This window comes from Scyliorhinus torazame, chromosome 2, assembly GCF_047496885.1.
Source record: "Scyliorhinus torazame isolate Kashiwa2021f chromosome 2, sScyTor2.1, whole genome shotgun sequence".
In the NCBI taxonomy this organism is placed as follows: domain Eukaryota; kingdom Metazoa; phylum Chordata; class Chondrichthyes; order Carcharhiniformes; family Scyliorhinidae; genus Scyliorhinus; species Scyliorhinus torazame.
Window position 1 is genome coordinate 223,870,043 of NC_092708.1, and position 72,089 is coordinate 223,942,131.

The window sequence follows — 72,089 nt, forward strand, 5'->3', positions numbered from 1 at the left end:
CTCTGTTAGAAAAAGCTGCTCGGCCAGAGGCTTCCACGGTTAGTGGGAGTTATGAGTGGTCGGTGGGGCAGGTGAGCTGGGGTTGTCCCTGGAACGGAACAACACGGACCAGGGGTGGCAGGGTGGGCCTGTGGGTGCAGAGACACCCATCTCCCCAGCTGAGGCCAGAGGTGGCCACACCCTCTGCTCTGCAACCCCTCCACCGATGGAAGCCCACCCTGACAAAGGCTGGCCACCGGGGGCTCTCCCAGACCACTTCAAGCACTGGGGCAGCAACACCAGTGCCCCCGGACTCTTTGCCTTTGACCGAAGATGGCTACTCACCTCCTCGGTTCCCCGCAGCCGCTCTTCCACCAGTTTCACGTTTTAAAAAGGGAGTATTAATCGGCATCTGCATGACCACTTGCTGGGGAGGCGGTTAAATCACAGGGGGTTGTTAGATAGGGGTCGCTCCTGTTAATTGTATGGAGATTGGGCTTAAGTCGTGATTATTGGTTTCACGCCATGCTATGGCGGGATCCTGAATTCACTAACGAGAGTGGGCCGGTTGCATTGCAAATAGATCAGCACCAGACATGGGTTCTTGATTTTGGCCTCTCCCGCGATTTAATGGCCTCATTGGCTCGCACTTAATCACAATGAGGCCATTAAATCCTGCCCATAGTTTAAGAATAAGAGATCTCCCTTTTAAGACTGAGTTGGGGAGGAATACTTCGCTCAGAGGGTGGTCAGTCTTTGGAATTCTCTTCCCCAGTGAGCGTGGGGGCTGAATCGTAGAACACACTCCAGGCTGAGTGAGGTAGATTTTTAATAGACAAGGGTGTCAAGGAATATGGCGGACTGAGGAAAGTGGAGTTGAGACCACAGCCAGGTCAGCCATGACCTAATTCACCTGAGGAAGGAGCAGTGCTCCGAAAGCTAGTGACATCGAAACAAACCTGTTGGACTTTAACCTGGTGTTGTAAGACTTCTTACTGTGCTCACCCCAGTCCAACGCCGGCATCTCCACATCATGACCTAATTGAATGGCAGAGACTGAATGACCTACTCCTGCTTCTATTTGCTGTGTTCCTATGATCAGCTTGCTCCACATTCTACTAGCCTACACTTCCCTTGTCAGCGCTCATACTCTATCCGGATTGTTTTCTGGGACAATCAATGCCACAGCGGGAGCAAGCCCTGCAGGCACCATTTTAGATCTGAAACAATGTCTGTAGCACTGAAAACACAACGCTGAATATTATGTCTCTTACATTTCACTCTCCCTCATTTCTCTTGTCATCCTTTCAAATACTGACCCTGGTCAATACCTTAGGGACACAGGGTCAGATGTTAGTGACATCAGTTAATAAATATGTGGCTAGGTAAGAATTTTTATGAGTAAGCTCATTAAATCACTCAATAATGACAAAGTTGTGTGCGTCTTTTGGCCAATTTATAAGAATAAGTATTTCTCGTCATTCTTTTGAAATGATTTAAACATCAGGACATATCATAATGATGAGTATTATCAGCATCCAACAGCCCTTTCATTCTCCTCATTCTGTTGTATAGCTCTCATGTCTCATACCAAGAATATCCAGATGGGATCTTAGAACTCCCGTATCTTGATAAGTGTTATAGCTACTGAAGTGTTGGGTACTCTGATACACAGAAGAACCAACACGGTTGTGAATGGGACAACACAGTTTTATTTCAATCAACTATTAACATAGTAAACTCTGGTATTCAGCACATGGTGAGTGTCTGAGTGGCTGGCAATGAGGTCTGTGCCCTGAGCCGTCTCCTGCTCGAGTGCCCAGGAAGTGTCGTGTTCCCTGTTTTGTACTGTGTATGCTCTTGTCTGTGATTGGCTGTCGTGTTGTATGTGTTGATTGGTCCGTTGATCTGTCCATCATTATGTATGTATGTGCTATGATGTTCACCTGAATATCATGACAGCTACGATAAGGACTAACAGGGAGAACATGACAAACTAAAGGTTAAAGTTCATAATTTGAAAATGGTTCCAACGTACTGAAGTTGAAACAATAAATATGTATTATATTTTGAAATTGTATTAATCCTGTTTGCTTGTACATAAAAGTTAATTTGGTTCCATGACTAACTATAAGGGTTCTTATATTGTTCCAAAATTGCCAATTTTGGAGTGAGATATTACTCTTGTGGGTAACATGAAGCTGTGTTTAATTTAATTGTGGAGACAGATAAACCTATGGGACAGTTATTAGCAGTCTCTGTTGCATGTGATATTTACTTCCAGTGGTGTAAATACTGATCAACACTTTCTATTCCTTGCAATTATTATCACAATTTTCTCATCCCTGTCTATGGAAATGTTCCAAACAAGATACAAAACTATGGCTACCAGAGCAAGTCAGATGCTAGGAATCCTGCGGTGAGTAATTCACCTCCTGACTCCCCAAAGCCTATCCACCTCCTACAAGGCACAAGTCAGGAGCGATGATGGAATACTCCCCACTTTCTGGGATGAATGCAGCTCCAACAACACTCAAGAAGCTTAACACCACCCAGGCCAAAATAGCTCGCTTGATTGGCACCCCATCCACCACCTTCAACATTTATTCCCTCCATCACCGACACACAGTGGCAGCAATATGTTCCAACTACAAGATGCACTGCAGAAACTCAACAGGCCTCCAGGGACAGCACTTTCCAAACCAAAGGACAAGGGCAGCAGATACATGGGAACACCAGCACCTGGACGTTTCTCCTCCAAGTCACTCACCATCCTGACTTGGAAATATATCGCTGCTCCTTCACTGTTGCTGGGTCAAGATCCTGGAACTCCCTCACTAACAGCACTGTGGGTGTATCTCCATCACATATACTGTAGCGGTTAAAAAAGGCAGCTCACCACCACCTTCTGAAGGGCAATTAGGGATGAGGAATAAATGCTGACCTAACCAGTGAAGCCCACATCCCATGAATAAAAATATTAAAAAAGAGTTTATCGCAATGATCGGTGATTGAACTGTTACTCTTTGTCAAATCCTCCTGACCCTCACAACCAAACACTATTGCATGATTAGGAAAAAGGTCTTTACTGTCCATACCGTATAATTTTATGCTGATTAATTGATTAGACATGTCTGGAAGGAATGCAATCACCAGAATCAAATAGTAATGGATGCTTTACAAGGAAGAATTTGCGATCTGTGAATAAAGAAATTGTAATCAGTTCATTATTTGCCCAGTTTCAAATAAATGCTTATTTATTCATGAGTTGGGAATAGCTTTCTATTTTCTACCTTGCCAATTTGACAGACTGAGAAACTGCTAACTATTTTCTTATTCATGATTTGAGAATCAAGGAAGTTTTTTTTGTATCTGACATATGAATTTGATTTCTTTCATATGGATGCAATGACAATTATTAAACTGCCCGAATGAGGAACAAGTTACAATACTTATTTCTGAATGGTAAACCTTAAACGATTGTGATTAGTATTTCTGAATCTAGGGGGGTGGAATGATAAAGGAAACCAAGCTATTTTTAAAAATATTACAGCAATGTATGTATTAAAACAGTATCAAAATGCTAAGATTGTTTCAAATAATTTAGTTAACACATTTAAGCAAGTGAGTAAATGAAGAAGTGAAATGAGAGCATTACCAATGATTATGCCGCTAAATTAGATCAACATAACTGCAATATTTATAAAACATTATTTGAAAGTTATCAATAATTTACATGGAATTTCTCACCAACATCATGTCGTACGTGTTCCTGTCTCTTCCTGTGACGAACTTGTCACCCACTCTTTTCACTTAACTCTCAGTCTATTGTTCATTTTTTTCCTTCTGACTTTCACACACTGCTGGTAATGCTAATAGGATAAAAGTCAAATGGTTGGCAAGACAGATCTAGCATGATCCACACTAATACTCATCATTTCTATGGGCCGTACGGTGGCATAGTGGTTAGCACTGCTGCCTCACAGTGCCAGAGACCTAGTTTCAATTTCGGCATTGGGTGACTGTCCGTTTGTAGTCTCTACGTTCTCCCAGGTTTCCTCCGGATGCTCCGGTTTCCTCCCACTGTCCAAAGAAGTGTAGGTTAGGTGGATTGGTCATGCTAAATTGCCCCTTAGTTTCCAAAGATATATATGTTAGGTGGGGCTATGGGGATAGGGTGGAGGGTGGGCCTAGTTAGGGTGCTCTTTCGGAAGGTCAGTGCAGACTCGATGGGCCAAATGTCATCCTTCTGCACTGTAGGAATTCTATATTATCTAAAAGTTATTTTATTGTTGTCTCTGCATAAGGTTTATTCTCATTCCTTGTCCTTGTTCCTTCCCTCTATCTCCCTTCCCTCCACACATTGGTTTGATCTCATTTCCTTTCTTTGCCGTCTGTATGTATGCTGCCATTTCTCGCATTGTGCCTATTTGTTTGTATCTTTTTCTACTTTAATTACAACCTGAGGTTGGATTTTCTGCTGTTTCACCACCTGATCAACGGCAACAGAAATTGGGTGGCAGAGCCTTGGATTATGTCATTCATCTGACCTCAATGTTCCTTCCTTCCACATAACTGGAGCCATTATGGGGTGTTTCTTCACCCATGTTAGCAGAAAGACAGGGCCAACGGTCCTTTTCCATTTCCCTCTGACCCACTCCTGTTCTCTTCAATCACCAGGAGTCAAATTTAAGAGTATCACCCTATGCTAAAACCAAAAAATTATTTGAAGTAAGCAGGGCTGATCTGTTAGATGTGAAAGTGAGTAGGTTGGAAGGTGAGAGCAAGGTGAGGGCAAGGGGGCAGCACGGTAGCATTGTGGATAGCACAATTGCTTCACAAGTCCAGGGTCCCAAGTTCGATTCCGGCTTGGTTCACTGGCTGTGTGGAGTCTGCACACCCTCCCCGTGTGTGCGTGGGTTTCCCCCGGGTGCTCCGGTGTCCTCCCACAGTCCAAAGATGTGCAGGTTAGGTGGATTGGCCATGATAAATTGCCCTTAGTGTCCAAAATTGGCCTTAGTGTTGTGTTGGGTGGGGTTACTGGGTTATGGGGATAGGTTGGGGGTGTGGGCTTGGGTAGGGTGCTCTTTCCAGGAGCCGGCGCAGACTCGATGGGCCGAATGGCCTCCTTCTGCACTGTAAATTCTATGAGATTCTATGGGTCCTGGTTTTGGGATGGAGGAGAAGGGTGAAAATGCAGGAAATGTTTGCCATTTAACCTCTCCCGCCCTCTATCCTATCACACTGACTTTCCCATTTGTTCTTAACCCTCCTCTCACCAGTTACTGAAAATCTACTAGATTCCTATCTCCCTTCGGTTCTGATGAAGGGTCATTGATTTGAAGCGTTAATTCTGTTTCTCTCTCCACACATGCTGCCTGACCTGCTGAGTGTTTCCAACATTTTTTGTTTTTATTTTGGATTTCCAGCAATATTTTGTTTTGTTAACTGGGAACAACCTCAAGATGTCCCAGTAATTTTGCCGAATATGAATCCTGTAAGCATGAAGCTCACATTATACTGTTTCTAAAATCTTAGCAGTGGGGCTGAAACTTACCCTCCTGTTTCAATATGGAGAAATTTAGGCTGGAATTCTCCAGCCGTTCCATGGCGGCAGGATTCTTTGGTTCCTCCGGCAGTGTACCCCAACCCACGGGCTTCCCGGTGGCGTGGGATGGCTTCAATGGGAAATTCCCATTGACAGTGGCAGGAGCAGAGAATCCTGCCACCAGCAAATGGTGACCACCTCCCGCTGCCGAGAAACACGTGGTTGGGAGATTGGAGAATCCTGCCCATGTGACACGTGCGTGATATTACGTATGCACGTGAGACATTGATTTGGCTAAGAAATTTCAATGAGGACTGCAGTTTTCTTCTCTCAGTGCTACTTGCACCCAAGCCCTGTTACTAACAGAAGGGCTGATTGCTTCACATTGCAACCGAGAATCTACACAGCAGCAACAATTCCCTAACTTTATCTGGAGGACAGAAATTGCAAAATAAAAGTATAAGGGAAACAGAGCCTGACTCAGGAGTGTTGAAACCACTGTAACGTTCTTATTGCTTCCAAAATTAACTACCTTCTGGTTTCCTTGAAAAATGTTTGTCTGTACCTTTGCTGCTGTAAATCTTTCAATTGGAAAATACATTTGATCAGTATTTTAACCTGTGCAGAGTGGGGTCGAGTACCGGTAGTTTCCTGCCATCCAGGAGACAGTAGGGGAATCTTTCGTAAGTTTAAGAACATTGAGTAAAGATAGTGGCCGGGATTCTCCATCGGCCCGCGCCAAAATCAGGAAAGGTGAGTGGGCGGAGAATCAGCTTTGACGCCGAAATCGTGCCGGACGTCGGGTTCACGCCAAATCGCAATCCTCCGGTGCCTCGAATGCAGCATCAATGCATTCCACTCCGCACCTACAGTAAACGGTGTTTGCCTATCATTTGAGTGCTTGACCCGGTAATCTCCAGGGCCTCCGTGATTCTCTGTCTCCAACTCCCGGTATTCCCGGTGGCGGGGTTCACTTATGCTTTTAAAAATCGGGAAACAGGCACAGTGGCTGATACATAAATACATAGAAGATAGGAGCAGGAAGAGGCCTTTTGGCCCTTCGAGCTGTGGCCACCTAAAATGGCCACCCACCAAGGATAATGGGAATTGTGGCCAAGTCGGGTCACAGACAGTGCACAGCCCCTGTGTATTGGGCAAAAGGAAAACCAGACCGAACCGAAACTTGCACCTGTTAAAGGTTAATCACCAATTTCCCCAGGACAATAGACTCAAATTAAGGAATAGCAACAGTAGCAGACTCCCTGGCGCCACCTCCCCTTATTTGGAAAGGCCTATGCACTTAAAACAATAATGACTAGGACCTGCCCAGCCATCAAGGTACCCGCCCCTAATTGGCCGCTATCGATCAGAGTGAACGAGACCCTATCGATCCATTGGATCCTAAGTTAGCCCCACCCAAAAGGGCGCGAAAGAGGAGAAGGATAAGAAGTCCTGCACACTAGGGATCGGTCACTTTTGGGACCGGCCTGTGCCCACTCCAATTGCAGCATAACGACCAGCCAAGTTCAAAACCACGATCGCTACCTGAGAGAGACGAGCCGCAGCCGAGACAAACCTGACGATTTCCATCCGACACATGTGGGGACTCAGATAAAGGCCTTATCTACCTGCACAGAGCCGGTCATCCAGAAGTTAAGTAAAGGTCACCTTAGTTGATAGGTGTAGTTTAGTGCGTAGCCGTTTGTATCATTAGACTGAGAGATAAGTCTCGTGTTTAATAATTAACTGTCTTTTGAACTAACATACTGGTTGTGTGGGCATTTGGTCAATACAATACAAGTACTCACTGCTTGTGGTTTATTAATAGAAGTGGCAATAGAGCCTGCTCTGCCATTTATCACAACCATGGCTGATTATCCAACTCAATAGCCTCATCCTGCTTTCTCCCATAGCCTTTGATCCCATTCGCCCCAAATGCTATCTCTGGCTGCCGCTTGAATATATTCAATGTTTTAGCATCAACTACTTCCTGTGGTAATGAATTCCACCGGCTCACCACTCTTTGGGTGAAGAAATGTCTCCTAATTTCTGTCCGAAATAGTTTACCCTGAATCCTCAGACTGTGCCCCCTGGTTCTGGACACACCCACCATTAGGAACATCTTCCCTGCATCTAACCTGTCTAGTCCTGTTAGAATTTTATAAGTCTCCAAGAGATCCCCCCTCATTCTTCTTAACTCCAGCGAGAACAATCCTAACCTAGTCAATCTCTCCTCATATGACAGTCCCGCCATTCCTGGAATCAGTCTGGTAACCATTCGCTGCACTCCCTCGAGAACAAGAACATCCTTCCTCAGAAAAGGGACCAAAACTACACACAGTACTCCAAGTGTGGCCTCACCAAGCCCCTGCTAAGCAGCGGGACAGTACGGCATATCCCACGGGGGAATGGGGAGACACTCACTCCTGGTGCGCGTCAAGGTGACGGTTGCTGTGAACCTTTACGCCATGGGGTCCTTCTCGGTGCCGAGTGGGAGCCTCACACCCAGGCTTTGCTCCTTCCAGACCATTCCATCAGGCAGAAGTTTAAAGACCCACACATCTCAACATAGGTACAGCTTGTTCCCCACAGTTACTTGACTCCTCAACAAGTCTCCCTAGCGGATTTCCGGTGGCGGCCATGGAGGAATAGGCCGCACATTCAACAGCTCCCGCCTGAAACGGACTTTCGGACCTTTTTTCCCGGATTTTTGTGGATTTTATGAAATAAATCGGTGGAGTGAGCAATAGTAAGGAAGATTTCCCCCCCCTGATGTATGGATAGCTAGACCAGATGTGGCCGTGTGAAACGAATCAGTCCCGGCAGAGGGAAGCGAGTGGAGCTGGCAGTGCGGCGAAGCATGGCAGATGGCAAGGACCAGGGAGCTGCGGCTCACTGGCTGAAGGAGCAGCAGATGGAGTTTTTCAAGAGTTGCTTTGTCGAGCTAAAAAGGGATACGCTTGACCCGATGAAAGCATCGATCGACCAAACTATCCCATGAAGAGGACGAGATATCTGCACTGGAGCACAAGGCAGAGGTGCTAGATGTCCGCCACAAGAAGATGCAGGAGAAGCTGGTGGAGCTGGAGAGCAGGACCAGGAGGCAGAATTTAAGAATAGTTGGCCTTCCTGAAGACATTGAGGGACCAGATGCGGGAGCGAATGTATCGGGTATGCTGGAGTCGCTGATGGGAACGGGGGCTTTCCCTTGACCCCTGGAGTTGAACGGAGCGCACAGAGCTCTCGCAAGGAAGCCCAAGGCGAATGACCCGCCAAGGGCCACGGTGGTTCATTTTCACCGTTTTCCAGATGAGGAGTGCGTCTTGTGGTGGGCCAAGAAGGAACGGAGCAGCAAGTGGGAGAACACTGAGATGCATCTATCAGGACCTGGGAGCGGAGCTGGCCAAGAGATGTGTTGGGTTCAACTGGGCAAAGGCGACCCTTTTTAAGAAGGGGGTGAAGTTTGGGGTGCTATACTCAGTGAGGCTGTGGGTAACGCATGAAGATCGACACTACTATTTCGAGTCGCCAGGTGATGTTTGGACATTTATTAAAGAGAAGAAGTTGGACTCGAGTTAAAAGACACTTAAGCTTCGAAGACGGGATGTGGCGGTGGTTTGTAATTGTGTTCTGTTTTAAACAAGATTGTATTTAGTCTTGGATGAGAGAATGGGCTGGAGGGATGGTTGGAGGGCGCTTTGTTTCGCAGGGAGTTGATTCGGAGGGGAGGGGGGCCCTGAAGTTATCCTTCGGGAGGCTGGGTTTTGTTTTAAGTGAGTGTGTCTGTTTGGCTTTACGGTTATGTTAATGTCTTCTTGAGAGCTGTTGTTTACTTACTGGGGAATGTGATCCTGTAAATCGGTTTTTTTCTGTGTGGGGGGAGGGGTCCGAACAATAAGGTGATAGTCTGATCGGCGCCAGGGTGGGGGTTATCGGGGTCAGTATGGGTCAGTTGACTCTCGGACGCGTAGTGGGGGGTGAGCTAGTGTTGAGTTGGTGTCTGACTTGGGAGATTAGGTTTCTGGTGTTATGGTGGGGGGGGGGGGGGGGGGGGGGGGCTTGGGGGGGGGCTGCTTTGCTGGCAAGGGAGAAATTATTTCCAGGGAATAAATTGGAGGTCGGGGGCGACTGCTGCTTAAGGGAGTGCTCGGGGAAGCGGGGGGGCCAGACTTGGGGCTGGCTAAAAAAAGGGTGATGGCTAGTCGGCAGGGGGGGGAGGGGGTGGTAGGCTCCCGTCCAGGCTGATTACATGGAACGTGAGATGTCTGAATGGGCCAGTTAAGAGGGCACGTGTGTTCGCGCATTTAAAGGGACTAAAGGTAGACGTGGTTTTGCTGCAGGAGACTCATCTAAAGGTCACAGACCAGATGAGATTAAGGAAGGGTTGGGTTAGTCAGGTGTTCCATTCAGGGCTGGACACGAAGACCAGGGGGTTAGCAATTTTGATCAGTAAGCGAGTGACGTTTGAGACTGGGAGAATTGTGCTGATAAAGGGGGTAGATATATAATGGTGAGTGGGAAGCTGGAGAGTGTCCGAGTGGTGCTCGTGAACGATTACGCCCTGAACTTGGACGGCGTGGATTTTATGAGACGCGTGTTCGGCAAAATCCCGGACCTGGAGTCACATAACTTGATCATAGTGGGGGGGGACTTTAATACGGTTATTGAACCTGAATTGGACCGCTCAAAATCCAGGACAGGGAAGAGGCCGGTGGTGGCAAAGGAATTGAAGGGCTTTATGGAGCAGATGAGGTTTACACATAGACCCCTGGAGGTTCACACGGCCGAGGGTAAAGGAGGTTTCTTTATTCTCCCACGTCCACAAAGTTTATTCCCGTATTGACTTTTTTGTTCTGGGCAGGGCGTTGCTCCCGAAGGTGGCGGGGACGGAATACTCGGCGATTACAGTCTCGGACCATGCCCCGCACTGGGTGGATTTGCAGCTTGGGGAGGAGAGAGGGCAGCGTCCGCTGTGGAGACTGGATGTGGGGTTGTTAGCGGACGAGGTTGTTTGCGGGCGGGTAAATAAAAGTATCCAGAACTACCTGGAAACAAACGACACAGGAGAGGTATTGGCAGCGACGGTCTGGGAAGCCCTGAAGGCAGTGTCATAATGTCCACGCATGTATATAATGGAGTGCAGACAGGCACACAGTGATTGACACACAGAATGACCAGTAAGCACAAAGCACAGTGCAGCCAATCACCAGACAGGACACCACCACTATAAAGCCAGAGGGCACTAGGTTTCCTGCTCTCTCGGGACCCAGCCACTGAGACAGTCAGAGTCCACGAGCTAGCACAGTGCAAACACCATGCAGTAAGTCTGGTCAGGCTAGTACAAGGTCTCCAGTCAGTTCAGTATAGTGTCAACCCACACTTAAATATGTATGTTAGTTCTATCGTTCAATAAAACCGTGTTGGATCTTCTCCAGTGTTAGAGGTCTGTTTCTCGCATCGCTGCATCAAGTGCAGTCCACACCGAACCGACCTGCCTAACACATCATGGTACTACGGAGTGATACTGAAAATTGACGGACCTACCTCGAGTGAATCAGCATTGACCAGCAAGCAGCCATCCGGTGACATGGAAAACATCCAGCCTCCTCCACAGCTCTACATCTCCGGCAACCTCGGCGCCAATTGGAAGCTCTTCAAGCAAAAGTTCCTCTGGTACATCGAGGTCTCCGACCTCGAAGCAGCATCGGATGCCAGGAAGATCGCGCTATTTCTCTCCACCGCGGGAGACCACGCCATCCACATTTACAACTCCCTCACGTTCGCTGACGGCAAAGGCAAAACAAAATTCAAAACAGTCCTGCTGAAGTTTGACAGCCATTGCGACATTGAGGTGAATGAGAGCTTTGAATGGTACGTTTTCCAGCAGTGGCTTCAGGGTAAGGATGAACCATTTCAGTCCTTCGTCATCCATCTCCGCATCCTCGCGCAGTCATGTAACTATGACTCGACGGCTGATTCCATAATCCGGGATCAGATAGTTTTCGGGGTGCACTCCGACTCCCTTCGGCAGCAGCTCCTGAAAGTCAAACAGTTGACCCTCTCTGTCGCTATCGAGCCATGCGTTGTCCATGAGCATGCTAAGAATCGTTACTCCCACATCAGGGTGGCAAAAACTGCAAAGCTGGCCTCCCACGAGGTGGAACGTGTGCAGGTCATTGCACAAATGCAGGGCCTGAGCATTGAGGAGAGTGGCTGTTTTGCGCGCTTTTCCCGGGTCCCTGCACATGCGAGCCACGGCCGAGTGGCCGACGAGCCCGACAACGCAACTGCGCAGGTGCGTACGTTGACCGACCGTGCTGTGCATACGCGATGGCGCACGGAACGCGCTGACGTTGGCGTCATGACGTGTGCGAATTGTGGCTTCGCCCATTTAAAGCGGCAATGTCCGGCAAAAGGACGCCGGTGTCTACAGTGTGGCAAGCTTGGCCACTACGCAGCCCTTTGCAGATCTGCTCCACCGCTCAGCAGCCAGCGATCCCAGCTGCGCGCAGAAGTGTCCGCTCAATACAACAAGGCATGCCAGATTCCGATCCCGACAGCCCAACAGACCTTGACGCTGAGTGCCTCAAGTCCTCATACCGGGTGGGCATCATAACTACACATGCGCTGCCTTCCACCACAACGGCGAAACGCCTCTCGATCCTCAGTGTGGATCCCGACGACGAGTGGTCTGCTGTCCTCACAGTGAACAAGGCCCGCATCTGGTTCAGACTGGACACCGGCGCAACAGTGAACCTCATCTCGAAATCTGACCTCGTCACCATCCGCGCCAAACCAAGCATTCTTCCACCGGCCTGCCAGCTCCTTGACTACAATGGAAACACCATAGCTGCCAGTGGCGCATGTCAACTGGGGGTGTCCAATAAGGCTATCAAGGCAACGCTGCGGTTTGAAATCGTCGGGCCTGGCAGAGCATCCCTGCTTGGTGCTCATGCCTGCAAGCTCCTGAACCTTGTTCAACGCGTCCACACCATGTCATCACCACCGGCGACGGCCTCACCTGATGGAAATTTGCAAGCCGACATAGATGACATCATCACGCAGTACCACAGCTTATTCGACGGAATGGGCACACTCCCAGACCAATACAAAATCCTGCTCAAGCCGAACGCCACCCCTGTAATTCATGCACCTCGCCGGGTGCCGGCGCCCCTCAAGGATCGTCTGAAGAAGCAAATACAGGACCTCCAAGACCAGAGCATCATATCAAAGGTTACAGAGCCCACAGACTGGGTCAGCTCCATGGTCTGCATCAAGAAGCTGTCAGAGGAGCTTCGCATTTGCATTGACCCTAAGGATCTAAACCGCAACATCATGAGAGAGCATTACCCGATACCAAAACGAGAAGAGTTGACCATTGTGATGTCTCATGCCAAATTCTTTACTAAGCTCGACGCCTCCAAGGGTTTTTGCAAATACAACTGGACGCGTCCAGTCGCAAGTTGTGCACGTTCAACACCCCGTTTGGTCATTACTGCTACAACCGGATGCCTTTTGGGATCATATCTGCCTCCAAAGTATTTCATCGCATCATGGAACAGATGATGGAGGGCATCGAGGGGGTGTGAGTGTACGTTGACGATGTCATTATCTGGTCCACAATGCCCCAGGAACACATTGCTCGCCTCAAAAAGGTATTCCAAAGAATCCATGAACATGGTCTTCAGCTCAACAGGGCCAAGTGCTCATTTGGTCAATCGGAGATCAAATTCCTAGGTGACCACATCTCGCAGCAGGGCGTACGGCCAGACACCGACAAGGTCTCGGTGATCGACGCCATGAGGACCCCGGAGGAAAAAAAGACGGTCCTCCGCTTTCTCGGAATGGTCAACTTCCTCGGGAAATTTATTCCCAATATGGCATCCCACACCACGGCCCTCCGCCACCTCGTCAAAAAGTCTACGGAATTCCAGTGGCTGCCCACGCTTGAAGAGGAATGGCCGCGAACTGAAAACAAAACCCACGACAGCCCCGGTCCTAGCGTTCTTCAACCCAACCAAGGAAACCAAGATATCAACTGATGCAAGCCAGGATGGCACTGGGGCGGTGCTCCTTCAGTGGGATGACTCCTCGACCTGGACTGCAGTGGCATCTGCCTCTAGGGCCATGACGCCCACTGAGCAACGGTACGCTCAGATTGAGAAGGAGTGTCTGGGCCTCCTAACAGGGATAGTCAAGTTCCACGACTATGTTTATGGCCTGCCGAAATTCACGGTAGAGATGGACCACAGGCCTCGAGTCCACATAATCCAGTAGGATTTAAACGACATGACACCTCGGTTACAGCGTATTCTTCTAAAGCTATGCCGCTACGACGTCGAACTGGTCTACACGCCAGGTAAAGAGCTGATCGTTGCAGATGCCCTGTCCAGGTCCATTACCACACTGCATAAACAAAGTGACTTCACCTGCCACATAAAAGCCCAAGTGCAGATGTGTGCTTCGAACCTTCCGGCCTCTGACGAACGGGTGGTCCAAATTCGTGAGGAGACAGCCAAGGATCCTCTGCTGCAGCGCGTGATGCAGCCCCTCAGCAATGGCTGGCAGAAGGGACAATGTCCCTAGTTCTATAACGTAAAAGACGACCTGACGGTGGTGGAGGGAATCCGTCTGAAACTTGACAGAATCGTAATTCCTCAGAGTATGTGTGCTATGGTGCTGGGCCAACTCCATGAGGGTCACGTTGGGGTCGAGAAATGCCGACACAGAGATCGGGAGGCGGTCTATTGGCCGGGCATCAGCCAGGACATTGCCGACACAGTCCTCAATTGCCCTACCTGTCAGAAGTTTCAGCCAGGTCAACCCAAAGAAACGTTGCAGCACCACGAGATTGTGACCTCTCCGTGCTCCAAAGTCGGTGTAGACCTGTTCCACGCCAAGGGGCGTGACTACGTACTCCTGGTCGACTAGTTCTCCAGTTACCCAGAAGTGGTGAAACTGTCCGACCTCACGTCGAAGGCGGTAATCAAAGCCTGCAAAGAAACGTTCGCCAGGCATGGGATACCGCTCACTGTAATGAGCGACAACGGTCCTTGCTTTTACAGCTAGGAATGGTTTGACTTCGCACAGTCCTACAACTTCTGTCACGTTACCTCCAGTCCCCACTACCCGCAGTCAAACGGGAAGGCCGAAAAAGGGGTCCACATTGTAAAGTGGCTGCTGTGCAAAGCTGCAGATTCAAGCTCCGATTTTAACCTAGCGATGCTGGCATAGAGGGCGACCCCACTGTCCACTGGATTGTCTCCAGCCCAGATGCTCATGAATCGCACTCTGAGGACCACAGTTCCAGCCATCCCCGTTCCCGACCTTGACCACCTCACGGTCCTGCAGAAAATGCAGCAGTCACGGGCCCAACAGAAAGCCACGTACAATGCCCATGCCACGGATCTGCCCGCACTGGCCCCAACTGAGCATGTTCGCGTACAGTTGCCTGAGGGCGGCTCGTTAGCCACAGCTGTTGTGCTCTAACAAGTGGCCCCAAGATCATTCCTTGTCCACATGGCTGATGGTTCCCTGCTACGGCGCAACAGATGGGCACTGCGAAGAGTTCCACGCCCGCTACCTGACCGGCATGCCCCGCCGCCTACGATGCCTCCTCCGGACGTACCCTACCACGAGGTCACCGATCTACCAGCAATCCTGCCGGTCCACGGGCCTACGCGATGCCAGCGATCCCGCCTCTCCAAGCGCAGGCGGCTCCTGAACTGCCTCTGCGGCGATCAACAAGAATTCGTCGGCCACCACAAAGACTAAATCTATAGACTGAGCTTCTGCACATTTTTGTGACTTCACCAATTGGACCTCTGTAAATATCGTTTTGTTTGCCATGTATCTGCACTATCGCAACCTTCCTATATATGTACGTTTGTTTAGACATCTTTCTGTATATAGTCAGGCACATATATATATATATATTTATAAGCATCAACACCTTAGTATTTACTTTAGAAAAACAAAAAGGGGGGGGAGATGTCATAATATCCATGCATGTATATCATGAGATGCAGACAGGCAGTGATTGACACACAGGATGACCAGTAAGCACACAGCACAGTGCAGCCAATCACCAGACAGGACACCACCACTATAAAGCCAGAGGGCACTAGGTTTCCCGCTCTCTCGGGACCCAGCCACTGAGCCAGTCAGAGTCCACGAGCTAGCACAGTGCAAACACCATGCGGTAGCTAGTAAGTCTGGTCAGGCTAGTACAAGGTCTCCAGTCAGTTCAGTATAGTCTCAACCCACACTTAAATATGCATGTTAGTTCTATCGTTCAATAAAACCGTTACAGTGTTAGAGGTCTGTTTCTCGCATCGCTGCATCAAGTGCAGTCCACACCAAACCGACCTGCCTAACACATCAGGCACGTTGTTAGAGGGGAACTAATATTGATCCGGTCTCATAGAGAAAAGAGGGAAAGGGCGGAGAGGGAGAGATTAGTGGAGGAGATACTTCGGGTGGATAGAAGTTATGCGGAGGCCATGGACCCAGAACTCCTGAGGGAGCGGCGTAAGCTAGAGACAGAGTTTGAATTGTTGACCACAGGGAAAGCGGTAGAACAGCTGAGAAAGGCTAAGTGGGCGGTCGATGAGTATGGGGAGAAAGCGAGCAGGATGCTGGTGCACCAGCTTAGGAAGAGAGAGGCAGCCAGGGAGATTGGTGGGGTAAAGAATAAGGAGGGTAACTTGGTCTTGGACCCAGAGGGGGTGAATGAAGTTTTTAAGGAATTCTACAGCAAATTATATGAGTCGGAACCTCCAGCGGGTACGGAAGGGATGAGGCAGTTTCTGGACCACTTGAGGTTCCCGAGGTGGAGGCGGGCCTGGTGGAGGGGCTGGAAGCCCCGATCGAGATAGAAGAAATCATTAAGGGGCAAGAGAGCATGCAGTTGGGCAAGGCTCCGGGGCTGGATGGTTATCCGGTGGAATGTTTCAAGAAATTTTCAGAGACATTGAGCCCATTGCTGATGAGGACCTTTAATGAGGTGAGAGAGAAGGGAATCCTCCCCCCTACAATGTCACAGGCCTCGATCTCACTCATTCTTAAACGGGAGAAGGACCCTGATCAGTGTGGGTCTTACAGGCCAATCTTGCTTCTAAATGTGGATGTCAAGCTATTGGCTAAGATCTCGGCCACGAAGATAGAGGATTGTGTCCCGGGTGTGATAGGGGAAGACCAGACTGGATTTGTTAAGGGCAGGCAACTTAATGCTAATGTGCTGCGGCTTTTAAATATTGTTATGATGCCCTCGGAAGGGGAGGAAACAGAGGTTGTGGCAGCGGTGGATGCAGAGAAAGCTTTTGATCGGGTGGAGTGGGAGTACCTGTGGGAGGCGCTGGATAGGTTTGGGGAGGGCTTTATCCAGTGGGTGCGATTGCTGTACCAGGCGCCTGGGGCAAGTGTGCGTACGAACCGGCTTACGTTGGGGTATTTTAAATTGCACCGGGGGTCGAGGCAAGGGTGCCCCCTCTCCCCGCTATTAATTGCTCTAGCCATTGAGCCGCTGGCCATAGCATTGAGAGCTTCCAGGGACTGGCAGGGGCTGGGCTGGGGGCGGGCGGGGGGGATGGGGGGTGGGGGAGCACCAGGTCTCACTCTACGCGGATGATCTCCTCCTGTATTGTTCGGGCCCACTGGAGGGGATGGGGGAGGTCATGCGGATCTTTAGGGAATTTGGCAGTTTCTTGAGGTATAAACTGAACGTGGGGGAGAGCGAGTTGTTTGTGATCCAGACTAAAGGACAGGAGAAGAGACTGAGGGAGCTTCCGCTGAGGAGGGTAGAGAAGTGCTTTCGTTACCTGGGTATACAGGTGGCTCGGAAGTGGGATTTGTTGCAAAAGCTCAATCTGACCCTGCTGGTGGAACAAATGGAAGAGGACTTTAAAAGATGGGACATGCTCCTGCTGTCACTGGCGGGGAGGGTACAGACCGTGAAAATGACGGTCCTCCCCAGATTTCTATTTCTATTTCAATGCCTTCCCATCTTCGTCCCTAAGGCCTTTTTCAAGCAGGTGAATAAGATCATCTCGGGATTTGTGTGGGCGAATAAGACCCGGCGAGTAAAGAGAGCACTGCTGGAACGCAGTCGGGGGGAGGGTGAGCTGGTATTGGCGAACATTTGCAACTACTACTGGGCGGCCAATATAGCCATGGTTAGGAAGTGGGTATTGGGGGAGGGGTCGGCATGGGAGCAGTTGGAGGCGGCGTCATGTACAGGCACCAGTTTGGGAGCGCTGGTAACGGCACCTCTTCCGTTCTTGCCGGCCCGATACTCCACAAGTCCTGTGGTGGTGGTGGCACTGAAGATCTGGGGGCAGTGGAGGAGACACAAGAGGGTGGAAGGCGCGTCGGTCTGGACCCGGTTATGTAATAACCACAGGTTCCTGCGGGTCGGATGGATGGCGGGTTCCAGAGCTGGCAGAGGGCAGGTATCAAAAGGATGGGTGACCTGTTTATAGATGGGAGCTTTCCCAGCCTGCAGGCACTGGAGGACAAATTTAAACTGCCGCCAGGGAACGGTTTGAGATATTTGCAAGTGCGGGCCTTCCTGAGAAAACAGGTGGTGGCCTTTCCGCTGCTGTCGCCACGGGGGATACAGGACAGGGTAGTTTCCGGTACCTGGGTGGGGGAGGGGAAGGTGTCGGATATCTACCAGGAACTGCTGGAAGCAGAGGAAACCCCAATGGAGGAGCTTAAAGGCAAGTGGGAGGAGGAGTTAGGAGGAGAGTTAGAGCCGGGTCTGTGGGCAGAAGCCCTAAGTAGGGTCAATTCCTCCTCATCATGTGCTAGGCTCAGTTTAATCCAGTTTAAGATGGCCCACCGGGCACACATGACGGCGGCGAGGATGAGCAAGTTTTTCAGGGTGGAACAGTATTCTTCAAACTTGTTTTCCGGGGTCACATTTTTACCAACCGGGCAACCTTCGGGACCCAACCCGGTCGACCTTCGGGACCCTACCCGACCGACCTTAGCGACCCATGTCGGCCGACCTTCACGACCCAAGCCGGCCGACCGTTTTCTCTTACCTTGTTTGCTGCTGATAAAAATGGAGGAAATGGTTTTGGGTCCCTTTGGCCCTCGTACACACTCCTCCAATGGAACCTGTTGGATGGCCTTCTGGTGTTGGAAAGTATGGCGTTTCCATCTGTGCAAAGTTCTGCATTTTTTTCCTGTAAAATTTTATCAAATAAACCCCCCCTGAACTTGTAAAAAAAAAAATTTTTTTTAAATGAATAAAATAAATGAAAAAAAAAATTAAATGAATAAAATAAATGAATAAACTGAATAAACCCCCCCCGAACTTGTAAAACAAAAAGCTGCGACCGTTTAAAAAAATAGCGGCAGCACTGCTCATGCGCGCCCGATCATTGGCGCACATGCGCATAGTTTTGCGCATGCGTGCCGATGATCGTGCGTGCATGTGTAATGCGGCTGAATTTTTTATACATGTTCACGGCCATTTTAAAGGCCGCTTGCAGCCGGCGTTATTAAAAGCCGGCTGCTGCACGAGGATTTGCGCGATCGGGATCGCCGTGAAGGACAGCTCCGCGACCCTCCCAACACCCGCCCGCGACCCACCAGCGGGTCACACCCCCGTCTTTGAAGAACACTGGGGTAGAAGATAGATGTGCAAGGTGTGTGGGAAGCCCAGCAAACCATGTCAATATGTTTTGGGCATGCCCGAAGCTTGGAGGGTTCTGGCAGGGGTTTGCCAGGGCAATGTCCAAGGTGCTAGGTACGCGGGTGGTGCCGAGTCCAGAGGTGGCGATCTTTGGAGTGTCAGAAGATCCGGGAGTTCAGGGAGTGAAAGAGGCCGACGTTCTGGCCTTTGCCTCCCTGGTAGCCCGGAGACGGATCCTTTTAATGTGGAGGGACTTGAAACCCCCGAGCGTAGAGACTTGGGTCAGTGACATGGCTGGGCTTCTCAGCCTCGAGAAAATAAAGTTTGCCTTAAAAGGATCAATGCTAGGATTCTCCCGAAGGTGGCAGTCGTTCGTCGACTTTCTTGGAGAAATTAAAAATGTCGGCAGCAGCAGCTTTCCAAGATGTGGGGGGGGGAGGTTTAGTGTTATTTTATGTTATTTCATGTGGTCTGTGAAGATAGAGCTGATTGGGGAAAAGTCTATTTTTTCACCATGTTAATGTTTAATGTTTACTGTTCTTTTTCTGTTATTGTTATAAAATTTTACAAATATTTCAATAAAAATATTTTTTTTTTAAAAAGTCTCCCTTGCATTGATCTGTTCCCTGTCAGAACACTATTCACGACACCCTAGGCTGCTCTTGCTTATGTAGTTGCTTTGTTTAGCACTGTAACCATCCTGAAACATGCAATATAAAGAACCTCATACACAGGTCCTCGCTTGAGCCCTGGAATGATCCCGAGGTGGAAAGGTTCAGGGGTGTAGTGGCCTTGACAGCCATTGGGAGTGGGTGTCCTCCTCCTCCAAGTGATGCCACATTGGCACGGGCATGGCACAGGTGCCCACCGTCTCCTTGTTGAGGCAGAACGTCCTGCGGCACGTGATGTCCATCATCTGTTCAAACGACCAGCAACGCCGGTACACCCTGAGCCCTTGCGGGACTCCCCCTCTGGGTTCCTCCCTGGCCTGATGGGTAGCCGAGTCCTCAGGGTGTGGGGCAGGGTTTGGCACATGTGCCACCACCTCGAGCCTCTGTTGACGCTGCTGCTGCCTCCGTCTCCAGCGTCTGACCGCCCGGTTTCGCAGCAGCACCCCTTGGACATGTTCTGGTGGGTCCAAAATCCCTGCCATGGTGTTCAATATCTGAAAGGCATTGGGAGGGGGTGTTAGACTGACAAACAGCAGTAGTTCCCATCCTGGGACCCTGCAATCCCCCATTGATCCCCCCCCACTAGGAACACCCTGCCCACGCACATGTGGCCGCAACAGCTCCCCCTCACTGGACTACAGACCCTGTACCCCAGACATCAGCTCATAATGTCACCTGGACCCCTCCCGTGGCACTCACCTCCGGCCGTGGACATGTCCCCAGAGTTGTGTCCCATCTCCTGGGTGTTCGGATGTTGGCTGCTGCGTGTGTGGTGTTGCCTCCCGCAGTGTTCAGGCACAGTGTCCAGGCATCATGGTCTGATTGAGATGTTAGGCAATAATTCCCACATGCTACATGGCTCGCCCACCCACGGGAATCCACTTGGGATATGTGAATTGTTCACTTAACCACGATTGGCAATTCCCGATTGGCAATATCTTTCAGCCGCACGGCCAAAGGCCTCAGCAGTCGGTGGGAGTTATGGGTGGGGCAGGCAGGCAGGGACAAAGGTTGCCCCCCGAATGGAGACACACGATCAAGGAGTTGGCATGGTGGTGCCACGCGCGGTTGCCTCCCAGCCTCCCATTGTGGCTCACCCCTGCGGAGGGTCCCCACCTCCAAGCAAGAAGACCCCATTCCCCGCCGAGCACTGGGGTGGCAAGCCCAGCGTCCCCGGTCTCTTTGCCTGTGAGCAAAGATTTTTAATAAAATAAATAAATTTAGAGTACCCGATTCATTTTTTCCAATTAAGGGGCAATTTAGCGTGGCCAATCCACCTAACCTGCACATCTTTGGGTTGTGGGGGCGAAACCCACTCAAACACGGGGAGAATGTGCAAACTCCACATCGAACCTGGGACATCGGCGCCGTGAGGCAGCAATGCTAACCACTGCGCCACCGTGCTGCCCACCTGTGAGCAAAGATGGCTACTCACCACCTCGGCTACCCGCAGAAGCCCTTCCGTCAGGCTCATGTTTTTCAAAAGGCGTACTAATCAGCCCCAGCTGACCACTTGCTCGGAAGGCCAATGCATGATGGGAGGCCATTGGATATGGGGTGGCTCTCATTAATTGTATGGAAATAGGGCTGAAGTGGTGATAATTGGTTTCTCACCACACTATGGTGAGATCCCCGTTTCTCCCATGGGAGCGGGCCGGTTGCATTGCAAACTGTTTGGCGCCTGGCGTGGTTCTCGCTTTTGGCCTCTCCCGCTATTCACAGGTCTCGTTTCGCACGAGTGAGTGTGCAACGAAGCCGGAGAATCGTGCCACAGGTCTGAGGAACGGAGAATTCCACCAAGTGCTACTCCTAGGGCGGGATTCTCCGATATCGGCGCGATGTCCGCCGACCGGCGCCAAAAACGGCGCGAATCAGTCCGGCATCGCGCCGCCCCAAAGGTGCGGAGGTCTCCGCATCTTGAGCGGCGGAGCCCTCATCTTGAGGGGCTAGGCCCGAGCCGGACTGATTTGCACCCCGCCAGCTGGCGGGACAGGCCTTTGGTGCCCCGCCAGCTGGCACAAAACTGACTTTGCCGGGCGGCACATGCGCGGGAGCGTCAGCGGCCGCTCACAGCATCCCCGCGCATGCACAGTGGAGGGGGTCTCTTCCGCCTCCGCCATGGTGGAGACCATGGCGAAGGCGAAAGGAAAAGAGTGCCCCCCTGGCACAGGCCCGCCCACGGATCGGTGGGCCCTGATCGCGGGCCAGGCCACCGCGGGGGCACCCCCCAGCGCCAGATCCCCCCGCGCCCCCCCCAGGACCCCGGAGCCCGTCCGCGCCGCCGTGTCCCACAGTCCCAAAGGTGGTTCAATCCACGCCGGCTGGCGTGGGTTGACAGCGGCGGGACTTCGGCCCATCGCGGGCCGGAGAATCGCCAGGGGGGTGCCCGCCAACCGGTGCGGCGCGATTCCCGCCCCCACCGAGTATCCGGTGCCGGAGAATTCGGCAACCGGCGGGGGCGGGATTCACGCCAGCCCCCGGCGATTCTCCAACCCGGTGGGGGGTCAGAGAATCCCGCCCCTGGTCTGTGATTGTTTAACTTAGTTGTAATAACTCAATATGGGAGAGAATGAAAGAAGCCAGTTTCAGATTTTAAGGGATGCAGTCGATCTCTGGAAACATGGGGCGCGATTGAACCACCATGTTGCGCCCAGCGCTGATCCAGGTGCGCTGGTTAAATAGGGGGAGGGGCTGGTTAAATAGGTGGGATGGGTCTGATCGGGGGGTTGGATGCGACAGGTCGTAAGTTTGGCCCTGGGCCGGGGCATGGGGGGTGAAGGGCTTAGCATTTGCGGGGCTGACACCTATCTTGTAAAATTATGCATACCCATAATGGGGCAACTACAGCGGCTGCCTGTCTTTCCTATGAAACACTTCCAGGACAGAGCTCCATTCTTGGTAATATGCTAACGGTCAGTTTAACTCACTTCAACTGTGAGCAGCCCCTAGATGCACAATTGAAGACAATTGCTAATAATGAATTGGTATTGTTGGTTTTTGAGTACTTCACAGCTCCCAAGTGCATTCTCGTAGGGACATGTGGCATGTGTTACTGCCTAGCATTCTAATTAAACTGTGAGGCCTGGACACTTTGCCTGAACCCTGGAGGTGTCAGCACTTCAGAGACAGCGGCCAACAGTCAGACACTCAGGAGCTGGGCTTCAGCACTGGGGATATCCCCACGACCAGAGGGTGAGTGTGTGGATCAGGGGATGGCACCTGAGCATGGTCTCCCTGATGTCCCCAGCAGGGGTCTGTGGTTTGGGGTGAGTGTGCAGAGCGAGGGTTTCCAGCACAACTGGCTCAATGTATGGCACTCCATAAACTCCCCCCCTCACCCCAATGACCACCCCACCCCATCCCTATCCTTACCCCCATTCACACCTTCCCCTCCCCCATTGACCACCCCCCCATCCTTCCCACCCATTCCCCTCCCGCCCCCCGACCTAGCTGCCCCACACTCCATGGATCTGTGTAACATCACTCCAGGGTGATGGGCCTGTATTGGCACTGTCAGCGGGTCAAAATACAAACAGGAGAGTGATGAACACTCGCTGTGAGGAAAGCTCTGTTGCTCCTCAGTTCATGCCAAAGTCTGACTCCCGTCTTTCTGCTGACACCACGCTCACACTCATCCTCTGAATGGGGCCTGCTTCGGGGGCTCTAGATCTTGGACCGCTGAGCCCTGGGGGGGCAAGGGGTGGAGAGAGTGGAGGGCAACAGAGGTGAGGGTGCAGGCAGGCCCGCTGTGGAGAATAACGTGACAGAGACAAAACATGTATCAGGTGTCACATGTTTAATGGTGAACATTTTAATCTTCCATTTTCCTAGTTACAGATAGTGACGCCCCCCCCCCCCCCCCACCCCCCGCCCCGGGTGCCCACTCGGTGATCCTCAATCTTTTTACTCTTCTGTGCTCCGCTGTTATGTCTCGGTATATCCCCAGGATGCTCCTCAAGATTTTGAGGTAGTCTGCTGCTTCTCGTGCCCTGTGGCCTTTGATGCCCTTGGTGGACATCCTCTGGAGGGCCTGGAGCTGGAGGCCCCTGGCCAACTTACTGGTGTCACTGGCTTTGCTGTGCCACTCTGTTCTGCCCACTGACCTTGAGATGCACCAGTGTCAGGAGAGGGGGGGTGTGGGATTCATGTGAGGTGGAGACCACCGTAGTCTCCCTGGTGGTAGGCAGCGGGTCAGCCTCCAGTGCTCCCTCCACCTGGACAGTGCCCGCAGGCCCTGGGGATCTCCAAGCAATGGAGGACAGCTGGAGAGAGCTCCAGTGGCACGGTGATACAGTGGTTAGCACTGCTGCTTCAAAGCTCCTGGGTCGGGTGACTGTCTGTGCAGAGTCTGCACGTTCTCCCCGTGTCTGCGTGGGTTTCCTCCGGGTGCTCCAGTTTCCTCCCACGGTCCAAAGATGTGCAGGTTAGGTGGATTGGCTATGCAAATTGCCCCTTAGTGTCCAAAGGTTAGGCCGGATTATTAGGTTACAGGGATAGGGTGGAGTCATTGTCTTGAGCATAAGTAGGGTCCTCTTTCCAAGGGCCAGTACAGGTTTGATGGTCAGAATGGCTTCCTTCTGCATGGTGAATTCTATGATTCTATGTTGTTGAACAGCAATGTCTCTCAATTATTCACTTCGCCAATATCCCATCTATTCCTTGCAGCTGCTAAAATTTATACTCTATAATCATTATCAGTTTGGACGCAAATAACACTGTTTTCTAGCAATCTTTTTCCAAAGTACTGCACCATGATGTTTATTTTCAGTGTGACGCAGATGTGAAAACACTGATTAAAAATGTCTTTGTCATTACATGGCCCAAAAAACATCGGCCCATCTGCCACAAACGAGGTCCTCAAACTGAGTTATTTCTGTTTCCTTCATTTTTTTTTACTTAGCAATTTGCAGTTTTTAAGTAATATTGGATTGCCTCCGAAATATGACCCAAGACCTAAACATTGAGCCTGAACAACGAATGACCTTTTTCATCAACTGTCTGTTTTGTTACCTGTATGACGTAACATGTGCTACTCAATCAGTTACAGCAAAGGCTTTTGGAAGAAGGCTTGAAGTCGTCCAGAAGTTTTACATAAAGTTTATTGAGTAACACAACTTAAATAACTGCGTGAGCTCTTATTTTAAGAACTGTACTAGTAGAAAGATTACAACTTTTCTATACACTACAACTAGGCCTGACCACACTAGCAGCCCTGAGCGAAATCTCTGCTTTGTTCTCCTCACAGTCCTCTCAGCCAAAGAGCCTTGTGGGCTGCTTGCTTCCCCCTTTATACCCGCCAGTGCTGCCCCCTAGTGGTCTTTCCATTTTCCATCAGCCCCTTCTGTACATACCCATGTAAAGATCACTACACTGTCTGGGAATAGGTTCAAGTGCACAGCTCCACGAAGCTGTCTGGGAGTAATACTCTGTCACAATTATCCCCCCACTTTGCCTGTTGACAGTTATAGGGTGCGATTCTATAAGTACCAAGCAGACTCCTATAATACTTCATCCAGTTTTAACCTCAAGTGCTGACAGGCTATTCAATCACAGTAGTCTCACCAGCAAATTCAACACCTTGAGTACCAAGTGGTGGAGCAGAATGATTCAGCAAGGCCACAGGGCTGCTGGTGGTCAACACATTGGAATAAATCTCAGACTGGGTTTGCAATCAGCTGCGCAGCAAAGTGGGGGCTGAGGTGTGGGGTGGAGCCAGAAACCCACAGGCTTCTAATTAACTTGCTGCGAAGCTCATTGTAGAGCTTGTTAACAAACCAGAGAGGGACAGAACCAAATATTAAATCAGAAAAATAAAAAGGTCAAATGAAAATTGCTTATTGTCACAAGTAGGCTTCAATGAAGTTACTTTGAAAAGCCCCTAGTCACCACATTCCAGCACCTGCTCAGGGAGGCTGTTACAGGAATTGAACGGTGCTGCTGGCCTGCCTTGGTCTGCTTTCAAATCCAGCGATTTAACCCTGTGCTAAACAACCCCTGCCTGTTGATGTGTTTGATGTGAAATTGATGTGTTCATGCAGTGAGAGAAAGTTGCCATAATTTGAGGGGTGTGGTTTAATTACCTGATGACTGACCATTTGGCACTTGTTTGGACTGTGAAGCTGCTGACCCCCTGCTATCACTTTCCAGAGCCAGTTCCTGCCCCCAGGCAGTTCCTTCACCCCAACCTAATTAGGCCCATTGCATATCAAAAGCGCACCACATCACTGACACAGTGCAAGGCTGGTGCCCAGAAATGATCCATGCTTCAAGTTCTCAACCCCCAGATTGAAAATCCTGCCATTGCTGGGAACATTGGCCCAGCAATTCCATGCTCTTTCGGGGGGGGAGCACAGTGGTTAGCACAGTTGCTTCACAGCTCCAGGGGGCACAGTGGTTAGCACAGTTGTGTTACAGCTCAAGGGTTCCAGGTTCGATTCCCGGCTTGATTCACTGTCTGTGTGGAGTTTGTACTTTCTCCCCATGTCTGTGTGGTTCTCCGGTTTCCTCCCACAGTCCAAAGATTGGCTATGGTAAATTACCCTTAGTGTCCAAAAAGGTTGGTTGGGATTACTGGATTACCTTTGTACTGTAGTCAACCCTCTTGAATTCCTCCTATGTTTTTAAACCTTGCTGTAACCTGCCTGCTGAGTCCCGGATGAATTCATTAACATACTGTTATGGCCAGTGAGGGGGTGGCCAATGTGAACAGCACTAATTCCTCCTTTCACTACCGTCTGTAAACAGAAAACCGTTTTGATTTGATTCCCTCTTTGTAAGCGGTGAGGTATTTCCCAATCCCTTGGTTTTGCTGCGATCCAATTTTCTATTGATAACCTCACAGCAAACCTGGGATAGGATGAACTCAGAGTTGATTTGCACACACTCAAAATGTGAAAGAGAGTTTGCCTTGTATTCAGATTGTGGAAAGAGAAAAGAAAGGTGAACAGTTCAGAGACCACAGAAAATATAAACATTGTTTCATTTGGGCTCCAGAGCCCAGGATCAAAGTCCAATGAGGTATTCCTTTATGGAGGTCAGTGTGCTAAAACCTGGTGCTGAATAATTCACATTCCTGTGGTGATGAGATAGACATGTAGAGATGAATCAGGTGATGATAGAGAATTCCAACACAAGCAGAATGGATGGGGCCAGGGGTCCAACCTGGGCCAGAGCTCCTAAGTGTGCCTGTTAGACAGACGATAAAGAGTAGACTGAGCTATGCAGTTCAGTAAGGCCATATTATTTGTTCCACCAGCCAGAGGCCCATGTCACATGACTTTACTTCTCCACAACGTCTTCAACAAATGATGGTTATCCAGTGTATGGAAAGTGGCATTGTGTTCCAGGCTGAACATCACAACCATTAAGGGGTTAAATAAATGTTTGAGGGTTGATGTCCTCGTAGATATTCCATCTCCCCTCGCCAGCGAGGGTTATCAAGTACAGTTGGCCTCTCTGTAGCTCCCTTTGAAGTTGTGGTGTGCAGTCTGCAGGTGGTCATTATTAGCTCCTCAGAGATAACGAGGTGTGAGCTTCCCTGAAGCTGCAAAGTAGTTTATTTTGTTCAGGGTTCACAGGCAGACATCATTTTGGCCATTTTAAAAGTCTTTGTTCAGTTTAAATTTTTTTAGAAATAGCCAAGAGCATATGTATATATATTTCATAAAAATATACAGTGCAAGATCTTAGTCCCCTGCAATACATTATACTCTGGATCAGTGGAGCGATAGCTTCAGGTTAATGTCCAACAGGTTTGTTTCGAATCACTAGCTTTTGGAGCGCAGCTCCTTCCTCAGATGAAGGAGCTGTGCTCTAAAAGCTAGTGATTTGAAACAAACCTGTTGGACTTTAACCTGGTGTTGTAAGATTTCTTACTGTGCTCACCCCAGTCCAACGCTGGCATCTCCACATCATGGCTATAGCTTTGAGTATCTAGCTTTTACACCTCCAATGCATTTGATTTAAGATGTAAGGAGAACTATAGATGCAGCTGCTGTCATCCACTTATAACCCATGTTTCATCCCTCCTTCCTCTCGAATAATGAAAGACATGACAAATCTACTCTGAATCCATCAAAGTGCATTTCACTATACTACAGAAACATGGATGACATCAAAAGGACTTTGCGCAAAACATAATCCGCAGACAACACATTTCTTGTGTGTATATCCAATTGTGACAGTCAACCTAATTCTGGTCATCACCGTGATCACCCTTTCAAACAATGGCAGTCCTTTGTGTATGATTAACCAGTCCAGTGCTTCATCTGAATGGTTCTCCTGATGCAGGAACAGGAAAGGAGGAAAATTTGGACAGAATTTAACTGCTCAGGGAAAAGTTGGTTTGGGCGCGGGCGGGGTTTAAAGATCTAAAATATGGTGTTGGGTCAGAAACATGAGATGATGACCCACGCACCCCCCCTCCTCCCAGACCCCCCCCCCCCCCCCCCCTCCCGTCCCCTCCCAGACCCCCCCCCCCCCACCCACCCCCTCCATTGCTGGGTTTAATCCCTGGGGTGTGTAAATGATTGGGAGTCCCTGTGTCAGATAAATCATTAGAATCTGCAATGAGGCAACTCAGGATTGAACCTCCTATTCTGGCTCTAATAGTCAGTGCAGAGGTCTCCTGAACTGTGTGGTACTCACCCAGGTAAAGCAAGTGAGTGGAAGCTGGAGAGGGCTTTTTCAGTAAAACTGACAGTCTGAGGAGCTGACAAACAATGACGTTGAAGTCCTGTCTAGGTGAGGGGCTGTCGCTCACAGCATTTCTTCTGAGATCGTGCTCTTACTATTTAACAGTGATCTCCAAATTCTTAGAAGTCTGTTAATCTGTCTTGGATCTCTCACCTTGATGTGCATTTTGTTGTTGTTAGTTTTCACCACAGAATAAGAGCAGCTGATGCCATATTCTACCTTGTACCTCTTGTGCGAAACCTGAGAAGCAAAAAACACCAATGGTAGCAGGGTCAGCACCAACTGCCCTCTCCTCGGTCACACTTCACTCTTTCGGGCAGAAGAATTGGATGCAAAGGTTCAGCCCCAAAACACAACTCTCAATATGTGTGAGCACCAGCGTATCAGGAAACTGACTTTCAAAGCTGATTATTGCTGATATCTGCAGCCTACTGGAACAAGACCCTTTTCCCAAAGGACTAGATAGACATGCGTTGCCAGGGGCCATCAAGGTGGCCCTCACTGGAGGACACCGCTCACCCCATCTGAGGTGTGTTGACCAGTGCAGTGTGGTAACGAGAATTCTGGGAAAGTCAGAGTGTGGGACTTGCTCCTAGACAGTGTTCTGTCTCTCACCTTCCCTGACCTCCTGGGATCTTGGATCCTTTTCGGGCATGGTCTCCAGGTTGGAGAAACCACAGTGCTGCTGTTCACTTCCTCGGCCATTTTCCACCTTTCCTGCTTAGCAGGAGAGGCTGTTCTCTTCCTTCCAGCTTTGGCAGCTATCACCATGCTTCAGTTCCTCAGATCCCACAGCATGATCACCAGGTAAGAGTCCAAGACTCAGGGGCAGCATTCCCAGGTCTCCTTTCCATTCCTGTGGTTGCTGAAGCCTCAGGAATCAATGTTCAGTTCAATCATTCTGGCCCCCGCCAGGGTCTCTTTCATCAGAAATTCTTCCTCCAACAGATTTCCCACATCATCCTGCTGCCCTCTCTGACTGGCCAGGAAATGCAGACGTGGATGGTAGTGATGTGGCTGAGTTAAAGTTCAACAGTAAAGCCGACTTCAATCAAAACATGTTTCTGACCCACTATCTGCAGGACTGTTTAGGTAACATTTGACCCAATGCTCCCCTGTCAAGCTCTGGTATCCAAGTTGGCTCCTAATCCCTGTGAGATGCCACACTTCAAGCTGCAACTTGTTTGATATTTTTTGGAGTTTGCCCTATTGCTTTCAGCGCATTCAAAGTTGGGATGTGGGGATTGGAGCAGGAAGGGGGGGGGGGGGGGGCGGTGTTGTGTGGGCTGGGTGGTAAGGAAATGATTGTGGTAGGCGTGGAGCTAATTGAAGGGAGATCATCAACAGCCACACGGTATGCTAATCTCCATCTTCTTCCAGTCTCTTTGCAACTCTGCACCATGTCATCGGGCCCGCAGAAATAATAGCGGGACTGAGTCTCTTTTTCCACAAGTCTATTCATTGATGTGGTCACAATGCTGAATGTATCATGGACTAGTTTTGAGTGTTCATGAGTGACCCGAAGCCTAGTACTTTCAGCGAAACATTGGCTGTAAGGTTCTGTGTAGGAGACTGACAGCGAGGATTGTCATGCGTTTAATGCTGCGCATAAACACCTCAGCCATTGGAGATGTGGACTCCTTCACACATGGTGTGAAAGCTGTTGGCCATGTCAAGTACAACAATCTCTCATGCTGTGAGAGACATTATTTTACAATCCAGGGATGTGGCTATTTTGGTCTATTGCCTGTTCAGTTGCTGCAGAAAGGTCCCTCCTACTTTGAGGAGATTCCTCCTCTTCTTCCTGCTTTGTTGCACCAGTGATCTCATCTTGGTGATTCCTCAGGCAGCATATTCTGCTATTAGTGGATTCTTTGGGACCATTTCCAGGTCCTGACCCCGATAGTATCTGCGTTTTGCCCACCTGCATAATCTTCCCTGAAGGGACCAATTAACAGCCTGCCTCCACATTCACTGTCCAATTCCAGACAGTGCGCAGGTTCGAAGGTGGGAACTCAATCAGTGGGCTTGAAGATGTGAATGATCAGCAGAGGGAGATGTTGGCACTGCTGAGGAATGAAGGAGACAGCGAGCCCACCTCAAGGGGAAACTGCTTGGATGATATCTGGACATTGAAAAATGATGAGGAACTATAGATGTCAAGGCCACCATTGTGAGGGGCAGTGACTCCCCATTGATATCTTGTAGCTACAGGTGTAGCCTCTGATCACCATGGCTCTGGGATTGGGGTGGATTTGGAAGAGGTGTTTGTCCCCTCTTCCCCCTATGTGGCAGGCTCCAGGTGTCTGTCGTGCTTTGGTCTCAACAGGGGAACCGCCATCAGGAGAGTCCTAGTGGCAGTAGTTTCTTACTCCCAATTAGCCTCTCAATTAAGTGGTTTAAATTGGCTATCTGCTGCTGCCAGGTGGGCAGCCACTGTGCCTCCACCTTTGGCAAGATTGATCGGAGTCAGGGACTAATCAGGGAATTGATCTGACGTTGAATCTTGAATTTGTTCCCCATCCTGTCTTTCTGTCTTTAAATCCACCACTGGGGGGCTCGGACGATTCCGTACGTCATATTTCCTCAGTCAAAGTTGTGTGGCAAATTCTCGCATAGTCCAAAGGTGTGCAGGTTAGGTGGATTGGCCAGGCTAAATTGCCCCTTAGTGTTCAGAGATGTGCAGGTTAGGTGGGGTTGTGGGGATAGGGTAGGTGAAGTGGGCCTAGGTGGGGTGCTCTTTTGGAGGATCGGTGCAAAGTCAATGGGCTGAATGGCCTCCTTTTGCACTGTAGGAATTTTATGGGTTCTATGGAAAAGCACTTTCTAAGCTTTTTTGTCTGTTTTGTAGTGTAAAATAATGAGGAGGTTATGTTGAACATCAGCAAATACGAAGAGAAGATTTCCATTGGCAGGTGGATCAGTAACCAAGGTGAGTAACCAAGGTCAGTAACCAAGGACACAGGTCTAAGATAATTGGGAAAAGGACAAGGGGTGGAATTCTTCCTTTATGCAATGAGTTGTTATGGCCTTGATACATTACTTGACAGGATAGTGGAATCAGCTTCAATGTTAACGTTCAAAAAGGAATTGGAAATATACTTGAAAGGGAACGGTATTTGGGACTACTGGGAATAAACGCAGGAGTTTGACCAATTGAAGAGGTGGCACAAACACAATTAGTGGGATTTACTGACCAACCCGGGCGGAGAAGGCCCACTACTGGGATCTTCTGGTCTCGCCGTTATCAACTGGGTTTCATGTTGCACTCGAAAATCATGCACCCCTCGTCACTTAGAAAACCGAGGCAGGGGTCTGCCGTCAGTGGGACCGGAGGACCCTGCCAGCATGAACAGCTGGTAAATTCCGACTAAATGGCGGAATTGTCCCAGCAAATGGCAAAATGTCAGGTTCTGAATGAAAACCAACGTATTTTTCTCCAGAAACACAATCAAGATTTCAGACCAGTTTTTCTGGTATTGAGTGCACAGAATATCAGAGGGCGTAGTTTACGTTGTCACTCTGGTGGAGGGCGGGGCCTGATAGAGCTGGAAAGGCCAGCTCCGCAGATATCAGGGCGGCTTCTTTAAAGGATCCCCAATCTGCATTTAAAATAAGTTCCCCTAACCCCCCATGGACGTGGAGGACTTCCCTCACAGGCATCGGGGCAACCCCACTCACCTCACTATGAATGTATCAGAGGCCACTCTACCCCCTCCCTCTCCCTCCCACCACGGAAGTATCCATGGACACAATTCCCCTTTCCCATCTACCCCCCCTCCATGCTGTGATCAGCGCTCTCCCCTCCCTCCCCATCCCCTACACTGTCATCGGCGTTGTCCGCTATCTCCCTCCACCATACATAACACAAAAAGGGACATCCCCCACAATGGAGGAGGATTACCCCCTCTACCAGAGCACATTTGGAGGTGCCCCCTGGGGCACTGTCAGGGTGTTAGGGTGCAATGCCCAGCCTCGGTCCCCAACTCCCAGGGTCTTCAGACACCTCCAGACCCCCGGTCTGGTCATCACGACAGTAGTGATTCGCACCGGCGTGATGTTATGCCGCTGGTGGTGGGGGGTGGGGGGTGGGGGGGGGGGGGGGGTCCATCATGGGTAGGTGCTGAGACATAAAGCCATTAAAGTACATTGAAATTTATTAAAATTCATGGAAATCAGGGTCAGACCCTTTCTGTGTGTGAACCTGGTCATGTCACTGGCAGGGGGTGAGGACGATCTCAAACTGAGATCTCGCCAGTGCAGATCCCGTTATTGCCGTCTCACGCGAATTGGTGGCCATAAGGGGATTTCCACCCATGGAGAATGGGCCTGGGAAATTATGCCTAAAGGGTTGGTTGGCCTCCTTTGGTGCTTTATGACTCAATGAATGGTTTAATGATGGTACTTTACTGACAATGACTAGCTAATTATAAAGAATCTTGACAATGACAAAATTATTGCACTGCTGTGGATTACTCAACTTAATGTATTAGCTTGGACTCAAATACAATGCTGAGAGCCTTATGTCTGCTAGTAATGCCGATGGTGGCCTCGTCCTTTGGTGCATGTGTCAGAATAGCAGCAAGAACACGTCCTGATCCAGCAGTCTCCCTCCTGTTGTGTGCCAGCTTCTGTGGGTTAATATGTGCCCTGCTTGAGCACATTGAACACGACAGAAAACGCTGGAAATACTCAGCAGGTCAGGCAGTACCTGTAGAGTGAAGAATATTTCAGGTCCACGCTCTCTTTGATCAGGACCTTTGTGTGTAAGTCAGCTTTGCACAGTGTGCATGACAGTAGGAAGAAGCAACACGTGGGACCAAGAGGGAAAAGTAATTTGGAGGGCAATATAAGGTGGTTTGAAGGTGTAAAGGCAAGCAGCAAAGAGGCACAGTGAAATATTCCCTTCTGAAGTGGAGAAGGGAAGGATTGACAGTGCTGAGATTATCAAGAAGCATCACCGCCCCAGCACATCACTGTTATTGAAGTGCAACTTCACCTGCCACTTTTGTTGCTGGTGAATTCAATTTCAAAATCTGTGATAGATAATAATCAAATGGAATTTGGGAAAACATATGTGTAATTTTCCTAATTCGTTGCTTTATTATTATAATTTCTCACGATTATTGAACAGATCAGCAAAGTACAGGGAGATCCCACATAGCGACAGAAAATGTAAATTCTGTGTTCTGCACTACAGTAATGGAGTCATTAACACCAAATAAAATTACACAACTACAATTTTCAGACATCTGAACTTATTTCTTTTCTATTCCAAAAAACAATGCTATTAATAAAAACAAGTTTTTCTATTCCTGATTTGCCGCGGTAATGCTTGAAAGACGCCAGCCACCTAAGCTCACTAAATAAGATTGCTGGAACATTTTCTCACTTTGTTGATTTTCGAGTAGCAATCTTTTGACCTTTAAACGCTGAAAAGTTGAATTCCAGTGGATTTCAGGCTGTGCGTTGTCACGAAATGAAATTGTCAAGAATAAAGCAAGTATACAACTCACAAATCTACGAGAGAAAGGAAGAAAAAGCAGAGAAACATTTCAGAACGCAGAGCAGGTGAATAAAAAAAAGGGGCGGAATTCTCCGAGTCCCCCGCCGGGTCGGAGGATCGGCGCGGCGCCACGCGAATCGCGCCACGCTGCCCCGACACCAGACCGCAATTCTCCACAATGCAGAGAATCGGCACCAGTGGCGCCAGCGTGGTCGGCACGGCGCCTGCCGGGGTATGCGCTGATTCTCCGGCCAGGGCCGAGCAACCGTCAACAAAAAGCCGAGTCCCGCCGGCGCCGTTCTAACATCCTCTGAGCCGGCGGGGAATCGGCGCTGAAGGGTCCGGGTGCGGCCTGTGGGGGGGAGGGGTGGTCCGACACCGAGGGGGGCCTCCATAGTGGCCTGGCCAGCGATCTGGTCCCACCGATCGGCGGGCCGGCCTCTCTGCCCCCCTTTCCTCCGCGCTGGCTCCTGTAGCCCTGCGCCATTTGGCGCCGGGGCCACCGCGGGGAAGAAGACCACTGCACATGCGCTAGTTGGCGCCGGCTCAACTGCGCATGCGCGGACCCCGCGGCGCCGGGTTCAGGCCGGGATCGGCAGCTGGGGCTCCAGCGCCATCCTAGCCCCCTGTGGGCCGCAGAATGGGGTCCCGGAATGGGCGCCGACGGCGGAGTAAAACATTCCCGTTTTTCCTCCGGCGTCGGCACTTAGCCGCCCGTTGGGAGAATCCCGCCCAAGATTTTTGAATCTTTTGGTTTGAAATCAGTTCCATGCAGCTGGAGATCATCACAGTCCATCAGAGAAAGTGGAAGGGCAGACACTGAGAATGGTGAAATATCCAACACAATTCGTGGACAGCACGGAAGCACAAGTGGCTAGCACTGTGGTTCACAGCGCCAGGGTCCCAGGTTCGATTCCCCGCTGGGTCACTGTCTGTGCGGAGTCTGCACGTACTCCCCGTGTCTGCGTGGGTTTCCTCCGGGTGCTCGTTTCCTCCCACAGTCCAAAGATGTGCACTTTAGGTGGATTGTCCATGCTAAATTGCCCTTACTGTCCAAAAAGGTTAGGAGGGTTATTAGGTTACCAAGATAGGGTGGAAGTGAGGGCTTAAGTGGGTCAGTGCGGACTCAATGGGCCGAATGGCCTCCTTCTGCACTGTATATTCTATGTTGTTCTAATTCATATTGGTGTCAATGGAGCAAAATGGCACTGGAGCAATTTGAGTGTGAAGTTGAAGGTGATGGCACTACTGCTAGTGTCTGTAAATAAAGAAGGAAGAAGAGACCAATGATAGAAAAATAATGAACATGAACAACCGCATGTTTCTGTCAAGCAGGGGCTCTTGAGAAAAAGGATGACAGAGCCACAAATATCATGAAAATAATACTGGGTCGGGCTGTTTAAATGTGAGACACCTGGAGAGAGGGTGAGGAATGAGTGCAGCGTAAGGTGTATTGTTCTGAGGAGTGCTGTGTGGGAGAATGCTGGCAAAGTCAGGGTGTGAGACTGGGTACCAGAAAGTGTTCTGTAACTCACCTGTCCTGCTCTCCTGGGATGCTGCACCTTTTGGTGCACGGTCTCCATGTTGTTGGCTTTCTCGGTCAGTGCCACGCAAACCTGCTTGGATGGAGAGGTTGTTCCCTTCGCCCATCCTTGCAAAAGATCACCTCACCACAATCCCTCAGTACTTGCAGCAGGACCACCAGGTAAGAGTGAGGGAGCTAGGAATGGCCTCTTCAGGTCATCTCTCCATTCCAGTGGTTGCTACAGGCTCAAAACTAAATACTTAAAAAATATATTTTTATTGGTATTTTCCAGTATTTACAGCTCAAGTGTATCTGGTATTTGCAAGTAAGTTTGTTTCTTATTTACAACAATTTTTACAAGAGGTCCATCCCTCTCCTCCCCTTCGCTCTGAGAGCTTCCTTCTTAGTGTTGCCGTCTGCCCTGGGCTCCATGTGCTGTGCTCCGCTTCTTTCTGTTGGGCCTCTTAGCTTTCATTGTTGGGGGGAGGGGGGACTTGCATGGCCCCTCCCCTCCTCCCCTTTGTCCCCATGATTCATTCTGTGCTTTCCATGGGTTCCCTTCCCTCTGTCGTGTTAGGTACACTGGTCTAACACTGGCGCCAACTGGATGCAGCTCAGATCAGAAAGATACTCCAGACCTTGAAGTTAGTTCAATCAGGTTTATTGAACTAATAGCACAATTAGCACAGTTCTCTGTGAGTTTGACTCTCTGCTAACTTAAGTGTGGTTACTCTGTCTGACTGAACCAGACTAGCTCTTAGCCACGTGGAGGAGGTGTGAGATTGTAACAACACCCTTGACTGACTCTCTAGTGGTTCATCAGTGGAAAGAAGCGGAGTGTGAATGCCTCGTGTCTTTTATAGTCAGATCCCACCCCTGAGTGTCCAGCCTGCTTATTGGTCATGTCCTGTTCTCTGTGTCCATTAGCTGCTTGTCTGTATATCATTATGTGTGTGTCCGCATATCATGACATCGCATCTTTTTAAAAATGTTTGGATGACATATGTGAACGTATTTACAAGAATAGGCCAATATTAACATATATACATGCAGTGCATGTGAACATATGTACATGTGAAAACAGCTGTCTAATGCGAGAACACAGAATATAGCAAACAGAACAAATGTTCATAAGTCCAGTCTCTGTGGCTTGCGCCTGATCCTGGTTGACCGCCGGAGAGGTGGTGGTGGTGACGACAGCGCCTTGATGGGCGGGATTGAAGCCTGACTGGTGGCCTTGTGAGTCGTGGTATCAGGAGGTGGCAAAACAACAGAAGGATACAGAGAAGAATGTGGTTGCGGGCAGGCAACTTTGCGCAGTGCCCGTCTGTTTCATCGCACAACAGAACCATCAGCCAGACGCACAACAAACGAGGGGGGGAGGGGATGGAGCTGACCAGCCTCCATCAGGGATCTAGACGCGAACAGTGTCTGACGGGGATAACACGGGCAAATCGGTGGCATGAGCATCATAGCCCTGTTTTTGCCGGTCTCGGAGTTGCTGCACCTTCTGCAGCACCGGGAGGTGATCCAGGTTGGGTAGGTGTATGGCTGGAAGCGTCGTTCGCAGGTCCCTGTTCATCAGGAGTTGAGCCGGCGACATGCCCGTGGACAGTGGGGTCGCCCTGTATGCAAGCAGCGCAAGGTGAATGTCAGGCACCGAATCCGCGACCTTGCAGATGAGCTGCTTCACTATGTGCATCCCTTTCTCAACTTTTCCGTTTGACTGCGGATAGTGTGGGCTGAAAGTGACGTGTTTGAACTGATACGACTGGGCAAACAGAGACCATTCATGGCTGCTGAAGCACGGGCCATTGTCACTCACGACAGTGAGTGGGATACCATGCCTGGAGAACATCTCCTTACAGGCCTTGATGACGGTCCGAAATGTGAGGTTTGAGAGCTTCATGACTCAGGGTAATTGGAAAAGTAATCAATGATTAACACGAAATCACGACCATTTGCATGAAAGAGGTCGATGCCAACCTTGGACCACGGAGAGGTTTCGATTTCATGCTGCTGAAGTGTCTCCTTACTCTGCGCTGGCTGGAAGCGTTGACAGGTCGCACAGTTAAGGACCATGTTCGCGATGTCGTGGCTGATCCCGGGCCAGTGGACAGCCTGCCTAGCTCTGCGTCTGCACTTTTCCACACCCAGGTGTCCCACATGGATTTGATGGAGCACCAAGCTCTGGAGACTGTGTGGAATTATAATCCGGTCCAGTTTGAGGAGGATGCCATCAACCACCGTCAGGTCGTCCTTTACATTGAAAAATTGAGGGCACTGCCCTTTTTGCCAGCCATTGGCTTGGTGTTGCATAACATGCTGCAAGAGGGGGTCTTTGGCTGTCTCCTCACAGATACAAATCACCTTCTCATCAGATGCTGGGAGGGTGCTAGCACACAGCTGCACCTGTGACTCAACCTGTGACTCAATTTGCCGGATGATGTTCAATGGTTCACTAGGCACGGTGGTGGAGCGGGACAGTGTATCAGCAATGATGAGCTCCTTGCCAGGTGTGTAGACCAGGTCAAAGTCGATTGAGGAGGATGTGCTGCAACCGAGGCGTCATGTCGTTCAGGTCCTTGCGGATAATGTGGACCAGGGGCCTGTGATCCGTCTCGACTGTGAATGTCGGCAGGCCGTAGACATAGTCGTGAAACTTGAGAAGGCCAGTGAGAAGGCCCAGGCATTCCTTCTCGATTTGTGCATACCTTTGTTCGGTGGGCGTCATTGCCCCTGATGCATAGGTAACCGCTGCCCAGGATGAAGTGTCATCGCGTTGCAGCAGGACCGCACCGATGCCATCCTGGCTCGCATCTGTCGAGATTTTCATTTCCCTGAATGGGTCGACAAATGCCAATGCGGGTGCAGTGGTGAGCTTGGCTTTCAGCTCCAATCACTCTGCCTGATGGGCTGCCTTCCACGCGAAGGCAGGGGACATCTTCACTAGGTTTCGTAGGGTCGTGGTGTGTGAGGCCATGTTTGGGATGAACTTGCCCAGAAAATTGACCATGCCTAGGAAGCGCAATACTTCCTGTATTCATGAAGGCTGGCAAAGCGCCTTCTTGTCTTCCGGGACCTTCATGGCTGCGATGGCCTTGACCTTGTCTGTGTCGGTGCACATGCCCTGCTGAGAGATCTGGCCTCTTAGGAACTTGTGTGTCGACATGCCAAAGCAACATTTGGCCCTGTTCAGCTTCAGGCCATTGGCATGGACACGGCAGAATACCTGCTGGAGACGGGAAACATGCTCTTCAGGGGTCATGGACCAGATGATGACGTCGTCCACGTACACATGAACCCCTTCGATGCCCTCCATCATCTGTTCCATGATGCGATGAAATATCTCTAATGCCGAGACGATGCCGAACGGCATACGATTATAGGAGTACCTGCCAAACGATGTGTTGAAGGTGCAGAGCCTTCTGTTGGACTCATCCAGCTGGATTTGCCAGAATCCATGTGACGCACCTAACTTCGTGAAAAACCGTGCATGTGCCATCTGACTGCTGAGTTCCTCCTGCTTTGGGATGGGGTAGTGTTCACGCATTATATTCTGGTTGAGATCCTTGGGATCAATGCAGATGCGCAGGTCTCCAGAGGGTTTTTTAACCACCACCATCGAGCTGACCCAGTCAGTCGGTTCGGTTAGCCTGCATCTCCTTGAGCTGCTCCTTCAGGCACTCCTTCAGCGGAGCCGGGACCCGGCGTGGTGCATGGACCACTGGCTTGGCATCAGGCAGTAGGATCTTGTACCGATATGGCAAAGTGCCCATCCCGTCAAACACATCTGGATACTGAGCGAGGATGTCGTCAATGCCAGCTTGAAGATCCACGTTGGAGGATGTCGTTGAATAAATCCGCTGCACCAGGTTTAGCTTTTTGCAGGCATGCGCGCCCAGTAGGGATGCCCTGTCCGGCTTGACAATTTCAAATCTGAGCCGTGCATGGGTGCTCCGGTTGGAGACGAGTAGATGGCAGGACCCCAGTGCCGTGATGGCATTACCGTTATAGTCCAGGAGCTGGCAGGCTGCTGGAAGAACCTTGGGGGGCTTCTTGATGCGTTTGAAGTCTGCCTGTGAGAGGAAGTTGGCAGAAGCACCTGTGTCCAGCTTGAACTGGATGGAGCAGCGGTTGACCTGCATCACCACACGCCATTCGTCCTCCGAATCCACAGCGAGGATGGACTGAATGTGAGATGAGTTAGGTGTGGCATGTTCACGTGTGGTAATGATGCCCGCTCAGTATGCGGACTCCAGGCACTCGTCCTCTGGGTCCGTTGTACTGCCAGGATCAGAATCCAGTAATCGTCGTTGCACATTCTGGATGCGCCGTCGTTGGAATTGGGAGCGATGGCCTCTGACTGGTGGTGCAGACCTGCACAAGGCTGCATAGTGTCCAGGTTTCCCGCAGTTTAAACATCACCTGCTTCTTGCAGGGCAGTGTCCCTTTAAGTGGGCATTGCCACAGTTCGGGCACGTCATGACGTCGGCGTCGTGACCCGGTGTACGATGTCGCAAATGCGCAGTGCGGTCGGCAGCTGTCGGCACCTGCACAGTGTGGGTGTCGGCCGCTTCGTTATCCCGTTCGCATTGCGCATGCGTGGGGCTCTGGGAAAAGCGCGCGAGATGGCTGCTGTCTTCAATGCTGAGGTGCTGCATCTGGGAGATGGCCCGCACACTCACTGCCTCGTGGGAGGCAAGTTTATCATTTTCAACCGATTTGTATTGGGAATACCGATTTTATGCGTGCTCATGCACTGTACATGTTTCAATCGCGACTGACAGGGTCATGTGCTTGACTTTTAGGAGCTGCTCTCTCAGAGGATCAGAGTGAACTCCAAACACGATTTGGTCTCTGATCATGGAGTCAGCAATATCACCAAAGTTGCAGGACAGTGCTAGCAGGCGGAGGCTAGAAAAGAAGGCATTGAAAGATTCATCTTTACCTTGAAGACGTTGTTTGAATATGTAGCATTCAAAGATTTCATTGGTGTCCACTTCACAGTGACTATCGAACTTGTCCAGGATGGTCTGAAACTTTGTCTTGTCCTGGCCTTCGGTGAAGTTAAACGAGTTGAACAGTTTGATGGCTTGATCATCCACTGTTGAGAGGAGAAGCGCGATCTTTCTTGCATCAGATGCACCCTCGAGGTCTGAGGCTGCGATGTTCAGCAGAAACTTTTGCTTGAATATCCGCCAGTTGGCACTGAGATTGCCGGAGGTCCTGAGCTGGTGAGAAGCCTGAATCTTCTCCATGGTGCTGGAATACATTTGCTGGTTGTCACGGAACGGGCTGAGGTAAGGCACCTTAAATTAGTAGCCTCCTGGTATCATGTCGTGTTAGGTACACTGGTCTAACACTGGCGCCAACTGGATGCAGTTTAGATCAGAAAGATACTCCAGACCTTGAAGTTAGTTCAATCAGGTTTATTGAACTAATAGCACAGTTAGCACAGTTCTCTGTGAGTTCGACTCTATGCTAACTTAAGTGTGGTTACTCTGTCTGACTGAACCAGACTAGCTCTTAGCCACGTGGTGGAGGTGTGAGATTGTAACAACACCCTTGACTGACTCTCTGGATGTTCAAGAGTGGAAAGAGGCGGAGTGTGAGTGTCTCGTGTCTTTTACAGTCAGATCCCACCCCTGAGTGTCCTGCCTGCTTATTGGTCATGTCCTGTTCTCTGTGTCCATTAGCTGCTTGTCTGTATATCATTATGTGTGTGTCTGCAAATCATGACACCCTCCACTCCCCTCCCTGCCCCTTTTTCTTGTGTGTGCCCTTCCTTGTCTTCCTCCCGCTCTTTCCCCCCACTCCCTCACTTCCTAGTTGCTGTTGGCCTTGGACAAGTCTTGGGCAGGCTGATGAATGGCCCCCATGCTTTGCGATACCGCCACAAGGTTCAAACCCGAATATTGATCCAAAGAGCCAAAACACCAGTTAGTTAGTTCAAAGTCAATACTATTTATTTACACACACAGTAATATCTACTCATGCATGAAATACTACAGACTAAACTATCACTATTGCTAAAGCCTACATTTAGCTTCAGGCGCCCACTCAGTCAGAGGAAAAATGGCCGTTGTTTGGTTCTGAGGCTGCTGGGGTCAAAGTGGTAGAGGGGAAACAGCTAAGGTCGTCCGTCTGGTAGCGAGCGTTGACCTTGGACTTACTTGCTTCTGGTGCAGCTGGTGCACGGGTCTCTCCACTGTTAGAGCCAAGTCCAAGAGAGCGATTCTCTCTTGGGGCCTTCTTCTTACACCTGAAGAGGGCTTAGTTCGCTTTTGGGTGGGCCTTGAACTTGGCCCCAATTAATTGGACCGCATCTTGATCCTGACCAATAAAGGGGTGGGTGCCCTGATGGCTGAGCGTTCCTTGGTGGCCATTGACCTGCTTTGTTTTCTGCTTTCGGTTTGGAGAACTGGCGCCGCGAGGTCTGGAGCCAGATCAGTTACCGGATCGGGCCATCCATATGCTAATGGGCCTACAGTTTCAGTCTTGGCTGGGAGCTGCGGCTCCAATATGCAGACAGGCTCTGTGCCTGCTTGCTTTCTTAACATTGTCCATTTTTCCCTGCAATCTTGCAAATGTCCATTTTGTATTCTGGAAGTGGCCATCCCAGATGGCTACAATCCGAAAGATCTTAATGGCAACAAAATGAGGGAGCAGTACCAGATCCCCAAGAGGGAAGAGATTATGGCGGAAATGGCAAATGCCACGCTATTCACGAAGCTGGACGCATCCAAAGGCTTTTGGCAGCTCAAGCTGGATGTTCCAAGCAGCAAGCTCTGCACATTTAATATGCCTTTTGGGAGGTACTGTTTTAATCGCCTTCTGTTTGGTATCATATCGGCCTCAGTGGTATTCCATCGAGACATGGATACGGTCATAGAGGGGATTCCAGGGGTGCGAGTCTATAAGGATAGCATCATCATCTGGTCTAACATCCCAGAACAGCACATGAACAGGCTCAGAAAGGTGTTTGACAGGGTTCAACACTCCCGTCTCAATCTTAATCGGGACAAATGCCCATTTGGCATCCACAGGTTGAAGCTCTTGGGTGACAAGAAGGAATTCGACCAGACCCAGATCCGGACAAAATAAAGGCCATTGGGAAAATGCCAATACCAGAGGACAAAAAGGTGATTATCTGAATGTTTTCATGGGAAAGTTCATCCCTAACCTCTCAAACCGAACACAGGCTCTAACGACCCTCATTAAGAAAAATGTTAAATTAGAATGGACGTTTGCTCATGCAGCAGAGTGGCAGGACATGAAGGAAGTCCTGCCCACTGCTCCACTGTTGGCATTCTATGCTCCCAAAAGAGAGATGAAGATCTCCACTGACTCCAGCAAATAGGGCATTAGCGCAGTCCTCCTACAGAAGAATGACCACGAGGTGTGGCAACCGATTGCGTATGCATCATGATCCATGACTCCCACGGAGTAGATTGAGAAAGGTGCCTTGGCCTCGAGATTGGCAATACGAAATTCCACAACTATGTCTATGGCCGACCACATTTTACAGTCGAAACAGATCACAGACCATTGGTGAACATCATCAGAAAGGACCTGAATTTGATGTCCCCGAGGTTGCAACGCATGATGATGAAGCTCAAGAGATATGATTTTGACCTGGTCGTTACACCTGGGAAGGACCTAGTTGTGGCGGATACATTATCCAGGGCAACCACTGATGCTGAAACATCAGAACCCGAGTTAGTCCAAATAGTGGAATCTCAAGCTTGTTTAATTACAGAATTACTGCCAGTATCTGAATGCAAACTATGGACCATAAAAGCCGAAACTGAAAAGGACTTGTCACTCCAGAAGGTGAAACAATACCTAAAAGAAGGATGGTCTGCTGGATGCAAATCAGCCTTTCCAGATATAAGAGATGACCTTGCTACAGTTGATGGTGTTCTGCTCAAGGGAGACAGGATTGTGATACTTTCCAGTTTTGATCCAGCAAAGGGCAGTAGAGCAGAGCTGCTGATTGGCTGTTGCGGGGGAAATTTGCATACATGCATTGTGGTCACCGTAACTTGAAGGTGTACCTGTGCAAGAGACCCTAGTTGTTCAAGTGAAAGCAAGCATCCAGCAGAGGGCAGTAGAGCGGAGCTGCTGATTGGCTGTTGCGGGGGAAATTTGCATACGTCCATTGTGGTCACCGTAACTTAAAGGTGTACCTGTGCAAGAGACCTTAGCTGTTCAAGTGAAGGCAAGCATCCCGCAGAGGGCAGTAGAGCGGAGATGCTGATTGGCTGTTGCGGGGGAAATTTGCATACGTCCATTGTGGTCACCGTAACTTGAAGGTGTACCTGTGCAAGAGACCTTAGCTGTTCAAGTGAAGGCAAGCATCCCGCAGAGGGCAGTAGAGCAGAGCTGCTGATTGGCTGTTGTGGGGGAAATTTGCATACGTGCATTGTGGTCACCGTAATTTGAAAGTGGTTTGTGGAGGAGCTGTTGTCAAGTAACACTTCATGAGGGGGGCAGTGTTGCTGGTTAAGTGTTTTATTTTTACCTGTATTTAAGTTACTAACATACCTCTTCATTCAGCTGAGGAAGGAGCAATGCTCCGAAAGCTAGTGCTTGAAACAAACATGTTGGACTTTAACCTGGTGTTGTAAGACTTCTTACTGTCCTCACCCCAGTCCAATGCCGGCATCTCCACATTGTATTTAAGGTGGGCAGTTTCTAAACCCTAGACACTACACTTGTAGTGTCCCCCGCCCTTTCACCTCCTTTAACCTAAGGGGTAGAGTGAATAACAGGTAAGCTCTTTTTTAAATCTGGAAGGGATAGCAGGGAAGATAGTGCAATGTTCCTCCTGCAGAATGTTTGAAGTGAGGGACGCCGCCAGTGTCCCGACTGATTTCATCTGTGGGAAGTGCACCCATCTCCAGCTCCTCAGAAACCGCGTTAGGGAACTGGAGCTGGAGCTGGATGAACTTCAGATCATTTGGGAGGCAGAGGTGGTTATAGATAGAAGCTTCAGGGATGTAGTTACTCCAAAGAATAAAGATAGATGGGTGATGGTGAGAGGGGCTGGGAGGAAGCAGTCAGTACATGGATCCCCTGTGGTCGTTCCCCTTAGTCACAAGTATACGGCTTTGGATACTGTTGGGGGGGGACTCACCAGGGGTAAGCCATGGGGTACAGGTCTCTGGCACAGAGTCTTCCCTGTTGCTCAGAAGGGAAGGGGGGAGAGGAGTAGAGCATTAGTCATTGGAGACTCCATAGTTAGGGGGATAGATAGGAGATTCTGTGGGAACGAGAGAGACTTGTGGTTGGTGTATTGCCTCCCAGGTGCCAGGGTCCGTGATGTCTCGGATCATGTTTTCGGGATCCTTAAGGGGGAGGGGGAGCAGCCCCAAGTCATGGTCCACATAGGTACCAACGACATAGGTCGGAAAAGGGATAGGGATTTAAGGCAGGAATTCGGGGAGCTCGGGTGGAAACTTAGATCTAGGACAAACAGAGTTATTATCTCTGGGTTATTGCCCGTGCCACGTGATAGTGAGACGAGGAATAGGGAGAGAGAGGAGTTGAACATGTGGCTATGGGGATGGTGCAGGAGGGAGGGTTTCAGTTTTCTGGATAATTGGGGCTCATTCTGGGGTCAGTGCGACCTCTACAAACGGAATGGTCTACACCTGGGCCAGAGGGGTACCAATATCCTGGGGGGGGGGAAATTTGCTAATGCTCTTCGGGAGAGTTTAAACTAGTTCAGTAGGGGATTGGGAACCTGAATTGTAGCTCCAGTATACAGGAGGTTGAGAGTAGTGAGGTCATGAGTAAGGTTTCAAAGTTGCAGGAGTGTACCGGCAGGCAGGAAGGTGGTTTAAAGTGTGTCTTCTTCAATGCCAAGTGCATCCGGAATAAGGTGGGTGAACTTGCAGCATGGGTTGGTACCTGGGACTTCGATATTGTGGCCATTTTGGAGACATGGATAGAGCAGGGACAGGAATGGTTGTTGCAGGTGCCGGGGTTTAGATATTTCAGTAAGCTCAGGGAAGGTGGTAAAAGAGGGGGAGGGGTGGCATTGTTAGTCAAGGACAGTATTACGGTGGTAGAAAGTACGTTTGATGAGGACTCGTCTACTGAGGTAGTATGGGCTGAGGTTAGAAACAGGAAAGGAGAGGTCACCCTGTTAGGGGCTTTCTATAGGCCTCCGAAAAGTTCCAGTGATGTAGAGGAAAGGATTGCAAAGATGATTCTGGACAGAAGCGAAAGCAACAGGGTAGTTGTTATGGGGGACTTTAACTTTCCAAATATTGATTGGAAACGTTATAGTTCGAGTACTTTCGATTGGTCCGTTTTTGTCCAATATGTGCTGGAGGGTTTCCTGACACAGTATGTAGATAGGCCAATGAGAGGTGAGGCCATATTGGATTTGGTACTGGGCAATGAACCAGGGCAGGTGTTAGATTCGGAGGTAGGTGAGCACTTTGGTGATCGTGACCACAATTCGATTACGTTTACTTTAGTGATGGAAAGGGATAGGTATATACCGCAGGGCAAGAGTTATATCTGGGGGAAAGGCAATTATGGTGCGATGAGGCCAGACTAGGGTGCATCGGATGGAGAGGGAAACTGCAGGGGATGGGCACAATGGAAATGTGGAGCTTGTTCAAGGAACAGCTACTGCGTGTCCTTGATAAGTATGTACCTGTCAGGCGTGGTCGAGCGAGGGGACGGTGGTTTACTGAAGCAGTCGAAACACATGTCAAGAGGAAGAAGGAGGCTTATGTAAAGATGAGACATGTAGGTTCAGTTAGGGCGCTCGAAGGTTACAAGTTAGCTAGGAAGGACCTAAAGAGAGAGCTAAGAAGAGCCAGGAGGGGACATGAGAAGTCTTTGGCAGGTAGGATCAAGGCTAACCCTAAAGCTTTCTATAGATATGTCAGGAATAAAAAAATGAATAGGGTAAGAGTAGGGCCAGTCAAGGACAGTAGTGGAAAGTTGTGCGTGGAGTCCGAGGAGATAGGAGAGGTGCTAAATTAATATTGTTCGTCAGTATTCACACAGGAAAAAGACAATGTTGTCGAGGAGAATACTGACATTCAAGCTACTAGACTAGAAGGGCTTGAGGTTCATAAGGAGGAGGTGTTAGCAATTCTGGAAAGTGGGAAAATAGATATGTCCCCTGGGCCGGATGGGATTTATCCTAGGATTCTCTGGGAAGCTAGCGAGGAGATTGCTGAGCCTATGGCTTTGATCTTTAAATCATCTTTTTCTGCAGGAATAGTGCCAGAAGACTGGAGGATAGCAAATGTTGTTCCCTTGTTCAAGAGGGGGAGTAGAGACAACCCCGGTAACTATAGACCAGTGAGCCTTACTTCTGTTGTGGGCAAAGTCTTGGAAAGGTTTATCCGAGATAGGATGTATAATCATCTGGAAAGGAATAATTTGATTAGAGATAGTCAACACGGTTTTGTGAAGGGTAGGTCGTGCCTCACAAACTTTATTGAGTTCTTTGAGAAGGTGACCAAACAGGTGGATGAGGGTAAAGCAGTTGATGTGGTGTATATGGATTTCGGTAAAGCGTTTGATAAGGTTCCCCACGGTAGGCTACTGCAGAAAATATGGAGGCATGGGATTCAGGGCGATTTAGCAGTTTGGATCAGAAATTGGCTAGCTGGAAGAAGAGAAGGGGTGGTGGTTGATGGGAAATATTCAGACTGGAGTCCAGTTACTAGTGGTGTACCGCAAGGATCTGTTTTGGGGCCACTGCTGTTTGTCATTTTTATAAATGACCTGGAGGAGAGCATAGAAGGATGGGTGAGTAAATTTGCAGATGATACTAAAGTCGGTGGAGTTGTGGACAGTGCGGAAGGATGTTACAAGTTACAGAGGGACATAGATAAGCTGCAGAGCTGGGCTGAGAGGTGGCAAATGGAGTTTAATGCAGAAAAGTGTGAGGTGATTCATTTTGGAAGGAATAACAGGAAGACAGAGTACTGAGCTAATGTACGATTCTTGGGAGTGTGGATGAGCAGAGAGATCTTGGTGTCCATGTACATAGATCCCTGAAAGTTGCCACTCAGGTTGAGAGGGTTGTTAAGAAGGTGTATGGCGTGTTTGCTTTTATTGATAGAGGGATTGAGTTTCGGAGCCATGAGGTCATGTTGCAGCTGTACAAAACTCTGGTGCGGCCACATTTGGAGTATTGCGTGCAATTCTGGTCGCCGCATTATAGGAAGGATGTGGAAGCATTTGAATGGGTGCAGAGGAGATTTACCAGAATGTTGTCTGGTATGGAGGGAAGATCTTGTGAGGAAAGGCTGAGGAACTTGAGGCTGTTTTCGTTAGAGAGAAGAAGGTTAAGAGATGACTTAATTGAGGCATACAAGATGATCAGAGGATTGGATCGGGTGGATAGTGAGAGCCTTTTTCCTCGGATGGTGATGTCTAGCACGAGGGGACATAGCTTTAAATTGAGGGGAGATAGAATTAGGACAGATGTCAGAGGCAGGTTCTTTACTCAGAGAGTAGTAAGTGCGTGGAATGCCCTGCCTGCAACAGTAGTGGACTCGCCAACACTAAGGGCATTCAAATGGTCATTGGATAGACATATGGACGATAAGGGGATAGTGTAGATGGGCTTTAGAGTGGTTTCACAGGTCAGCGCAACATCGAGGGCCGAAGGGTCTGTACGGCGCTGCGATGTTCTATGTTCTATCTTTACGTTTAGGGATTCTGCAGCAGATTCATGAGGGTCATCAAGGCATCGAAACGTGTCGTAGGAGAGCCAGATAGTCAGTGTGTTGGCGGGGAATAAACAAAGATATAGACCAATATGTTCAAGCATGTCCAATTTGTCAGATGCATCAGTCTGCACAGAGCAGAGAAACCATGCAGCAAATGGAAATTGTTACCAGTCCATGAACAAAGTGGGCATGGGTTTATTCTATTTCCAGGGTCATGACTACTCGATCGTCATAGACTATTACTCCAGCTTTCCAGAGGTGTTGATGCTGAATGATGTGACTGCCAGATCAGTGATAAAGGCAACAAAATCAATTTTTGTACGCCATGGGATGCCTCTTAACATTGTCTCTGACAATGGTCCGTGTTTCTTGAGTTTGGAGTGGACACAGTTTGCAGAGCAATATAATTTCAACCATGTAACGTCTAGCCATGTTATCCTCAGTCTAATGGGAAAGCAGAGAGAGGAGTAGTGATAATTAAGAAGGTATTCCGGAAAGCGAGTGATGATGGTCAAGACATATCATTAGCGCTGTTACCTAGTGACACCATTATCAACTGGTCTCTCACCTGCTCAAATGTTGATGGGGTGAAGACTAAGAACCACTTTACCAGAGGTCATCAGTCAAGAAACTGAGAATAAAGAGATACGTGAAAGAATCAAGACAACTAAAAAGAAGCAAGAGGTCTACAATAGACAAACCAAACCTCTGGTTGAACTTCAGGAATGTGACTTTGTGAGAATTCAGAATTCAGGAGGAGACTGGCAAAATGTTGCAAATGTTCCGAAACAGGTAGCACCTAGGCCCTACTTAGTACAAACAGAACAGGGATCGCTATTCAGGAGAAACAGACGTGCATTGCTGCGTATCAAGCATAAGGTTCAACCACAACGTTCGAATGTTGTACCACATGATGACATATTCAAGGACATTGTCTTTCCAGATCCTTACTTAGCGCAGATACAGCTAGAAGATGTGGCAGAGCAATCCAACACCTTGAACATTCCATTGAGATGATCTACGAGAAGAAGACAACCGCCAGAGACTTAATTTGTGATGACTGTATAATCAACCAATAATGTACTAAGTGATGTAACAGTTATTATGAATGACTATATCGTATGATAATAAGTTAGTGATAGTTACTCGCTATTAGTCAGAATTACACCTGTAACGTCAGGGTTAAAGAAAATATCACAACCAATGTTATAATAAATTTCTTTTATAAAGAAGGGCGATGTGGTATTATCATAACTATCAGCATTGCAAAGGTTAATGCAATGCCGAGAGTAGCCACTAGAGGGAGCTACAGATACAACTATATAAGGCAGTGATGCTGGACCTGAGAGTAGGAGTGTATGCAGGAGATAGCCTTTCTTTCTTGATTCTTTCTATGACCCAGTCTTCCCTTTATGATCGGAACGAGGCAGCACAGCCCTACGCAAACATGCTCACTGTCCAGTGAGTTTTTGCTCTTTCACAGTCTTTCCCTGCACAACTCTCGCCATTGCCGTGCCTGTCACTTGTCCAGGCCGTTGTTTCGGACAAATTAATTTGCTTCTTCCGGGGTGTTAAAGTGATATTCTTTCTTTTGGTACGTGACCCAGAGCCTAGAATACCGAAACACACCCCATTCTCGTACAGGGCCGGTTAAACTCGGCCATTCGTTTTGCCAGATCTGCCCCAATGTCCTGATAGATTCGGATTTTGTGACCTTCCCAGGTTCTCGCTTTCGTCTGACATGCCCACTACGGAATTCTCTCACAGTTCTGATATCGGCGGAGCTTGGCAATAATTGCTCCCCGGCTTTGGGTTTCGGCCTGAGTGACCTGTCTTCTGTCGAGCTCTGGGGGTTTGGGAAAGCTGTCTCCCCCGACTAGGTTGCCCAGCATTTGTGCAAATTAGTCCATCAGGCCTCATCTTCATGCCTTCCAGCAGGCCCATGATCCGAATATTCTATCGTCAGGACCTGTTCTCCTGGTCCTCGACTTTCCCCCTTAAGTTCCCCTGGGATGCCACCAACCTTTTCACTTATGCTTCCAGGGCGACGATCCTGTTGCTCTGGTCTGTCGAGGCCTTTTCCAGGTTGAGGATCGTCGTCTCCTGAGTCTCTACTTTCTTCTCCAGGCCATCTATTGCCTTTTGCCTTTTGCATGGTGGCCATCGCCACTGACACCTCCACCTTGACCGCCACCTGGATTTCTATCCTGATCGCCTCTTTCAAGGCGGTCAGCTCCTTCATAAGGAAGTTCTTCCATCCGTCTCCAGGTGATGGTGGGGAGGCCGATGCTCGGGTCGCTGGTCTCTCTCTCTCCTGTGTGGCTGGGGACACTTCGCCGCATGGATCTGCCGTCTCATCTGCCTGCTGGTCATAGCTCTTTCTGCCGCTAGTTCCATCTCTTTGTCCCCTCGCGCTCCCGTTTGTTACCCTTCTTTTGCTGTTGAGGTATTTTTGTCTTCGAAATCGGGGCAAAATTTGACTAAAAGTGTCTTTTTTTTTCTGGTTTGGAGGAGAGCCACCAGATGTGTGCCGCCGGAAGTCCTACTTTGATTACGTCTAATCTGGGTCATGGCATTAGCATAGACCAGTGTGGCTGATCTATTTGTGTTGCTGCTGTTGATTCTAAATAATCCAACTGTTTCCCAGATTCCTGACAATATCATATTGCAATTATTTATCAGAAGATATGTAAAATATCCTTAATTGACCTTATCTCTTTGCCTTGTTGCAAACTATCTTACCTTTACTAATGACCTCCTTTCTGAAATGGGAAAACACACCTTTTCTGTCTAACATTGAAATATTTTCATTCAAAGAATGGAATCCTGCCCACCATCACTGAGTAGTCAAGGAGCCCGGAGGTGCGATGCTAATGTTACTTCTTTGCAAAAGAGCCTCGGCAAAGCCCACCCATTAAACAAATTGGGGTGGGATTCTCTAATCCCACGGCAAAGTGTCCATGCCGTCGTAAACGTCGAGGCGTTTTATGAGGGCGTGAACGGGCCGCTGCCAGGACTAATTCTGGCCCTTACAGGGGGCCAGCACGTTGCTGGAGCAGTTCACGCTGCTCCAGCTGCCGATCCCGACGCGAACTGAGCACCACGGGATCCGCGCATGCGCAGTGGCCTCCTTCAACGCGCCGGCCCCGACACAACATGGCGCAGGACTACAGGGGCCGGCGTGTAGGAAAGGAGGCCCCCAGCTAGAAGGCCAGCCCACCATCAGTGGGCCCAGATCGCAGGCCAGGCCACATCGGAGGCCCCCCCTGGGGTCGAATCCCCCCTCCCCCCCACCCCCTCAGGCCGCCACCTGTCCCATCAATGCTGAGGTCCCGCCGGCTCCGAGCATATTAGAACGGTGCCGGTGGGACTCGTTTTTTTTTTCATGGCAGCCTGGTCCATCCAGGCTGGAGAATCGGGGGGGGGGGGGGGGGCCGCGTAGAGCGGCCCGCGACCGGCGCCACGCCAACCACGCCGGCGCCAATGGAGCCGATTCTCCGCTCTGTGGAGAACCGCGTGCCGGCGTCGGGGTGGGGGGGGGGGGGGTGCGAGGTCCGGTCGCTGGGATTCTCCGGCCCAGCCCAAGGCTGGGAGAATCCCGCCCCTGATCTCTGACTCGAAAATGATGCCAGCATTCTGGCAGGGATTAAAGTGTTTAAAATTCCATCCAATTATTCATTGACACCACTATTGGAAATAACTACAAGAAGTTTCCTCAATTAGTCCTGCATATATTTTCACTTCAGTGCATACAATATATTATTATATTTGTATTCTGAAGCTCTGTTGGAATGACGCTCTTTGCATTGAGTATATTTCAGAATTGTACACTAGGTGGAGTTCATTGCACAATGCTTTGTTATTGTAGCAAATTGTGCTGTGTTCAAAATAAGTCATGCATTTACCCGTTGTTTCATGTTTATCTGTATATATTTGTTAATTATCTGATAAACTTCAGTCAGTCAGATGAAAATCTGCAGAATCTAACATTCCTGATTGGTAATGATATTTTGAACAAGCAAATTCACTTTAGGTGTGTTCCTTGTGTTTGCAGGTACACTGTGAGCTATGTGTGGTAATGCTATAAATACAATGGGAATATTTCCAATGTTCGATTTAGCAAAGTGCTGAAGCACGCAATAAAAATAAAAATAATTATGAAGTTGCTGCATGTTGCACATAGCAACCTGAGGAACACTTTCCTCAATGGAAGTAAGAATCATTGAAGAGGAAGCTAGATAATTATACAAGGCAGAAAGCAAAGATTTTCTGATAGGATTGGATGAAGGAAGGTGAGAAAAGTTTATGCGGTGCATAAGCATTGGCATAGACCAGTGTGGCTGATCTATTTGTGTTGCTGCTGCTGATTCTAAATAATCCAACTGTTTCCCAGATTCCTGACAATATCGTTTTGCAATTATTTATCAGAAGATATGTAAAAATATCCTTAATTGACCTTATCTCTTTGCCTTGTTGCAAACCATCTTACTTTTACTCATGACCTCCTTTCTGAATTGAGAAAACACACCTTTTCTGTCTGATATTGAACCTGACTGATAATGGTGCAGTGCAAAGGGGAGGCAATGGGATGCGCTATTGGACTGTTACTGAAACTTCACAGCTCATTCCAGCTTTCCTGCTGACTATTCAAGGAAACAAGCTTCATATTGACAAATTGTGTTTGCAGTAGATGCCGGCAAAGGTGACAGGTGATCTTTATGACTTTGAATTATTGTTCATAGGAGACCAATTATGAATCACCCATAGGCCTATAAGTCTATGCCTGAGTGCTAATTACAAATGAACAGTGACCTCACAATTTTTCATTCCAAATCTTCAGTGGTGATTTTACAGATTATATTTTTCCTTTGATGGCAACTCATCAAAGTCACAAATTGCAAATGCAGCGGTGACAATATATTTAAAAAGCACTAATTTGGATTCCATTCAGTTTGATAAAGGTGATCAAATTATGTCCCACCATCCAAAACAAAAAGCAAAAATATCAAACTACTGGGCAGCATGGTGGCAGTGGTTAACACTGCTGCCTCGCAGCACTTAAACCCAGGTTTATTTCCAGTCTTGGGTCACTGTTGTGCGGAGTTTCTATGTTCTCCCCATGTCTGCGTGGGTTTCCTCCATGTGCTCCGGTTTCTTCCACAGTCCAAAGGATGTACAGGTTAGGTGGATTGGTCATCCTAAATTGCCCCTGAGTGTTGTGGCCATCTAAAATGGCCACTGGCAAAGGATCATGGGAATTGTGGTCAGGTTGGGACACAGACGATACACAGCCCCTGTGTATTCTGCAGAGGAAACCAGACCTACACAGATACTTGCACTTGCTAAAGGTCAATCACCGATCTCCCCAGGACAATAGGGCTCAGATTGAAACATAGCAGCAGTAATAGACTCGGGGCGCCTATTCAACATATTTGGGAGTGCATACATGCCTTGGACAATAACAACTAGGACCTGCCCAGCTATCAAGGTACCCGCCCCTAATTAGCCAGAATCGATTAGGGTGATCGAAATCCTATCATAGAATCATAGAATTTACAGTGCGGAACGAGGCCATTCAGCCCATCAAGTCTGCACTGGCCCTTAAAAAGAGCACCCTACAGAAGCCCACGTATCCACACTATCCCCATAACCCAGTAACCCCCACTTAACATTTTTTGGACACTAAGGGCAATTTAGCATGGCCAATCCACCTAACCCACACATCTTTGTACTGTGGGAGGAAACCGGAGCACCTGGAGGAAACCCACGCAGACAAGGGGAGAATGTACAGACTCCGCACAGACAGTGACCCAGCCGGGAATCGAACCTTGGACCCTGGAGCTGTGAAGCAACTGTGCTAACCACTATGATACCGTGCTGCCCCTCTGCCCCATTGGATCCTGAGTTGGGACCGCCCAAAAGAGCGCGAAAGATCTGAGGATAAGAGGAACTACGCTACCAACATTCTGTCTCTTTTGGGACCGGCCTCTGCCCCAACAACTGCAGCACATCAACCAGCCAAGTTCAAGGACCCGCGATCATTACCTGAAGGACGAGCCACAGCCTAGACATTCCTGACAATTTCCAGCAGCCACACGTGGGTATTCAGACAAAGGCCTTATCTAATCTGCACTGAGCCGATCACTTGAAAGTTAAGTAAAGGTCATTTAAGCTGTTAGGTATAGTTTAATGTGTAGCTGCGTGTAGATTATTACGCATATAAACAAGCCTTTGTTTAATAATAAGCAGAATTGAACTGATATACTGGTTGTGTGGTCCTTTGTCCAATACACGGAACGTACTCGCGTCTTGTGATTATTATTAATAAAGATAAAAGAGCAACATTTACCTAATAATAATAATCTTTTATTGTCACAAGTATGAAGTTACTGGGAAAAGCCCCGAGAGATGTGGAGATTGGGTTATGGGGTTACCGGGATAGGGCGTGGTGGACAGGGGAGGGGACATGGGTAGAGTGCTCAATAAAAGGGCCAGTCTCGATGGGCCGTGTGGCCTCCTTCTGCACTGTAGGGTTTCTATGATTCTATGGGTTATACGACACTGCCAATCAAGGTTGATTTCTACATTCCAGTTATCAGCCACTTACCTCATTTAGAATACTTTAAAAAATTCTTTAAAAAATATTCTGTTAAATTATAAACCAAGAGAGATACAAAATGAGTAGCAACTGTACCTGGTCTTTATTAAGCTAAAACACATCAAATGGGAGCCATTTTCCCCTGAATCTGATGCCTTAGTGGATGAATGTATGTGTTCCTGAGTCAGGCAGCAGAGAATAGGTCTAATGCTGAGTGATCTTGGCCCAGGGTGGATTTAAAGTGTAACTTCTGCCTCTGCTCCCTGCATTTGGGTCTTTTATTACGCTCCTCTATTATCTTTTATTACATTTCTCAGTACGTCTTGATATACTATGGAGTGTAATATGTATCACTCAAACCTTGGTTACTGATAAGGGGCGGGATTCTTCGGAAAACAGTGGGGCGGGCAACTCCGACGCGAAGGAGTGGCGTGAACCACTCCGGCGTTGAGCTGCCCCGGAGGTGCGGAATCCTCCGCACCTTCAGGGGCTACGCCGGCGCCAGAGTGGTTTACGCCGCGCCGGCCAGCGTGGAAGGGGCTTGGCGCCACGCCGACCGGCGCCGAGGGCCTCCGCTGGCCGGCGTGATTTGGCGTATGCGCGGGAGCGCCAGCATGTGCTGCTGTCATCCCAGTGCATGCGCAGGGGGCGTTCATCTCCGTGCCGGCCATCGCGGACTCTTACACCAGCCGGCACAGATGAATAGCGTGCCCCCCCGGCACAGGCCCGCCCACGGATCGGTGGGCTCCGATTGCGGGCCAGGCCACCATGGGGGCACCCCCCGCAGCCAGATCCCCTCGCGCCCCCCCGAGGCCGCCCGTGGAGCCAGGTCCCAGCGGTAAGTACCTGTTGTAACATACGCCAGCGGGACCCCGCGAAAACGGGCGGCCACACGGCCCCTTACGGGCCGGAGAATCGCGGGGGGGGGGGGTTGTTGCCAGCAGCCGGCGACTGACGTGGCGCGATTCCTGCCCCCGCCAAACCCCCGGCGTCGGAGAAATCGGCAGCCGGCGGGGGCGGCGTGAATCCCACCCAAGGTCTTCTGAATCTTGATGAAGGAGACTCAAACTCGTCCAGTAGTAACAAAAGATTTATTGAGTAACTATAACAATAATTGCATGAGTTCTTTACTTTAACTTGGATACTAGTGATAAGGTTAACAAGATCTAACTACAGTAACTATGCTTGAATACACTAACCATCTGAACTAATCTGATACTGCCCTGGTCACAGTACATCCAAAAGAGAGAGAGAGAGACCCAATGTGGTTTCTTTTATACCCCTGTTGGTCCAGCCCTCTAGTGATCACCTGATGCTGCTGATTACAGATTAACCCCTTATGGACATGCACATACAGAGATCACAGAGATACATAGGGAGGGACAAATTTAACTTGAGTTACCACTTGCCCTCCCTTACCAGCAAGATAGACTTCCATATAATCCAGAAGGATATAAATGACATGACACCTCAGTTACAGCGAATTCTTCTCAAGCTACGCCGCTACGACTTTGAACTTGTATACACGCCAGGCAAAGAGCAAATTGTTGCAGATGCCCTATCCAGGTCCATTACCACACCGTGTGAACAAAGTGACTTCATCTGCAAGTGCAGTTGTGTGCCACCAACCTTTCGGCCTCTGACGAACGGGTGGTCCAAATTCGTGAGGAGATGGCCAAGGATCCTCTGCTGCAGCGCGTGATGCAGCACCTTACCAATGGCTGGCAGAAGGGACAATGTCCCCAGTTCTATAATGTAAAAGACGACCTGACGGTGGTGGAGGGAATCGTCTGAAACTCGACAGGATCGTAATTCCTCAGAGTATGTGTGCTACGGTGCTGGGCCAACTCCATGAGGGTCACCTTGGGGTCGAGAAATGCCGATGCAGAGTTCGGGAGGCGGTCTATTGGCCGGGCATCAGCCAGGACATTGCCGACACAGTCCTCAACTGCCCTACCTGTCAGAAGTTTCAACCAGCTCAATCCAAGGAAACGCTGCAACAGCACGAGATCGTGATCTCTCCGTGGTCCAAAGTAGGTGTAGACCTTTTCCACGCCAAGGGGGGTGACTACATACTCCTGGTCGACGACATCTCCAGTTACCCAGAAGTGGTGAAACTGTCCGACCTCACGTCGAAGGCGGTAATCAAAGCCTGCAAAAAAACGTTCGTCAGGCATGGGATTCCGCTCACGGTAATGAGCAACAACGGTCCTTGCTTTTACAGCCAGGAATGGTCTGATTTTGCACAGTCCTACAACATCCGTCATGTAACCTCCAGTCCCCGCTACCCGCAGTCGAACGGGAAGGCCGAGATAGGGGTCCATATGGTAAAGCGGTTGCTGTGCAAAGCTGCAGACTCAGGCTCCGACTTCAACCTGGCAATGCTGGCATACAGGGCAACCCCACTGTCCATTGGGTTGTATCCAGCGCAGATGCTCATGAATCGCACTCTGAAGACCACAGTTCCAGCCATCCATGTTCCAGACCTTGACCACCTCACGGTCTTACAGAAAATGCAGCAGTCACTGGCCCAACAGAAGGCCACATACGATGCTCATGCCACGGATCTACCCGAGCTGGCCCCAACTGATCATGTTCGTGTCCAATTGCCTGAGGGCGGCTGGTCAGCCACAGCTGTTGTGATCAAACAAGTGGCCCCAGGATCGTTCCTTGTCCGCATGGCTGATGGCTCCCTGCTACGGTGCAACAGACGGGCATTGCGAAGTGTTCCACGCCCGCTACCTCATCGAAATGCCCCGCCACCTACGATGCTTCCTCCAGACGTACCCTGCCATGTGGCCACCGATCTACCAGCAATCCTGCCGGCCCATGCAACCACCGCGATGGCAGCGATCCCGCCTATCCACGTGCAGGTGTCTCCTGATCCACCTCTGCGGCGATCAACAAGAATTCGTCGCCCACCACAAAGACTGAATCAGTAGACTGAACTTTTGTATATTTTGTGACTTCATCGATTTAACCTCTGTAAATATTGTTTTGTTTGCCATGTATCTGTACTACCGACACCTTCCTATGTATATACGTTCATTTAGACACCGTTTGTATACAGTCAGGCATATATATATATACGCACGCACACCTCAGTATTTATTTATCAAAAAAAAGGGGGGGGGGGGGGAAGTGTCATAATAGCCACTCATGTATATAATGAGATGCAGACAGGCAGTGATTGACACACAGGATGACCAGTAAGTACACAACACAGTGCAGCCAATCACCAGACAGGACACTACCACTATAAAGCCAGAGGGCACGATGTTTCCTGCTCTCACTGGACCCAGCTACTGAGACAGTCAGAGTCCACGAGCTAGCAAGCACAAAAACCATGCGGTAGCTAGTCAGTCTGGTCAGGTTACTACAAGGTCACTAGTCAGTTCAGTATAGTGTCGACCCACAGCTGAATATGTATATTAGTTCTATCATTGAATAAAACAGTGTTGGATCTTCTCCAGTGTTAGACGTCTGTTTCCAGCTTCCCTGCATCGAGTGCAGTCCACATCGAACCTACCTGCCTAACACATCAGCTGCCAACAATGCACCCAGCATAGCCCTGGTTTGCCGATGGAGCCCTGGAACTCTGGGGTGAAGGCAAGATAGGGATTACAGAAGGAGGAGGGCAGAGGTTTCAGAGACAAGGTTAGGGGGCGTTGCGCACCTTCCCCACATCCCCATCCCCCAACTCCCTCCCTCACATCTTTCCAACCCAACTCCCCTACCCCAGACAGATGTTAAATGGATATTTGCTTGGATATTGATTTGTGTATCTAGAACAGCATCCCAGTGATCTTCCAGTGAATATAGATATATATAGATAGATATGAAAGTTGACTTGGTAATAGATTGTTAATCTGTATCATTAAGGTGCTCTGAACACTCACAGCCCAAAGCAGAAACACGGCATCAGGTGCGACAACTTAGATGTGTTTCTGAAAAGAGAGCTGTTACAGTGTTAAAGTAAACTGAGGAAATGAAATCAAATGCAGGACAATCCAACATAGAATCAGAAGGCCATTCACGCAGGAGGACATTCAGCCCATCATGTCTCCAAATGAACAATTCAGTTTGTGTCATTCACCCCGTTTTCTCTCCGTAACCCTGCGCATTCTTCTTACATGTCCTGAATGTAATTACTTAAAAAGCTAAACAAATAGTATCTCTTGAAACACTTATTCGGCAGCACAGTGGCGCAGTGCCTCACGGCGCTGAGGTCCCAGATTCGATGCCGACTCTGGGTCACTGTCCATGTGGAGTTGGCACATTCTCTCCGTGTTTGCGTGGGTTTCACCCCCACAACCCAAAGATGTGCAGGTTAGGTAGATTGGCCACACTAAATTGCCCCTTAATTGGAAAAATTAATTGGGTACTCTAAATTTAAAAAAAACAACACTTATTCAACAAAATGATTCCAAGTGTCTTGTAAAAATATTGCAAGATTTTAATTATATACTAAATCATGTTAACCAATGGTTGCAGTTTCAGTTTTCTAATGTTTTTGCCCTGAATCATATTGTAGTCTGGAAATCTTTGCAAATGTAAATAAACAAGGCTTGGTTAGTTAATAAATTGAAACAGCCTTGGGTGCAGTTATACTGTATGTACTTCTTTTTATTATAGCTAGGGAAAGGCCATTTGGTGTAACCTGTCCATGTCAGTGTTTATGCTCTACTTTTTTTCCAATTCAGCTGTGGGACTTGGCTGTCGATGGTTGGGCCAGCATTTATTGTCCAGCCCGAGTTGGCCTTGAACTGAGTGGCTTAATGGACCATTTCAGAGTCAACTACATTTCTGTGGATCTGGAGTCACATGTTGGCCAGACCAGGTAAGGATGGCAGATTTGCCTTTCTTAAAGGAAAGTTGACAATGGTTTCCTGGTCATCATTAGACTTAGTTCCAGATTTTCGAATTAAATTCAAATTCCACCATGAAGTGCTTCGAAAAGTTAGTCATGGCACGAATCAATTCCAGCCTCCCGGATTGCTGTGGTCCTATACAGTTCGCTTCCGCTGCAACAGGTCCACAGCAGACACCATCTCCATGGCCCTGCACTCAACCCTAGAACACCTAGATAACAAAGACACCTATGTCAGACTCCTATTTATCGACTACAGATCAGCCTTCAACACCATCATTCCTACGAAACTCATCTCCAAACTCCGTGGCCTTGGCCTAGGCTCCTCCCTCTGCGACTAGATTCTGAACTTTCTAACCCACAGGATACAATCAGTAAGGATAGGCAACAACACCTCCTCCACGATCATCCTCAACAACACAAGGTGGATTCCTCAGCCCCCTACTATCCTCCTTGTACACCTATGACTGTGTGGCCAAATTCCCCTCCAACTCGATTTTCAAATTTGCTGATGACACCACAGTAGTGGGTCGGATTTAAAACAGTGACGAGACAGAGTACAGGAATGAGATAGAGAATCTGGTGAACTGGTGCGACGACAATAATCTCTCTCTCAATGTCAACAAAACGAAGGAGATTGTCATCGACTCCAGGAAGAGTAGTGGGGAACATGCCCCTGTCTACATCAATGGGAACGAAGTAGAAAGGGTCGAGAGCTTCAAGTTTTTAGGTGTCCAGGTCACCAACAGCCTGTCCTGGTCCCCCCATGTCGACACTATAGTTAAGAAAGCCCACCAACAACTCTACTTTCTCAGGTGACTAAGGAAATGTGGCATGTCACCTATGACTCTCACCATCTTCCACGGGTGCAACATAGAAAGCATTCTTTCTGGTTGTATCACAGCTTGGTATGGAGCCTGCTCTGCCCAAGACCGCAGGAAATTACAAAAGGTCGTGAATGTAGCCCAGTCCATCATGCAAACCAGCCTCCCATCCATTGACTCTATCTATAATTCCCGCTGCCTCAGAAAGGCAGCCAGCACAATTAAGGACCCCACGCACCCCAGACACACTCTCTTCCACCTCCTTCTGTCAAGAAAAAGATACCAACCAACTCAAGAACAGCTTCTTCCCTATTGCTATCAGACTTTTGAATGGACCTACCTCGTATTAAGTTGATCTTTCCTCTACACTTTGCTATAACTGTAACATTGTATTCTGCAGTCTCTCCTTCCTTCCCTATGTATGAACAAAGAACAAAGAACAAAGAAATGTACAGCACAGGAACAGGCCCTTCGGCCCTCCAAGCCCGTGCCGACCATGCTGCCCGATTAAACTACAATCTTCTGCACTTCCTGGGTCCGTATCCCTCTATTCCCATCCTATTCATGTATTTGTCAAGATTCCCCTTAAATGTCACTATCGTCCCTGCTTCCACCACCTCCTCCGGTAGCGAGTTCCAGGCACCCACTACCCTCTGCGTAAAAAACTTGCCTCGTACATCTACTCTAAACCTTGCCCCTCTCACCTTAAACCTATGCCCCCTAGTAATTGACCCCTCTACCCCGGGGAAAAGCCTCTGACTATCCACTCTGTCCATGCCCCTCATAATTTTGTAGACCTCCTTCAGGTCGCCCCTCAACCTCCTTCGTTCCAGTGAGAACAAACCGAGTTTATTCAACTGCTCCTCATAGCTAATGCCCTCCATTCCAGGCAACATTCTGGTAAATCTCTTCTGCACCCTCTCTAAAGCCTCCACATCCTTCTGGTGGTGTGGCGACCAGAATTGAACACTATACTCCAAGTGTGGCCTAACTAAGGTTCTATACAGCTGCAAAATGACTTGCCAATTCCTATACTCAATGCCCCGGCTAATGAAGGCAAGCATGCCGTATGCCTCCTTGACTACCTTCTCCACCTGTGTTGCCCCTTTCAGTGACCTGTGGACCTGTACTCCTAGATCTCTTTGACTTTCAATACTCTTGAGGGTTCTACCATTCACTGTATATTCCCTACCTGCATTAGACCTTCCAAAATGCATTACCTCACATTTGTCCCGATTAAACTCCATCTGCCATCTCTCCGCCCAAGTCTCCAAACAATCTAAATCCTGCTGTATCCTCTGACAGTCCTCATCGCTATCTGCAATTCCACCAACCTTTGTATCGTTTGCAAACTTACTAATCAGACCAGTTACATTCTCCTCCAAATCATTTATATATACTACAAACAGCAAAGGTCCCAGCACTGATCCCTGTGGAACACCACTGGTCACAGCCCTCCAATTAGAAAAGCATCCTTCCATTGCTACTCTCTGCCTTCTATGACCTAGGCAGTTCTGTATCCACCTTGCCAGTTCACCCCTGATCCCGTGTGACTTCAACCTTTGTACTAGTCTACCATGAGGGACCTTGTCAAAGGTCTTACTGAAGTCCATATAGACAACATCCATTGCTCTACCTGCATCAATCATCTTCGTGACCTCCTCGAAAAACTCCATCAAGTTAGTGAGACACGACCTCCCCTTCACAAAACCATGCTGCCTCTCACTAATACGTCCATTTGCTTCCAAATTCGAGTAGATCCTGTCTCGAAGAATTCTCTCCAGTAATTTCCCTACCACTGAAGTAAGGCTCACCGGCCTGTAGTTCCCTGGATTATCCTTGCTACCCTTCTTAAACAGAGGAACAACATTGGCTATTCTCCAGTCCTCCAGGACATCCCCTGAAGACAGTGAGGATCCAAAGATTTCTGTCAAGGCCTCAGCAATTTCCTCTCCAGCCTCCTTCAGTATTCTGGGGTAGATCCCATCAGGCCCTGGGGACTTATCTACCTTAATATTTTTTAAGACACCCAACACCTCGTCTTTTTGGATCTCAATGTGACCCAGGCTATCTACACACCCTTCTCCAGACTCAACATCTACCAATTTCTTCTCTTTGGTGAATACTGATGCAAAGTATTCATTTAGTACCTCGCCCATTTCCTCTGGCTCCACACATAGATTCCCTTGCCTATCCTTCAGTGTCCAACCCTTTCCCTGGCTACCCTCTTGCTACCCTACTGAAACATCTACCACCTGGCCGGGCTCATTCCCCAATACCAGGTCCAGTACCGCCCCTTCCCTAGTTGGACTGTCTACATATTGTTCTAAGAAGCCCTCCTGGATGCTCCTTACAAACTCCGCCCCGTCTAAGCCCCTGGCACTAAGTGAGTCCCAGTCAATATTGGGGAAGTTGAAGTCTCCCATCACCACAACCCTGTTGTTTTTACTCTTTTCCAAAATCTGTCTACCTATCTGCTCCTCTATCTCCCGCTGGCTGTTGGGAGGCCTGTAGTAAACCCCCAACATTGTGACTGCACCCTTCTTATTCCTGATCTCTACCCATATAGCCTCACTGCCCTCTGAGGTGTCCTCCCGCAGTACAGCTATGATATTCTCCCTAACCAGTAGCGCAACTCCGCCTCCCCTTTTACATCCCCCTCTATCCCGCCTGAAACATCTATATCCTGGAACGTTTAGCTGCCAATCCTGCCCTTCCCTCAACCAGGTCTCTGTAATGGCAACAACATCATAGTTCCAAGTACTAATCCAAGCTCTAATTTCATCTGCCTTACCCGTAATACTCCTTGCATTAAAACATATGCACTTCAGGCCACCAGACCCGCTGTGTTAAAACAACTTCTCCCTGTCTGCTCTGCCTCAGAGCCCCACTGTCCCTATTCCGTAGTTCTCCCTCAATGCTCTCAACTTCTGACCTATTGCTCCCGTGCCCACCCCCCTGCCATACTAGTTTAAACCCTCCTGTGTGACACTAGCAAACCTCGCGGCCAGGATATTTATGCCTCTCCGGTTTAGATGCAACCCGTCATTCTTATATAGGTCACACCTGCCCCGGAAGAGCTCCCAGTGGTCCAGATAATGGAAACCCTCCCTCCTACACAAACTGTTTAGCCATGTGTTTTGCTGCTCTATCTTCCTATTTCTAGCCTCACTGGCACGTGGCACAGGGAGTAATCCCGAGATTACAACCCTAGAGGTCCTGTCTTTTAACTTTTTGTCTAGCTCCCTGAACTCCTGCTGCAGGACCTCATGCCCCTTCCTGCCTATGTCGTTAGTACCAATATGTACAACGACCTCTGCCTGTTTGCCCTCCCCCTTCAGGATGCCCTCTACCCATTCGGAGACATCCTGGACCCTGGCATCAGGGAGGCAACATACCATCCTGGAGTCTCTTTCACGTCCACAGAAGCGCCTATCTGTGCCCCTGACTATAAAGTCCCCTATTACTATTGCTCTTCTGCGCTTTGACCCTCCCTTCTGAACATCAGAGCCAGCCGTGGTGCCACTGCTCTGGCTGCTGCTGTTTCCCCCTGATAGGCTATCCCCCTGACAGTATCCAAAGGGGTATACCTGTTCGAGAGCGGGACAACCACAGGGGATTCCTGCACTGACTGCCTGCCCTTTCTGGTGGTCACCCATTTCTCTGCCTGCACCTTGGGTGTGACCACATTTATATAACTGTGATCTATGATGCTTTCCGCCACCTGCATGCTCCTAAGTGCATCCAATTGCTGCTCCAACCGAACCATACGGTCTGTGAGGAGCTCCAGTTGGGTGCACTTTCTGCAGATGAAGCCATCCGGGACGCTGGAAGCCTCCTTGACCTGCCACATCTCACAGTCAGAGCACTGCACCCCTCTAACTGACATTGCATCAATTAATTCAAATTAAAAGTTAAAAAAAAAAATTATATATTTTTTTTATTTTTTCAAAGTTACTGTTAACTATCTGTTTCCTAGCACTAGATTTCTAATATAAATGCGAAAGCTAAATATAGTACTCTCCGATCTCTGGCTTAGATACCCCTCTAAATTATAATTAAGTAATTATGTTTAATTAGTTACCAATGCTTAATTTTTTTATTTTAGTGTAGATTCCTAACCAGCCACTCAGGTCACAGCTTTTCTGTGATGTCACTTCAGTTTCCCCCCGCGACACACACAATTTAAAAAAGGTATAAAAGTAAAAATGAGTAAAAATCACTTACTTACCTTCTTATCTTCTGAGTGTCTTAGATGTTCTCAGGTTCTCTCCCTGACAGAGCCTGCCCCTCCTCCCCCGAACGGCTCCCGAAACTAGGCCGCGATCTTTTAAAATCTCTGCTCTGACTCGCAGCTCCTGCGCTTTTTAAATCTCCCACGCTGTTTTCAATGTCCCGGCTCTCTCTCCTCTCACGCTGTTTTCAATTTCCCGGCTCACTCACGTCCCGCGCTGTTTTCAATGTCCCGGCTCACTCTCCTCCCGCGCTGTTTTCAATGTCCCGGCTCACTCACCTCCCGCGCTGTTTTCAATGTCCCAGCGCACTCACCACTCCCACTGTTTTCAATGTCCCAGCTCACTCAGCTCCCGCGCTGTTTTCAATGTCCCGGCTCACTCAGCTCTCGCGCTGTTTTCAATGTCCCGGCTCACTCACCACTCGCGCTGTTTTCAATGTCCCGGCTCACTCACCTCTCGCGCTGTTTTCAATGTCCCAGCTCACTCACCTCTCGAGCTGTTTTCAATGTCCCGGCTCACTCACCTCCCGCGCTGTTTTCAATTTCCCGGCTCACTCAGCTCCCACGCTGTTTTCAATTCCCCGGCTCACTCACCTCCCACGCTGTTTTCAATGTCCCGGCTCACTCTCCTCCCGCGCTGTTTTCAATGTCCCGGCTCACTCACCTCCCGCGCTGTATTCAATGTCCCGGCTCACTCAGCTCCCGTGCTGTTTTCAATGTCCCGGCTCACTCAGCTCTCGTGCTGTTTTCACTGTCCCGGCTCACTCACCACTCGCGCTGTTTTCAATGTCCCGGCTCACTCACCACTCGCGCTGTTTTCAATGTCCCGGCTCACTCACCTCTCGCGTTGTTTTCAATGTCCCGGCTCACTCACCTCTCGCGCTGTTTTCAATGTCCCGGCTCACTCACCTCTCGCGCTGTTTTCAATGTCCCGGCTCACTCACCTCTCGCGCTGTTTTCAATGTCCCGGCTCACTCACCTCTCGCCCTGTTTTCAATGTCCCGGCTCACTCACCTCTCGCGTTGTTTTCAATGTCCCGGCTCACTCTCCACTCGCGCTGTTTTCAATGTCCCGGCTCACTCAGCTCCCGCGCTGTTTTCAATGTCCCGGCTCACTCAGCTCCCGCACTGTTTTCAATGTCCCGGCTCACTCACCACTCGCGCTGTTTTCAATGTCCCGGCTCACTCACCACTCGCGCTGTTTTCACTGTCCCGGCCCACTCACCACTCGCGCTGTTTTCAATGTCCCGGCTCACTCACCACTCGTGCTGTTTTCAATGTCCCGGCTCACTCAGCTCCCACGCTGTTTTCAATGTCCCGGCTCACTCACCTCCCGCGCTGTTTTCAATGTCCCAGCTCACTCACCTCCCACGCTGTTTTCAATGTCACGGCTCACTCAGCTCCCGCGCTGTTTTCAATGTCCCGGCTCACTCACCTCTCGCGCTGTTTTCAATGTCCCAGCTCACTCACCACTCGCGCTGTTTTCAATGTCCCGGCTCACTCAGCTCTCGCGCTGTTTTCAATGTCCCAGCTCACTCACCACTCGCGCTGTTTTCAATGTCCCGGCTCACTCACCTCTCGCGCTGTTTTCAATGTCCCAGCTCACTCACCTCCCGCGCTGTTTTCAATGTCCCGGCTCACTCACCTCTCGCGTTGTTTTCAATGTCCCGGCTCACTCACCTCTCGCGCTGTTTTCAATGTCCCGGCTCACTCACCTCTCGCGCTGTTTTCAATGTCCCGGCTCACTCACCTCTCGCGCTGTTTTCAATGTCCCGGCTCACTCACCTCTCGCGCTGTTTTCAATGTCCCGGCTCACTCACCTCTCGCGTTGTTTTCAATGTCCCGGCTCACTCTCCACTCGCGCTGTTTTCAATGTCCCGGCTCACTCAGCTCCCGCGCTGTTTTCAATGTCCCGGCTCACTCAGCTCCCGCACTGTTTTCAATGTCCCGGCTCACTCACCACTCGCGCTGTTTTCAATGTCCCGGCTCACTCACCACTCGCGCTGTTTTCACTGTCCCGGCCCACTCACCACTCGCGCTGTTTTCAATGTCCCGGCTCACTCACCACTCGTGCTGTTTTCAATGTCCCGGCTCACTCAGCTCCCACGCTGTTTTCAATGTCCCGGCTCACTCACCTCCCGCGCTGTTTTCAATGTCCCAGCTCACTCACCTCCCACGCTGTTTTCAATGTCACGGCTCACTCAGCTCCCGCGCTGTTTTCAATGTCCCGGCTCACTCACCTCTCGCGCTGTTTTCAATGTCCCAGCTCACTCACCACTCGCGCTGTTTTCAATGTCCCGGCTCACTCAGCTCTCGCGCTGTTTTCAATGTCCCAGCTCACTCACCACTCGCGCTGTTTTCAATGTCCCGGCTCACTCACCTCTCGCGCTGTTTTCAATGTCCCAGCTCACTCACCTCCCGCGCTGTTTTCAATGTCCCGGCTCACTCACCTCTCGCGCTGTTTTCAATGTCCCAGCTCACTCACCACTCGCGCTGTTTTCAATGTCCCGGCTCACTCACCTCTTGCGCTGTTTTCAATGTCCCGGCTCACTCAGCTCTCGCGCTGTTTTCAATGTCCCGGCGCACTCACCACTCGCGCTGTTTTCAATGTCCCGGCTCACTCACCTCCCGCGCTGTTTTCAATGTCCCAGCTCACTCACCTCCCACGCTGTTTTCAATGTCACGGCTCACTCACCTCCCGCGCTGTTTACAATGTCCCGGCTCACTCACCTCTCGCGCTGTTTTCAATGTCCCGGCTCACTCACCTCTCGCGCTGTTTTCAATGTCCCGGCTCACTCACCTCTCGCGCTGTCTTCAATGTCCCGGCTCACTCACCTCCCGCGCTGTTTTCACTGTCCCGGCTCACTCACCTCTCGCGCTGTTTTCAATGTCCCGGCTCACTCACCACTCGCGCTGTTTTCAATGTCCCGGCTCACTCTCCTCCCGCGCTGTTTTCAATGTCCCAGCTCACTCACCTCCCGCGCTATTTTCAATGTCCCGGCTCACTCAGCTCTCGCGCTGTTTTCACTGTCCCGGCTCACTCAGCTCCCGCGCTGTTTTCAATGTCCCGGCTCACTCACCTCTCGCGCTGTTTTCAATGTCCCGGCTCACTCACCACTCGCGCTGGTTTCAATGTCCCGGCTCACTCACCTCCCGCGCTGTTTTCAATTTCCCGGCTCACTCACCTCCCGCTCTGTTTTCAATGTCCCGGCTCACTCACCTCTCGCGCTGTTTTCAATGTCCCGGCTCACTCACCTCCCGCGCTGTTTTCAATGTCGCGGCTCACTCACCTCCCGCGCTGTTTTCAATTTCCCGGCTCACTCATCTCCCGCGCTGTTTTCAATGTCCCGGCTCACTCACCTCCCGCGCTGTTTTCAATGTCCCGGCTCACTCACCTCCCGCGCTGTTTTCAATGTCCCGGCTCACTCACCTCCTGCGCTGTTTTCAATGTCCCGGCTCGCTCACCTCCCGCGCTGTTTTCAATGTCCCGGCTCACTCACCACTCACGCTGTTTTCACTGTGCCGGCTCACTCACCTCTCGCGCTGTTTTCAATGTCCCGGCTCACTCAGCTCTCGCGCTGTTTTCACTCTCCCGGCTCACTCACCTCTCGCGCTGTTTTCACTGTCCATGGTATGGTATGCATTGTTTGTACAGCATGCAAGAAACAATACTTTTCACTGTATACTAATACATGTGACAATAATAAATCAAATCAAATCAAATGAACCATCTGCCATGGTGGGTTTCGAACCTGGGTCCGCAGGGCATTGCCCTCGGTCTTTTGATTACTAGTCTAGTTAAAATAACATTGTGCTACTGGCTCCCTTTGAACCTCCTGCTGTTTTTCCTCATCTAGATCAATCATTGTAATCCTCCAAACCCTTCACCTCATGTGCTCTCATTTTGACAAATGAGAAGTCTAGCAGAATTTAGTATCTCTGTGACTTGGTAAATCTAATTACATTCTAAGAACATTCCGTTAATGATAATAGATTAAAAATTAAGGTTTCAAAGTTTTTAGGTGATCCATTGATTGTTTGACATAGAAATTGGATTGCACTGCCCATTTTGTGGACTTAAAATGGGTGGGTGGGATTCTCTCACCCGGGCCTGGGCTGGAGAATTGCTGGGACCGGCGTGAATCGCACCACGACACCCCGACGCCAGTCCGCCGATTCTCCGGGGAGCGGAGAATCGGCACCATTGGTGCCAGCGGGGTCAGTGTGGCATCGGTCAGGGGCCACTCTACGGGGCCCCCTCGGCGATTCTCAGCCCGGGATGGGCCGAGCGGCCACGCCAAAAAAGCCGAGTCCCGCCGGCGACATTCACACCTGCTCTTACCCGGCTGGACCTCGGCGTGGATGCATCCGGGGGTGGCCTGGTGGGAGGGGGAGAGGGGTCCGACCCAGGGGAGGGCCTCAGCTGTGGCCTGGCCCAATGGGGAGAGGGGTCTGACCCTGGGGGGGCCTCCACTGTGGCCTGGCCTGCGATCGGGGCCCACCTATTGGTGGGCCGACCTCTTGGGCTGGGGCCTCTGGTGCGTGGAGAAGGGAGCCACTGCACATGCGCGGCAATTGCGCCGGTCCCGCTGCACATGCGCGCTTTGGCACCGGTGCCACCCGCGGTGCCCATCTGACGCCGGGGGTCGGCAGCTGGAGCGGCGTGGGTCGCTGCAGTGCCATGCTAGCCCCCTGTAGGGGTCAGAATTTCTGCTCTTGAGGCCAGGTTGATGCTGTAGGGAAACGGGGTCGGATCCCCCTGCCCCCCCCCCCCCCCCCCCCCAGAGGACCACCCCCGTTGACTCACCTGACAGGTCCCGCCGGTACGTGAGGTGAGTGATTCACGCCGGCGGGAGTGGCGAAAAATGGACGGCCGCTTGGCCCAACGGGGCCCGGAGAATTGCTGGGGGGGCCGATGCCATCGGCCCCCGACCGGTGTGGTGGGAATCCCGCCCCCGCCCTGAAAACGGCGCCGGAGAATACAGCAGCTAGATTCAGGACGGCGGGGCTGGATTCACGCCGCCCCCCTGGGGATTCTCCGACCCGGCGGGGGGGGGGGGGGTGTCAGAGAATCCCGCCCCAAATGTCTGCAAGCAGGCAGACAGCAGAATATACACCCCCCCCCCCCCAAGATTCATCTCAGATAGGAACAAAGCAGGGCGATGAGTCATGACAGAGCCAACGGAAAAATTATGCGGGAGGATCTGCACGGCCCAAATTACCTCCAGGAGATACAATCGGATGTAAATCAGTTTTGCCCTGGCCAGACAAAATCGCACTTTACTAATGGGAAAATTATTAAAGTTGTCCTCAACGTCCACTTGAGCCACTTGCAAGAGATCAGTGGTGTTCGGAGACATTACGTAAGCTTTGTGGAGAAACTGATCAAATCAATTTCATCCTGCCAGCAATTAGCCGACCTTTGTCCTACGACTCACCTGTGGGAGGGGCCAGTCAGCTCCATTCAGGTTTTTGTCCTTAAGAATACGGGACTCAGGGCAGAGGCTCTCTTCCTTCGCTATCTCTTCTCTTGCTACCGGGCTTCTACCAGACTACAAGACAGAAGGTCACGAACAACAGACTACACAGACCAACAGGATCAAGACCCAGCAGCCAAATGGACCAGCCAGTTTTGAGGAAGAGCCAAAGAGACATTCGTACCGGTTTAACTATTCTTCCTGGGAACGGTATGTATATTCCCTCAGCCCACAGAAATTCACAATTAGGTTAGATTGGTGAGGTTGGGGTGGGTGAGTGGATATTTATGTTTGTCTGTGCTTAAGTACACTTGTGTAAAAGTAAGAATTTTCGATATGCCGTTTCGTTTCTTGCTTCCCATAGTATTTTTATAACTGGTGTTTGTGTGTTGTAGTTTGAGTTGTGGAGGGCCTAATTTTCTTGAATAAATTATTTATTTGTAAATTTACCATTGTTATAGTCTCACCTTTCTTTCACTGTCCGCTCTAGTTGAGTCACAATAATTGGCAGAACATAATTCCGAAGTCGAGGACCTAAAAGGAATCCGAGCGCTTCAAACGCGCTCACTCAAGAGAGGCTACTGGTTAAGGATAAACAGTGGTCTCTCTTTCTCTCTCTCTTGTGAAGTTGCACTAGTGGGGCACTTGCGGGTGACATTTCACCATCAACAGGAGAGAGTCTCACACAGGCATAAGTGGCAGTCAAGGTAACTGGCGCGGCATAAGGACAAACCCACTGGTTAGGTTGAGACTTGTTCCCTCTCTCTTGCGAAGCTGTCCCTGTGTGACTCTTCCGGGTTGTGGTTTCAACACCTGCAGGAGCGAGACGCCCACAGTTATCTGTGATGCTTGTTGTGGAAACCTTTTTACACCAGTCAATATTTCACCAGTTTTCTGATATACAGGGTGGAGTACTCAGTTTCTCAGGTGAACAAGACATTTGATAAATACTTCAATTTACTAGAAATCAGCAGACCTTTTAAAACAGTAAATAAAAAGGATGAAGTACTTGAGGTAATCACACTTTAATGAGATGCAAAAAGCTGAGCAGGCTTCATATGTTATTTAGCATCTAATTGACTCCAGTCAAAATGGCGAATGGTCAACACCATTTGTCCAATAGAGGCACCTGCCTCAGGCAGCACAGACAGTGTAATTGATGGGGGCTTGTTTGCTGGCAGTAAATTTAAGTGAGTTATCAGGTTAAAATAATTTCGAAAGATTATAAAGTGACAGTAACCAAAGTTTTCAGTCTTACAGCAACTGGTTTTAAATTAACAAAAACCCACATGAATTTGGCAAAACCATGCACATTTATTGTGCATCACAGTTTTAGTCCCAACTGTTAAGTTCAAAATGTTGTCTACATGTAATAACTTGGCAAAGTCATGCACATTTCTTTCACAGATGCAAGGTTTCAATGCCAGGATTTCAGTTCAAAGCATTTGCAAATTGTAATAGATTGGCAAAGGTACATACCTTTCCCATCACGGTTTCCAGCTCAAGCAATTTGGTTCAATCCATTTGCAAATTGTAATAACTTGCCAAAGCTCGACAGATTTATTTCACAGGCATTAAGGTTTCAATAACAATAATAGTTCAAGCTGGCTACGCAATAGTAACTTACAGCATTCTAAAAATACAACAGAACATTATTATGTTGCTGAATGAGGTTTGAAATATAAGTCAATATTTGACAGCGTTTGACCACAGCCTCATTGTCAGAGAATCATTTTACAAGTCAACTGAAATCTCAGTTTGCATACCAGGTAGCATTATCTGTCTCTCCATGATCTCTGTATCACT